The sequence below is a fragment of the Protomyctophum parallelum genome (assembly GCF_964188405.1).
Source record: "Protomyctophum parallelum genome assembly, chromosome: 14".
NCBI classification, from domain to species: domain Eukaryota; kingdom Metazoa; phylum Chordata; class Actinopteri; order Myctophiformes; family Myctophidae; genus Protomyctophum; species Protomyctophum parallelum.
This window is the reverse complement of record NC_139709.1, coordinates 194473-266561: the sequence shown is the minus strand read 5'-3', so window position 1 is coordinate 266561 and position 72089 is coordinate 194473. Positions and strand designations below refer to the sequence as shown.

Sequence of the window (72089 nt, the reverse complement as noted above, 5' to 3'; positions counted from 1 at the left end):
ACTAACGCATGTAAAACCGGGGGTCCTTGAAATGAAACGGGTTGAGAATCACTGCTATAGAGCCGTAAATATGGAACCAGTGCTTTGAGCTGCGTGTGTTGCAGAATGCATGGAAAAGTGGGTATTAACGCCATCTGGTGGTGGAATTTTACTGACAGATGTAGAACTATACTTCTTCCGTACAACAGTGTTTTACAGTCAGTCCGTCAAGACAAGTCTGTGTTTAGTCAATTTATCTATCTTCATGGGTATTAATACGTGTTTAAGTGTTTTATTGTTGTTCTAAAAAATAGAAGATTATTTAACATAAACTGTCGATTCAAATAAAGCAAGTTTTACAACAAATAAAGTGTCTTTTTTACGTCATGAAGAGACACAGCTACTAGCTAGCTGCTCAGCTAGCGGCTAGCTGGCTAGCTAGTCTTCTGTGACTCGGCACTGCGGCTGCGCAGTCGTCGAAAACAGCCGATGTGTATTTCATCCGTACGACAGTGACGCGCGTCGAAAACGGCATGTGTATTTCATCCGTACGACGGTGACGCGCGTCGAAAACAGCATGTGTATTTCATCCGTACGACGGTGACGCGCGTCAAACAGCCGATGTGTATTTCATCCGTACGACGGTGACGCGCGTCGAAAACAGCATGTGTATTTCATCCGTACGACGGTGACGCGCGTCGAAAACAGCATGTGTATTTCATCCGTACAACGGTGACGCGCGTCGAAAACAGCCGATGTTTAGGGTTCGTACTTCGGCTGTTTTCGACGACTGCGCAGCCGCAGTGCCGACCCACATATGGTGTATGGGAAAGGTAGTGTTTGAATGTAGTTCTATGGTCCATCCACATGTTTTACAGATCTAATTGGTCAATCCACATGTTTTACAGATCTATTGGTATTCATATGGGAAATGTAGTCCTGAAATGTAGTTCTTCCATCCACCCACATATGGTGTATGGGAAATGTAGTGTTTGAATGTAGTTCTATGGTCCATCCACATCTTTTACAGATCTAATTGGTCAATCCACATGTTTTACAGATCTATTGGTATTCATATGGGAAATGTAGTACTGAAATGTAGTTCTTCCATCCACCCACATATGGTGTATGGGAAATGTAGTGTTTGAATGTAGTTCTATGGTCCATCCACATGTTTTACAGATCTAATTGGTCAATCCACATGTTTTACAGATCTATTGGTATTCATATGGGAAATGTAGTCCTGAAATGTAGTTCTTCCATCCACCCACATATGGTGTATGGGAAATGTAGTGTTTGAATGTAGTTCTATGGTCCATCCACATGTTTTACAGATCTAATTGGTCAATCCACATGTTTTACAGATCTATTGGTATTCATATGGGAAATGTAGTCCTGAAATGTAGTTCTTCCATCCACCCACATATGGTGTGGCGGGAGGGGTACAGGACGCCATCCCATTGGCGGGAGGGGTGCCGGACGCCATCCCATTGGCGGGAGGGGTGCCGGATGCCATCCCATTGGCGGGAGGGGTGCAGGATGCCATCCCATTGGGGGAGGGGTGCCGGATGCCATCCCATTGGCGGGAGGGGTGCAGGATGCCATCCCATTGGGGGGAGGGGTGCCGGATGCCATCCCATTGCCGGAGGGGTGCAGGATGCCATCCCATTGGCGGCAGGGCTGCAGGATGCCATCCCATTGGCGGGAGGGGTGCAGGATGCCATCCCATTGGCGGGAGGGGTGCCGGACGCCATCCCATTGGCGGGAGGGGTGCAGGATGCCATCCCATTGGCGGCAGGGGTGCAGGATGCCATCCCATTGGGGGGAGGGGTGCCGGACGCCATCCCATTGGCGGGAGGGCTGCAGGATGCCATCCCATTGGCGGGAGGGGTGCCGGACGCCATCCCATTGGCGGGAGGGGTGCCGGACGCCATCCCATTGGCGGGAGGGCTGCAGGATGCCATCCCATTGGCGGGAGGGGTGCCGGATGCCATCCCATTGGGGGGAGGGGTGCAGGATGCCATCCCATTGGCGGGAGGGGTGCCGGACGCCATCCCATTGGCGGGAGGGGTGCCGGACGCCATCCCATTGGCGGGAGGGTTGCAGGATGCCATCCCATTGGCGGGAGGGCTGCAGGATGCCATCCCATTGGCGGGAGGGGTGCCGGACGCCATCCCATTGGCGGGAGGGGTGCAGGATGCCATCCCATTGGCGGCAGGGGTGCAGGATGCCATCCCATTGGGGGGAGGGGTGCCGGACGCCATCCCATTGGCGGGAGGGGTGCCGGACGCCATCCCATTGGCGGGAGGGCTGCAGGATGCCATCCCATTGGCGGGAGGGGTGCCGGACGCCATCCCATTGGCGGGAGGGGTGCCGGACGCCATCCCATTGGCGGGAGGGCTGCAGGATGCCATCCCATTGGCGGGAGGGGTGCCGGATGCCATCCCATTGGGGGGAGGGGTGCAGGATGCCATCCCATTGGCGGGAGGGGTGCCGGACGCCATCCCATTGGCGGGAGGGGTGCCGGACGCCATCCCATTGGCGGGAGGGTTGCAGGATGCCATCCCATTGGCGGGAGGGCTGCAGGATGCCATCCCATTGGCGGGAGGGGTGCCGGACGCCATCCCATTGGCGGGAGGGGTGCAGGATGCCATCCCATTGGCGGCAGGGGTGCAGGATGCCATCCCATTGGGGGGAGGGGTGCCGGACGCCATCCCATTGGCGGGAGGGGTGCAGGATGCCATCCCATTGGCGGGAGGGCTGCAGGATGCCATCCCATTGGCGGGAGGGGTGCCGGATGCCATCCCATTGGGGGGAGGGGTGCCGGACGCCATCCCATTGGCGGGAGGGGTGCAGGATGCCATCCCATTGGCGGGAGGGCTGCAGGATGCCATCCCATTGGCGGGAGGGGTGCCGGATGCCATCCCATTGGGGGGAGGGGTGCCGCAAGCCATCCCATTGGCGGGAGGGCTGCAGGATGCCATCCCATTGTGGGGAGGGGTGCCGGACGCCATCCCATTGGCGGGAGGGGTGCAGGATGCCATCCCATTGGCGGGAGGGCTGCAGGATGCCATCCCATTGGCGGGAGGGCTGCAGGATGCCATCCCATTGGCGGGAGGGGTGCCGGACGCCATCCCATTGGCGGGAGGGGTGCAGGATGCCATCCCATTGGCGGCAGGGGTGCAGGATGCCATCCCATTGGGGGGTGGGGTGCCGGACGCCATCCCATTGGCGGGAGGGGTGCAGGATGCCATCCCATTGGCGGGAGGGCTGCAGGATGCCATCCCATTAGCGGGAGGGGTGCCGGATGCCATCCCATTGGGGGGAGGGGTGCCGCAAGCCATCCCATTGGCGGGAGGGGTGCAGGATGCCATCCCATTGGCGGCAGGGGTGCAGGATGCCATCCCATTGGGGGGAGGGGTGCAGGATGCCATCCCATTGGCGGGAGGGGTGCAGGATACCATCCCATTGGCGGCAGGGTTGCAGGATGCCATCCCATTGGTGGGAGGGCTGCAGGATGCCATCCCATTGGGGGGAGGGGTGCCGGACGCCATCCCATTGGCGGGAGGGGTGCAGGATGCCATCCCATTGGCGGGAGGGCTGCAGGATGCCATCCCATTGGCGGGAGGGGTGCCGGATGCCATCCCATTGGCGGGAGGGCTGCAGGATGCCATCCCATTGGGGGGAGGGGTGCCGGACGCCATCCCATTGGCGGGAGGGGTGCCGGACGCCATCCCATTGCCGGAGGGGTGCAGGATGCCATCCCATTGGCGGGAGGGGTGCAGGATACCATCCCATTGGCGGCAGGGTTGCAGGATGCCATCCCATTGGGGGAGGGCTGCAGGATGCCATCCCATTGGGGGGAGGGGTGCCGGACGCCATCCCATTGGCGGGAGGGGTGCAGGATACCATCCCATTGGCGGCAGGGTTGCAGGATGCCATCCCATTGGGGGGAGGGGTGCCGGACGCCATCCCATTGGCGGGAGGGGTGCCGGACGCCATCCCATTGGCGGGAGGGTTGCAGGATGCCATCCCATTGGCGGGAGGGCTGCAGGATGCCATCCCATTGGCGGGAGGGGTGCCGGACGCCATCCCATTGGCGGGAGGGGTGCAGGATGCCATCCCATTGGCGGCAGGGCTGCAGGATGCCATCCCATTGGGGGGAGGGGTGCCGGACGCCATCCCATTGGCGGGAGGGGTGCAGGATGCCATCCCATTGGCGGGAGGGGTGCCGGACGCCATCCCATTGGCGGGAGGGGTGCCGGACGCCATCCCATTGGCGGGAGGGGTGCCGGACGCCATCCCATTGGCGGGAGGGGTGCAGGATGCCATCCCATTGGCGGGAGGGCTGCAGGATGCCATCCCATTGGCGGGAGGGGTGCCGGATGCCATCCCATTGGGGGGAGGGGTGCCGGACGCCATCCCATTGGCGGGAGGGGTGCCGGACGCCATCCCATTGGCGGGAGGGGTGCAGGATGCCATCCCATTGGCGGGAGGGCTGCAGGATGCCATCCCATTGGCGGGAGGGGTGCCGGATGCCATCCCATTGGCGGGAGGGCTGCAGGATGCCATCCCATTGGGGGAGGGGTGCCGGACGCCATCCTATTGGCGGGAGCGGTGCCGGACGCCATCCCATTGGGGGGAGGGGTGCCGGACGCCATCCCATTGGCGGGAGGGGTGCCGGACGCCATCCCATTGGCGGGAGGGGTGCCGGACGCCATCCCATTGGCGGGAGGGGTGCAGGATGCCATCCCATTGGGGGGAGGGGTGCCGGACGCCATCCCATTGGCGGGAGGGGTGCAGGATGCCATCCCATTGGCGGCAGGGGTGCAGGATGCCATCCCATTGGGGGGAGGGGTGCCGGACGCCATCCCATTGGCGGGAGGGGTGCAGGATGCCATCCCATTGGCGGGAGGGGTGCCGGACGCCATCCCATTGGCGGGAGGAGTGCAGGATGCCATCCCATTGGCGGGAGGGGTGCAGGATGCCATCCCATTGGGGGGAAGGGTGCCGGACGCCATCCCATTGGCGGGAGGGGTGCAGGATGCCATCCCATTGGCGGCAGGGGTGCCGGACGCCATCCCATTGGGGGGAGTGGTGCCGGACGCCATCCCATTGGCGGGAGGGGTGCAGGATGCCATCCCATTGGCGGCAGGGGTGCAGGATGCCATCCCATTGGGGGGAGGGGTGCCGGACGCCATCCCATTGGCGGGAGGGGTGCCGGATGCCATCCCATTGGGGGGGAGGGGTGCCGGACGCCATCCCATTGGCGGGAGGGGTGCAGGATGCCGTCCCATTGGCAGGAGGGGTGCAGGATGCCGTCCCATGGGCGGGAGGGGTGCAGGATGCTGTCCCATAGGCGGGAGGGGTGCAGGATGCAGTCCCATATGCGGGAGGGGTGCAGGATGTGGTCCCATTGGAGTTACCACATCGAGACCAGAGCCATAGAGATACAGAGTTACAACATTGAGACCAGAGCCATAGAGTAGACAGAGTTACCACATTGAGACCAGAGCCATAGAATAGACAGAGTTACAACATTGAGACCAGAGCCATAGAGTAGACAGAGTTACCACATTGAGCGGTCAGACCAGAGCCATAGAGTAGACAGAGTTACCACATTGAGCGGTCAGACCAGAGCCATTGAGTAGACAGAGTTACCACATTGAGACCAGAGCCATAGAGTAGACAGAGTTACCACATTGAGCGGTCAGACCAGAGCCATAGAGTAGACAGAGTTACCACATTGAGCGGTCAGACCAGAGCCATTGAGTAGACAGAGTTACCACATTGAGACCAGAGCCATAGAGTAGACAGAGTTACCTTATCGAGACCAGAGCCATAGAGTAGACAGAGTTACCACATTGAGCGGTCATACCAGAGCCATTGAGTAGACAGAGTTACCACATTGAGACCAGAGCCATAGAGTAGACAGAGTTACCACATTGAGCGGTCAGACCAGAGCCATTGAGTAGACAGAGTTACCACATTGAGACCAGAGCCATAGAGTAGACAGAGTTACCACATCGAGACCAGAGCCATAGAATAGACAGAGTTACCACATCGAGACCAGAGCCATAGAGATAGAGTTACCACATCGAGACCAGAGCCATAGAGTAGACAGAGTTACCACATCGAGACCAGAGCCATAGAGTAGACAGAGTTACCACATCGAGACCAGAGCCATAGAGTAGACAGAGTTATCACATCGAGACCAGAGCCATAGAATAGACAGAGTTACCACATCGAGACCAGAGCCATAGAGTAGACAGAGTTACCACATCGAGACCAGAGCCATAGAGTAGACAGAGTCAAACTGAACAACCAATGTTTCCATTTGAAGATATGATTCCCTGCTTTCACATGACATGAAAAAAACAAGAATCGTCCTCAGGACAGGTTCTAAATGGGATGATGTTGTTTCTCCTCAGAGAGTGGTGCCACTACCAGAGCCCACAGCTCCATGAAGACCCCAGAACCTCCTCCTGGAGCCCACACCTCCATGAAGACCCCAGAACCTCCTCCTGGAGCCCACAGCTCCATGAAGACCCCAGAACCTCCTCCTGGAGCCCACAGCTCCATGAAGACCCCAGAACCTCCTCCTGGAGCCCACAGCTCCATGAAGACCCCAGAACCTCCTCCTGGAGCCCACACCTCCATGAAGACCCCAGAACCTCCTCCTGGAGCCCACACCTCCATGAAGAGTCCAGAACCTCCTCCTGGAGCCCACACCTCCATGAAGACCCCAGAACCTCCAGAACCGTGTAAACCTGGAGCTCTCCCAAACCCCCTCCCTCCCCATATTTGAACCAGAGACGGGTGGAAACCTTTTTCTGCGGTAACACTTTTCTGTGTAGCTTTCCGTTTTTTTAAACAGCTTTTGTCCCCCCTCAAGATTTGCCATTGACAATGAACGGAGAAATGACGTCAGAATTCCTCTAAATATGACGTAAATTAAACATTAAACGCCGTTGACGTTGAAGGGAAAATGTACGTCATGTGTAAAAGCAAATCAGCAAACCAATCACAGGCAACAGGCATTTTGATTGGCCAGTATGAGATGATGCAACATGATGTACGATGATAAGAGCGCCCCTCACTTCACACGGGTGTGATTTTTTTTTTTTTTTTAACCAGAGACTGTAAGAACAATACGTCACTGAGGGGCGTGGCTTCTCTCAGCACAGCCAATAGGAGCCCTAGAGAGGGGCGGTGCTTCTCTCACTACAGCCAATAGGAGCCCTAGAACTTTATCATCAATTTAAACATTTGTGGGACCATAATTTACAAAACCACATATCCTAACCCTTTACATATTAAAACACATTCATCGCCTGGGGGGTATTAAGGACTACAAAATCAGAGGAGGTAGGGTTAAGGACTACTAAATCAGAGCGCCCAGCGATTTACAGAACGGAGCACATTTAGCGACGCACCAGGCGCTATCCCAGATGAAGCTGAAGTAGCTAGATGTAGCCAAAATACACCCGAGGCGATCGACAACAACGGGAGATATGAATCATTGTACTGCGACTAGCAACTGGACCGCGGTGGGCCACATAATCTTTGCTTAGAATTGGACGGAATGATTTAGATCAAGAGTTATTCATGTTTTAAGATTTTCGATCTCGTCGGCTAAAATGGGTGGAACATTTGCGATGATGTCCCAACTGGAAAATAACATTGAATGTTGTGCAACAGACGCTCCCAGCCTGTGGAACGATGCGATCGGTTTTGATATCAATAAATCTTCGTCCTTTTATTAATCTCCGTCCTGAGCACTGGGCGTTACTAATTGATAGAACGGAGAACTCCGTCCTTGCGACCATGAGACCAGTTTCTGAAACGGTCTATACTGATATGGTATTTCTAGGGTTAAGGTTTCATACAGGGTTACATTTCTACGACATTCTGAACACACCGCTGGGCAAAATGCTAGCATTCTGAACACATCGCTGGGCAAAACGCTAGCATTCCGCATGTGTAGCTTTTTTCGTACTTTTCACACATTTATACGTGAAACATGTCAGTTGTATATTTACATGTGAATATCAGGCATTGTATTGTGCATTGTTTGCATAACTTTTCAGAATGAAAATTGGATAAAGCCAGAAGTCATCATTCTTTATCTATAGTACAGATATATTATAGATACAATAATCATTCTTATTTAATTTTGTTCATGTTTAAAACGAGGAAATATTCAATATCTATAGGTTATGTGAACACGTTTTAAATGCCAAATTCTGGTTTTATTTTTTATTTGTTGTACCTTTTGTTGGGGGTCCCCCAGGTCAAATATGATCATTTTGGGGGTCCCCAGGTCAAATATGATCATTTTGAGCCATAGAGTCAATGTGGGGGTCCATATGCTGATTAGAGTCAATGTGGGGGTCCATATGCTGATTAGAGTCAATGTGGGGGTCCATATGGCTGATTAGAGTCGATGTGGGGGTCCATAGGGCTGATTAGAGTCAATGTGGGGGTCCATATGCTGATTAGAGTCGATGTGGGGGTCCATATGCTGATTAGAGTCAATGTGGGGGTCCATATGCTGATTAGAGTCAATGTGGGGGTCCATATGCTGATTAGAGTCAATGTGGGGGTCCATAGAGCTGATTAGAGTCAATGTGGGGGTCCATATGCTGATTAGAGTCAATGTGGGGGTCCATATGCTGATTAGAGTCAATGTGGGGGTCCATAGGGCTGATTAGAGTCAATGTGGGGGTCCATAGGGCTGATTAGAGTCGATGTGGGGGTCCATAGGGCTGATTAGAGTCGATGTGGGGGTCCATATGCTGATTAGAGTCAATGTGGGGGTCCATATGCTGATTAGAGTCGATGTGGGGGTCCATAGAGCTGATTAGAGTCAATGTGGGGGTCCATAGGGCTGATTAGAGTCAATGTGGGGGTCCATATGCTGATTAGAGTCAATGTGGGGGTCCATATGCTGATTAGAGTCAATGTGGGGGTCCATATGCTGATTAGAGTCAATGTGGGGGTCCATATGCTGATTAGAGTCAATGTGGGGGTCCATAGGGCTGATTAGAGTCAATGTGGGGGTCCATATGCTGATTAGAGTCAATGTGGGGGTCCATAGAGCTGATTAGAGTCAATGTGGGGGTCCATATGCTGATTAGAGTCAATGTGGGGGTCCATAGGGCTGATTAGAGTCGATGTGGGGGTCCATAGGGCTGATTAGAGTCGATGTGGGGGTCCATAGGGCTGATTAGAGTCGATGTGGGGGTCCATATGCTGATTAGAGTCAATGTGGGGGTCCATAGAGCTGATTAGAGTCAATGTGGGGGTCCATATGCTGATTAGAGTCAATGTGGGGGTCCATAGAGCTGATTAGAGTCAATGTGGGGGTCCATATGCTGATTAGAGTCAATGTGGGGGTCCATAGGGCTGATTAGAGTCAATGTGGGGGTCCATAGAGCTGATTAGAGTCGATGTGGGGGTCCATATGCTGATTAGAGTCAATGTGGGGGTCCATAGAGCTGATTAGAGTCAATGTGGGGGTCCATAGGGCTGATTAGAGTCAATGTGGGGGTCCATAGAGCTGATTAGAGTCGATGTGGGGGTCCATAGAGCTGATTAGAGTCGATGTGGGGGTCCATAGGGCTGATTAGAGTCAATGTGGGGGTCCATAGGGCTGATTAGAGTCGATGTGGGGGTCCATAGGGCTGATTAGAGTCAATGTGGGGGTCCATAGAGCTGATTAGAGTCAATGTGGGGGTCCATAGAGCTGATTAGAGTCGATGTGGGGGTCCATAGGGCTGATTAGAGTCAATGTGGGGGTCCATAGAGCTGATTAGAGTCAATGTGGGGGTCCATAGGGCTGATTAGAGTCAATGTGGGGGTCCATATGCTGATTAGAGTTGATGTGGGGGTCCATAGGGCTGATTAGAGTCAATGTGGGGGTCCATAGGGCTGATTAGAGTCGATGTGGGGGTCCTTGACATGAAACAGTTTGAGCCTCCGAGTCTAACTAACATAAATTACATAATGTCATGTAATGTAAGAGCTGGGACTCGATTAATTTTTTTTATCTAATTAATCAGAGGCTTTGTAGTTAATTAATCTAGATTAATCGCATTTTAATCGCATATCAATATTTAACCCGAGAACAGTGAGAAACCTTTTATTTTCAAATGTTTTGTGTATCCCAGTGAATAGTGACTACGGGATTCCACTAATTTTCAACATTTTACTGTCATTAATATACCTTAGAGTTGTTGTGTGGACATAATAAGAAAGTCCCCCCATTCTGTGTTGCCTAGAACTGGAGGTCTGAAATAGAATCAGTAACATTATGAAGTACATCTCAGTGACATCACAAAAATGTACTTCATAATGTTACTGTTTTTTTCAGACCTCCAGTTCTAGGCAACACAGAATGGGGGGACTTTTTTATTATTTCCAGTGCACACAACTCCATAGAAAAATGCGTTTTATCCAACAGTGATAGGCAGGTGATATATATAGGCAGCAAGTGCCTTATATATAAAGTGTCTTCAGTGTGTATATGAATACTCAAATGTGCTTTACATGGCTGGGCATGAGAAAACAAATACAAACTACTTTATTATGGGGAAAACAAAAAGGTGCGATTATTTATCTGTAGTTAATCGCGATTATTTTTTCTGTAGTTAATTAATCTCGATTAACGCGTTAAAGTCCCGGCCCTTGCATGGTGGTGTAATGAGCACATGCACCCACAGGGCGTCGCTGTTGTACCGTAAACCAGCGGTTCCCAACGTGGGGTCCGCGGACCCCTAGGGGTACGCGACGCATAGCCAGGGGGTACCCAAGCCCCCTCAAAAAAAAAAAAAAAAAAAAAGTTTTTTTTTTTTTTTTTTTTTTTTGAGGGGGCTTGTGAATCATGGTGTGTGTGTGTGTGATATGAAATGTCCAGTACCTCCCCAGTGCCTCCCCAAGTGCCACCCCAGTGTCTTCACTGCAGTGTCTGCCCAGTGCCTCCCCAGAGTCTGCCCAGTGGCTCCCCAATGTCTCCCCAGTGGCTGCAGTTTCTCCCCAGTGCCTCCCCAGTGCCTTCCCAGTGTCCCCCTGAGTGCCTCCCCAGTGTCCCCCCAGTGCCTCCCCAGTGTCCCCCTGAGTGCCTCCCCAGTGTCTCCCCAGTGCCTCCCCAGTGTCTCCCCAGTGTCTCCCCAGTGTCCCCTCAGTGCCTCCCCAGTGTCCCCCTGAGTGCCTCCCCATGCTCCCCAGTGTCCCCCTGAGTGCCTCCCCATGCTCCCCAGTGTCTCCCCAGTGTCTCCCCAGTGCCTCCCCAGTGTCTCCCCAGTGTCTCCCCAGTGCCTTCCCAGTGCCTCCCCAGTGTCCCCCTGAGTGCCTCCCCAGTGACCAGCCGAGTGCCTCCCCAGTGCCTACCCAGTGTCCCCCTGAGTGCCTCCCCATGCTCCCCAGTGTCTCCCCAGTGTCTCCCCAGTGCCTCCCCAGTGCCTTCCCAGTGCCTCCCCAGTGTCCCCTCAGTGCCTCCCCAGTGTCCCCTCAGTGCCTTCCCAGTGCCTCCCCAGTGTCCACTCAGTGCCTCCCCAGTGTCCCCCTGAGTGCCTCCCCAGTGTCCCCCCCGAGTGCCTCCCCAGTGCCTCCCTGAGTGCCTCCCGAGTGTCTCCCCAGTGTCTCCCCAGTGCCTCCCCAGTGCCTGCCCAGTGTCCCCCCAGTGTCTCCAATAGCAATACAAGAGCAATAATACAAATCAATCTTAATTTATTAATCTTATTCATTAATTATTGAATCAAATTAATTAATTAATCAAAATGTTCGACGCAAGAAGGCCCCCCTGCGGCCTGCGCCCAGCACCATGCCAAAGCTTTTTCCTGCAGGAAACACTGCTTGTGGTTGTAAATATAGTTATCTGTGTTGCGAGGATGAGGGGGTACCTGGAAAAATATCTACCGCAAAAGGGGTACCTGGTCCAAAAAAGGTTCGGAACCCCTGCCGTAAACCTCCTCAGACAGACAGAAGCAGACATTGGAGTAGGAACTGATCTGTTTAAAGTGTTTCCGTCTGGTCCTCTTTTAAACGTTGCACACCCGGATGCTGATGCTGATGTTGTTGTGGAAAAAACTTTAGCAAAGACAGTGATTTTGCTGCTCATAATAAATGATACAGTAGCAGGAATTATGTTACATATATTGAACCGAGCCGTCTTGTCTGAACGAGCGGGTTCATTTGGTTCCATTGCCAAAGTTAAAATACGTCACGTGTCTCTACAGCCATAAGAGCCATTAAAGCAGCGAAACTAAAGGGACTTTTTATTTTATTTTTACCAACCGACAAACCAACCTGTTCTGAGACTGGAACAGTCTTAAGGTCAGTTTACACCTTTTTGATGAATTGAACATGGTGGACCCTCTTGTAAACAAGTGTATAGCGGCTATACATACGCGAGTCAGAACCCAATGGTAGTAAAGTTTCTGACATGTTTAAGACTTTGGGTCGGCAGATAGAATGAGCTGACCCGGGGGGGAGGGGGGGGGGGGGGGGGGGGCTTTATGGTGTCGTCCACTCACAGTTAACAGTTTCTGTATTGAGTTGTGATTGGAATGTACTGTAATTCTGCAAACTGTTAATAAATACTATTGCTGAATCAATCAAAAAAAAAACGTCATTCACACACACACACACACACACACACACACACACTCACACTGATTGATTGATTGAAATATTTATTAACAGTTTGCAGAATTACAGTACATTTCAAGCACAAACTCAATACAAAGACTGTTAACTGTGAGTGGACGACCCAATTAAGCATTACGCTTGGGTCCACATTGTTCAATTCATCAAAACATACATACAAATAGACACTTCTATGTAGCTCACACTCACACACACACACACACACACACACACACACACAGAGAGAGACCGTTCCATTAAGGTCAGTTTACACCTCATTCACACACACAGAGAGAGAGAGAGATAGAGAGAGATATTCACAGAGAGAGAGAGAGAGATATTCACAGAGAGAGAGAGAGAGACCATTCCATTCAGGTCAGTTTACAATTTACAATTTAGGCATTTAGCAGACGCTCTTAATCCAGAGCGACTTACATTAAGCAAGAACAAAAAAGCATGGGAATACATCACATAAAAAGCATTTATCATGAAACATGCGTAAGCTAAAAAGTAACAGTGGAATATCTATATAATGAAACTATACATATAAACTATACATATATACTATACTATGCTATGCTATACATATGTACTATGACGTGCTATGACTACATACAATGCAATTATAGTGCTGTCTTCAAAACATGCTATAAGTCTGTATCAAATGCTACCCAAGTCTACAGAAATGCTATCTAAGGGGGTGGGGTAAGTGCTATGGGCCATGATGGAGTCTGAAAAGGTGGGTTTACCTCAAAATACTCCACTTTATCTCTGAATGAGTCACATGTTCAGTCAGTGACTGAATGAACAGTGAATTAATTATCTATCATTTCTGAGTGTGAAATGAATACAGTATGTTCTGTCAACAATGAGTAGTAGCCTATGAATGATTATACAGACTGTGTGTGTGTGTGTGTGTGTGTGTGTGTGTGTGTGTGTGTGTGTGTGTGTCACTCCCAATCTTCCGCCGTAGCCTGAAAACCCACCTTTTCAGACTCCATCATGGCCCATAGCACTTACCCTAACCCCTTAGATAGCATTTCTGTTGGCTTAGATAGCATTTGACACAGACTTATAGCATGTTATGTAGACAGCACTATAATTGTATTGTATATAGTCATAGCACGCCATAGTACATATGTATAGCATAGTAGTGAATATGTATAGTTTATTATGTATACTTGTATAGTGTATGTATAGTTTCATCATATAGATATTCCACTGTTACCTTCTTAGCTTACGCATGTTTCATGATAAATGCTTTTATGTGATGTATTCCCATGCTTTTGTTCTTGCTTAACCCATTCTGACCGGGCACCCATTTTGGTGTCAGCATCATGTTATGCTTTAGCTATTTAAAAATAGCAGATCTACAAGCTCATATCGCGCCACCGAGTGGCGCGATACGAGCTTGTAGGTCTGCTATTTTTTGAAAAATCGAAGAGCGACTGACATTTCTAGAATCTGATCTCAGGTCAGAATGGGTTCATCAGACCAGTGTGTGTCCGGCGGAAACCTCGTATGAATCTGATCTCAGGTCAGAATGGGTTAAATGTAAATCGCTCTGGATTAAGAGCGTCTGCTTAATGCCTAAATTGTAAATTGTAAATTGTGTGTGTGTGTGTGTGTGTGTGTGTGTGTGTGTGTGTGTGTGTGTGTGTGTGTGTGTGTGACTGTGTGTGTGTGTGTGTGTGTGTGTGTGTGTGACTGTGTTACCCTTTTACAGTCTATGGTTACCTCAGTCTGAGCAAGTAGGCAAGGCAATTTTATTTATATACCACCTTTCATACACGTTCAAACATTCAAAGTACAGTACAGCTCATTTAAAGCCCAGATTATATCAGGCTATCTATCAAGCCTAGTTGATACTAGACTAGCAGCAATTTGCAACTCTAGATTTTTTTATAATGGGATGAATCTAGAGTTGCAATACCCTCCATTGACTCCCCATTTATCCAATTTGCGTTTGCGATCTGCTTGTATTAAACGACATTAAACTCACCAACATTGCAGCTCTAGGCCAAGCTTGAATTATCCTCTTTCAATCTGCCGAGCTTGTGTGTCATAAAAATCCACCATAGACATGTTGTTATGAGACATTCTGTGCAGGTGATTCTTTTTCCAAGTGTTGCAGTTTGGAAGCACTCGTTTTTATTAACGGGTCGCACTGCTGCCTCCTGCATTATGTGCAAATTCGAAACAGGTGGTACGCAGGGTGACTTTGACGTGCGCTTCCAAACTCCTGCACAGAATTTCTTGAGTATTATTGTACAAGTACACTGTCTTACTGTCCTGCTGTCTCTCCTCCTGCAGATAAACCAAGATGCGAGCGTAGTCAGCGTACAAATACATGCAGGAGTTGTGGCGCAAGAAGCAGTCGGACGTGATGCGTTTCCTGCTGCAGTACCGCCAGCTGTCCAATCTCTACAGAGCTCCCCGACCCACCAGGCCCGACAAGGACCGCAGGCTGGCATACAAGGCCTAGCAGGGTGAGTGTTTACTGGGTCTGTAGGCTGGGATACAAGGCCTAGCAGGGTGAGTGTTTACTGGGTCTGTAGGCTGGGATACAAGGCCTAGCAGGGTGAGTGTTTACTGGGTCTGTAGGCTGGACTACAAGGCCTAGCAGGGTGAGTATTTACTGGGTCTGTAGGCTGGCATACAAGGCCTAGCAGGGTGAGTGTTTACTGGGTCTGTAGGCTGGGATACAAGGCCTAGCAGGGTGAGTGTTTACTGGGTCTGTAGGCTGGACTACAAGGCCTAGCAGGGTGAGTGTTTACTGGGTCTGTAGGCTGGGATACAAGGCCTAGCAGGGTGAGTGTTTACTGGGTCTGTAGGCTGGGATACAAGGCCTAGCAGGGTGAGTGTTTACTGGGTCTGTAGGCTGGGATACAAGGCCTAGCAGGGTGAGTGTTTACTGGGTCTGTAGGCTGGGATACAAGGCCTAGCAGGGTGAGTGTTTACTGGGTCTGTAGGCTGGGATACAAGGCCTAGCAGGGTGAGTGTTTACTGGGTCTGTAGGCTGGGATACAAGGCCTAGCAGGGTGAGTGTTTACTGGGTACTTAAGGACTGTAGGCTGGACAATTACAGCTCCTTTTAACCCATTCATGACGGGAACCTCTTTTGGTGTTTTAAGGATTATATTATAATTTAGCTATTGAAAAATAGCAGATCTACAAGCTCATAGTGCGACACCGCGCTATGAGGTTGGGGTTCCTGGAGCGACATATTTTCAGATAGGGGTCTGAAAGACTCACCGCTGAGGTGAGTCTGACCCTAACCTGGGATAGTGTACAGTAGTAGTGTGGACGTACACACAGCCTGCAGTCCACCGCTGAGGTGAGTCGGATCAAAGTTAAATCTGTACATTGAAATGGGAAAGAGACTTTGGACACTCCCACTGCAAGCTTTGGCCATTAAAACATTTTTCTCATACTCTGGTTTTGTGAGGAAACTAGACAAGACAAACTGAAGGTTTTATTATAGTTATTTTATCAGTATGTGACGTATCAATGATTACATCTATCTAGAACACTCTAATAGAGGGTGTGCCCAGCTCCATGCCAAAGCTTTTTCCTGCAGTAAACACTGATAGTATAGTATAGTATAGTATAGTATAGTATAGTATAATATAGTATAGCTCAGCTCTAATGCCTTCATTAGAGCTATGGGTGGGTCTTCCTGCGCTCGCATGAAATGCAGACCAGCCTCTCCTCTGTTGCGGAAATATAAATACGTACCTATACTTACCAATACAAAGGCGGCTTGTGTTATTACTAGAAAGCCTACTTTCCACTCTGAGCTCCCCACCACATGTATAAAATGCATTCTTTTTGGCCAGAAAGGGATTCTTTTTTATATCTGCAGGGGCGCAATGGAGTAACAAAGTATTTTTAATCTTTTTCCGGTAGGAAAAAGATTCCTTTCTGGCCAAAACATGCATTTTCTACGTGTGATGAGGGGCTGATCCAAACGATATCCTCTCCCTAAAGACGGGGAGGAACTGTGATCATCTCCGTGCAATCAGTACATTGGCCCCCTTCAGTCTGCATACCAGGTGGACATTGGGTTTGATGATGTCATATATTCTACATGCTAAACAATGCATTCACACACTTTGACACCCAGGGCAATACAGTTAGAATCATGCTTTTTTTAAAACTTCTCCAGTGTCTTCAAAACTATCCGGTCACAACTGCTTGCAGAAGCTTGTGTTGAAGGGGGGGGGGGGCATGGTTTGGTGGCATGGATCTAAGAATCTCTCGGGCAGACTGCAGTATGTGAGACTGCAGGGTTGTCTGTTCGGAGGTGCTGGTGTACATCACAGGCACTCCCCAGGGCTCAGTGCTGTCACCTTTCCTGCTCACCCTATAGACATCTGACATCCGCTTCAACTACAAGACATGCAGTGGTCAGCTGCATCTCTCCATCTCAGGTCACAGCACTGTGTGTATGTTTCAGTGTGCTGGGTGCCATTTACGTTAGTTGAAGCGTTTTTTTTTTACAAATGTGCTACATTTCATGATCTAGATTAACGTATGAGTAAACTAAGGCACCAGTACTTGTTTTAGATGTTAGGTATATGTATTTATGACATTTGAGAAATATGTTGTGTTGCCGAAATCAATATAACACATTTTACAAGCAAAAACAGCAGCACTGTGTTCTATTCCAACAGGCTACGTCATTAGCGTATGTTTACGTCATTAGCATATCTTTTTTTGTTTCAACAGGCTACGTCATCTATCGTATCCGTGTGTGCCGTGATGGTCGTGAACGCCCCGTACCGAAGGGAGCCACCTACGGCAAGCCCGTTCACCACGGAGTCAACCAGATCAAGTTCACCCTGCAGCCTGCAGTCCACCGCTGAGGTGAGTCTGACCCTAACCTGGGATAGTGTACAGTAGTAGTGTGGACGTACACACAGCCTGCAGTCCACCGCTGAGGTGAGTCTGACCCTAACCTGGGATAGTGTACAGTAGTAGTGTGGACGTACACACAGCCTGCAGTCCACCGCTGAGGTGAGTCGGATCAAAGTTAAATCTGTACATTGAAATGGGAAAGAGACTTTGGACACTCCCACTGCAAGCTTTGGTCATTAAAACATTTTTCTCATACTCTGTTTTGTGAGGAAACTAGACAAGACAAACTGAAAGTTTTATTATGGTTATTTTATCAGTATGTGACGTAAAACCTGTTGTAGTCGATTCAATGTTAATGTTGTGCATGGGAAGGTGTTGTAGGGCACAGCCTGTTGTTTCACCTGGGCATAGGCAGGGAATCGGGGCACAGCCTATTTGGGGATACCACTCTGTCTCAGGTGCACAGCTGCAGGGAAATGGGGACGCCAAGGGAAGCCAACTCTATAACATTGGAAGGATTAGACCCTTCCTCACCCAGGAGTCAGCCCAGCTCCTCATCCAGACATCAGTCAGGTCAAAACTTGACTATTGTAACGCCCTCCTTACTGGCCTACCGGCATGCACACTTAAGCCTCTCCAATTGATCCAGAATGCCACAACACGCTTGGTCTTCAACGAGCCAGAATTCTCACATCTCACTCCCTTTCTCCGCTCCCTCCATTGGCTCCCGGTAGCTGCCCCTCCGCCTTCTCCTCTCCCTCCATTGGCTCCCGGTAGCTGCCCCTCCGCCTTCTCCGCTCCCTCCATTGGCTCCCGGTCGCTGCCCCTCCCCCTTCTCCTCTCCCTCCATTGGCTCCCGGTCGCTGCCATCAACATAATGCATAATGTGATTTCTAGGTTGTCCATCATGGGAGCGGACCATATCCTTGTTGTCAGCGAGGATCAGATAGCTGAGAGAGGAAGGTAACTATTACCCTAAACACTAACCCCTAACCCTAACCTCTTTTTATTGAATCTTTCACTGATAGACATCTCAGGGGTAGTTACTGTAGACACAGTAATGATCATCATCTCAGATCCCATTCCTTAAGTAACATGACATATTAAAGCTAATACAAAAGATTCTATTTTTGAGGGGCGCTGGCCCCTCCTATGTTTAATTTAATTAAGTTTGTCTTTGTCAAACATTCAAAACGCCATTGACAATGGACAGAGTTTAATGTTTGTCTTGTCCATTGACAATGGACAGAGTTTAATGTTTGTCTTGTCCATTGACAATGGACAGAGTTTAATGTTTGTTTTGTCACTAACACAAACATTACACCCAAGCGGCAAGAGTTCTCCGTCCTATCAATTAGTAACACTCGTCGCCCAGGACTGAGATTAATAAAAGGACGGTGATGTATTGATATCAAAACCGATCGCATCGCTCCACAGGCTGGTGTGAATCTAAATCTAAATAATTCCGTCCAATTCTAAGCAAAGATCATGTGTCAGTCGCGTTAGAATTAATCATACCTCCCGTTGTTGTCGATCTACAGTATGTCAATGGTGCTCAACTGTTTTCATGTCAAGGACCTCCAGAATTATCTGTATTTGGCCGCGGGACCCCTATCTGTTCCAGAAACCCCCCAGAAGCAAAGATTGAAGTTAAAAACGTCCACTGGGAAAGAATATATATTCAAAGATTCACACCACATTTTCACGATTTTTCTACAAGCTTGTAGCGCGGCACTTGCCGCACTATGAGCTTGTAGATCTGCTATTTTTCAATAGCTAAAGTATAACATAATCCCAAAAGGGGTTTCCGTCCTGAATGGGTTAATGGAATAAATACCCCCGGGCGTTTAACTTAACAATGAACAGTGTCTGTTTTGTATGTCACTGAGCAAATCGGCATATACATGTTATGTTATGATATCGTCATGATGTGAGATGATAAGGGTTGGTAAAAAGCCCCTCACTTCACACGGGAGTGATTTATTTCAAACAATGCGATGCTGCCTCATCAGAGTTGGTGTTGTGACTTTATATATTGTCAGTTACTTGCATTAGAGGGGGAGAGGTGGAGTTAGCTGCTTTAGCAGACAGTTTGAGAGGGGGAGAGGTGGAGTTAGCTGCTTTAGCAGACAGTTTGAGAGGGGGAGAGGTGGAGCTAACTTTCTGTTTCTATATCTCAGACACGAGGAGCTGCCATGTGGATGAAACAGCAGACGCAGGACATCGACTCTGCTTCGGACACACAGAGCAAAGACCTGCAGTCTGCGTCTGTGAGCCATCACCAACACCACTGAGGGGAGGAGATTGTGTTTTCAGCCAGGTTGGCATTTAATGCTCCTCCCACCTCCGGTGAACTCACATTTCTGACGATGAGGCACAAGAACACTTTGTTCACTATATGAGTATATTTATTGGTTTTACACTTGGGTGACTTTGTGAGTGTGTGTTGGTGTTTCTTGCTTATCAAATCAAGGAGACAACAAGAGAAACAAGACAGATGTAGTAATGCCCCATTTAGACTGCAGTCACATCCAGTCAAATCTGATCGACCGTTCACTGCATCTGCAAGTGACCAGATGGGATCTGTCACAGATCTGTGTTCAGATTGGCAGCTGAATCCAGTCTGAATCAGATCTGTGCCAGATTCAGATTGGAATGCGATCTGTTTAAATAAGTGACTCTAAACACAAACAAGTCACATGGAATCAGATTTATTTTGCGTTCAGACTGAGACTGATCTCCTGAATGAGATTTGAATCAGACCACCTCTGAATGTGGCTCAAGTCGCATTTGTAAAAATTGGATTCCACTTGTTTGTGTTTAGACTTAATGTAATCTAATCGGATTCCAGTCTGGATGTTTCACAGATCTGATTCAGATTTGTTTCTTCTCAAAAACGTTTGAAGCGCAATTTGAAGCGCCTCTTTGTTAGAGGTTTGGCTTGTGTTAACAACCTCATGATGTTAACTCCAAGTGTTGATGAGATTCATACCTCCAAATATAGTTGCTCTGTAGATTTATTTTTTAATTCTCTCAGTGCTCAATATTTCATGTCAAGGACCCCCAGAATTATGAGTATTTGGCCGCCGACCCCCATCTGAAAATATGTTGTTCCAGAGACCTCCCCAGAATTGATTGATTGAAATATTTATTAACAGTTTGCAGAATTACAGTACATTTCAAGCACAAACTCAAGACAAAGACTGTTAACTGTGAGTGGATGACCCAATTAAGCATTACGCTTGTTTACAACAGGGTCCACCATGTTCAATTCATCAAAACATTTAGAGACGTACAAATAGACACTTCTATTTCAGCTATGAACATTTGTTATTTTAAATAATAAATGTTTTATTTATTTAAATTAAATAAATATTTTATTGTTGAATTAAAGAATATAACATTATTTAAATAAATAATGAGCATTTCTAAGCATAAGATAAATTGGGCTACAGTACCGTTCAGTGACAAGCACTTTGTTATTCTATTTTGCTTTCCATTCAGTCTTTTGTCGAAGCACTTCAATCTATATTTGCTTCATATTTAATATTGTAAGGCAGTGATGGTCCCCAGCTAACCCTAATGGGACTGGTCGAGGGTAGCTACTGGGACGTAAGTCGGGACTTGATCACCCCGGCTGGGTCACCTGAGTGATGTGATCAAACTAGCAATAGAATACTAGCAATAGAATCTCAGTTAAATGTAATAAAAGCAACCTTAATGCCTCAAATCTGTGATCTCTTCAGCTGGTCGGCCTAAAACATCATTACATCTTTAGATTTAGTTATGCTTTATTGAAACCCCGACTTCACTTCCTGCTGTCTTCTTCTGTGGTGTTAAATAAATGGTAAATGGTGCATTTATATAGTGCCTTTATCCAAGGCGCTTAAATATCCTGACCGTTGTTCTAATGCTCTATGTTGTGATTAGGGATGTCTCTAACGGATCATTTTCCATTCGGTTACCCCATAGCTAATTAACGATTTTATTTATTTTCTTTTAACCCAAAATGTATGTAATCTTATCTAGTGTTCTCTTGCACCTCCCTGAGTGTTTAGAATGATGACATCTCTCCATAACTAAATAACACCATCAGTAACATACATTTATTATTTTTAAAGTTAACCGTGAAGCCCATCATTATATTCAGATTTGTTTTAACTGCTATCCGGTTAGCCATTGACATCCCTAAGTGTGTATCGTCTATTTTCAGCATAGAGGGAAGAAAGAGCAGACCACGTACCAAACAATGCATTGCACTGTGAGCTTGTAGATCTGTTGTTTTGGCTGAATGTTTATCAGAGCTTGTAGCTCGGTTATTTTGGCAGAATGTTCACACTGAGGAGATGTTCTACACACTTCAGCCAGCCAGAGAAGAAGGCCTCGTCTGTGATCAACAGGTACAGCATTTATGATTGATTGATTGAAATGTTTATTTCACAGTATGTAGGTACATTTCAAACAAAAGTATACAGGTCAATACAAAATCTACTGCTACGACGATAAAACCAGAAAAAACACTTGTTTACATTAGTGTTGATTTCGTTGACTAAAACTAAGACGAAAAATGTTCGTCGACTACCTTTTTTCACTGATGGAAACTAAATGAAAACTAAGCTATGATTACTAAAACTGATGACTATATATACTAACAATTTTGTCAACAGATAAAAACTTTTAAATGCTATAGGAAGAGATCCAGTATAAGTCATTTTACACTTGATTGCATGCTGAAAATAGCTGAGATCTACAAACTCGTGTGTCGCAGCGCAACACGTGAGCTTGTAGATCAGCTATTTTCAGCAAGTGTAAAATCAGTCATTACGACGGCATCACGGCTCACCAAAGTACATTTTAGTCTACTAAATCAACTGTGGATTTAGTCGACTAAAATCTTATGATATTTAGTCAACTAAAACTAGACTAACACTAAAACATTCCAGGTGACTAAAATGTGCCTGAAACTAAATTAAACTATTGAGAGAGTAAGAGACTTTGACTAAAACTAAAATCAAAATTTGCTGCCAAAAACAATACTGGTTAACATCAGGGTCCATTGCAGCTGTCCGTAGGTGCTCTTTTTGAGAGCGGGTTTGAAGGAGTCTAGGGATTCACACCTAACTTTATATGGCATAGGAGTGAAATGCATCACAGTTTTACAAGTAAATGGGTGAAGTTTGTTTTTGTGCATAGTTCCAACATTGTCTGTCCACCTATCATTAATTCATTCATTTAAATGAAACATTTATGAATATTCATATATTTTTAATGCTTATGAATATGATCACTGGATAAAGCCTGATAAATGGATTAATGCCTGATAAATGCCTACATTGTAATATAAAGTAATAATAATAATAATAGTTGTAGTTATATATAATTTAATATTATACTAGTTTAATTCACAAACATTAATTTAAAGTTTGTAAATGCTGTCATTAAAATGCTTACTATAAAAAAATACTAAAACAGCTAAAATACTAACATTCATGGTCATAAGCTCATAAAACAATGCATAGTGATTCCATGATTCATAATAAAGTAACAGAGCAGGCTCTGAATGAGAAGAGCCGCCGGGCGAATCCCCGTCATTAAGAACGGACGCAGAACGGATCGTTCACGGAAGTGACCGGATTGGTTTCGTTCACCAAAAAGAACTAGTTCTTTTGATTCGTTCGTTCATGACCGACTCATCTCTGACTACACTCGACCATTGATTGATTGATTGAACACAGCTGGTGCAAACAATTCGTCTCACTCAGGAGTCTGTACACTACTATAATATATTACTACATAGCCTACATAGTTACTGTACTATACTATAACTCTACACTTGCAGCTTATATTGTTAGTGTTTAGTTGTTATTTATAATAATAATAATAGTTATTATATATCGCGGTGCTAACTGCTAAAGACGTGTGGAGCCATGATGGAAGGACAGTCGACGCTCAGAACAAGAAGTAAATGTAAAGAACGTATTTTCCACAACGAGAGGCCAGACAGGTAATAATAATAATAACAATAGCGGTCAATGTAACGAGGTCTTTTATTTTAGAGTTCTGTGTTGTGTTTACTTTGAGGGACGAGTTCAGCTTCTACATGTTTTCTATTTACACATGTGTGTTTGGTCAGTCTAATATTGGACCGTTCAGCTGCGCATTATACATGTTTTATCAATTTACACTTTTCTACTGTATGTATGTCAGTAATATTGGGCGCGTTCTGAAATGAGTAACAATACAAACTAATAGGCGAGTTAATGCTTTAGCTCCGAGAGGAGGGTCCGTCAGGATATCCCTGAGCAGATGATAATGACCTGGCTTATTAATATTTATGCTGACAATCTCCCAGAACAGAGCCATGCCTCCAAACATGAATGTTGAATATTGTAATTAAATTACTGTATGCAAATTAAATTGTATTAAAGCTTGTGTTGAACTGTGCTTTCTACAAACTGTTAATGACTGTGACTTTTAGGCCAACACTTCCCTCTAGTGGTTACTCAGAGTAATGACAGCCTTACGCGTTTCACCACGCAGAACAAATAATGTAATAAAATATCATTTAACAATCTAATTAATATATTTATTATTAGGAAAAACGAGTTATTAGATAATACAATAAATAATAGACAATGTGTTTATTTTCTTAAATAAATAAATATCATTTAAAATGTATTAATTAATAGAACTAGTTTGAACTTAATAGAACAACTAGTTAATACAATAAATAATACTAGACAATATGTTTATTTTCTTAAACCAGGCAGAACAAATGTAATAAAATATTAATTAATGGATCTATTTTATTAATAGGACAGACGGAAGGCAATTGATCTTTTGGAAATTAATATGGAAGAAACTGTTTAATGTGTGTACCGTCACTTTATTACCATTTCTTTAAAGACAGGCAGCGCTGGTTGGCAGGTATAAATACATATATAAAGTCCAACATATTTGTGCCAACATTGTGATTAGATTGATTTTATTTTTCTAAACAGTCTACAAAGTAATTTGAGCTAAAGTTGTCAAATAATTGTCTGAGCTTGTAGATCTGCTATTTTTGAAAAGTCAAGAAAATGTGGCGCAGCTCTTTGAATATATATTCTTTTAACTCATATCTTTGCTTCTGGGGGTCCCTGGAACAACATCTTTTCAGATGGGGGTCGGCCGCCATCATTTTTGTCACAGGCCTGCTGCCGCTCGCCGTCGACCACTTCAGAGTGACCGCGGTCAACCTGCCCATCTCTCTGACCCCGTGGTCTGCACTGACCCCATCGGTGACCTCTGACCCATGGTCTGACTGCAGAGACCCTATCGGTAAGTCAGTCGACGCTCGTTGAATCGATAAATGACTAAACTGTTGAAGATGGAGTGTAAGTGATGTGTTTAAAGCCAGTCTTCATTTTGACAGCAAATTTCATAGTCCTTTGAATAAAAAAATTGTCATATTTTTGTCATCTAAAATGTTTTAGTGTGTCTACTGAATATCAAGATTTTAGTTGATTTCATTCTGCAGTACAATTTTCGTCTACAGTTTAATTTGTTGACAAAATTATATTTTGGCGGGCCTGACAGTTTAAGCTCTGAAAAGAGTTGTGCCACATTTTCATGATTTTTCAAAAATAGCAGACCTACAAGCTCGTAGCGCGTGCTTGATTCCAACTCATGAACTGTTTTGCAACGTGATTCTCTCTGCAGGACTACATGGTGCACGTGACAGATGGAAGGTGCCTTGGCCATAGAAGTGTGAGGTCATCTCTGCGCCAGGAACGGACGGTCCCCCTGGGAGCTGGACGGCAGTGGACGCACTGCAGGCAAGACGCACACGCTCCAAGACAGGTGTGTGTTTATCAGGCAGCCTTATCAATAATATCTCTCAATTTTACAAGTGGGAAAAGTACTAAAATAACGAGTAAAAGTATCAATACCGGCCGCTATGTAGAAATACAAGTAAAAGTCCAGAATTCAAAATGTACTTGAGTAAAATGTATGCACAATGTCCCAATTCACAAATCTTCAAAGGTTTTGAAAATAGCAGATCTACAAGCTCTCTCTACTATTTTCAACTGGCTAAAATGTATAGGGCTGACGGGGTTATTGTATGTTTTGTAATATTAATCTACAAAGTAAACATTCCTAATAATTGTAGTGGAGTAAAAAGTACAATATTTGCCTCTGTGATATAGTGGAGTAGAAGTAAAGGTATCGAAAATTGGAATTGGAATTGTACTTAACCCATTTTGGCCTGACGTCGAAATTTAAAAAATGTCTTCTAAATTCTGACAGTTTTCTGAAAACCCATGTTTTTATGTCAGTCGTTCTCAAAATGGGGTGACCCGCCCTGGCCGCTGTGCAATAATTGTTGATCAAAATCTTGACCCGTCTGCCCACAAGGCAACGGGCCGGCCGCGCACCACTACTACCTAGCATTGTGTTTGTACACCAGCAGGTGTTGATGTATATATATGTATATATTGTGTGTTTTACAGATGGTCTACTCAGCGTAAGGGATCTGGGTAAAAGCTCTTTGTACAACAGCAGAGAAGTGGTCAGCGTTCTCTCCTCTCTGCCTTCTCACCATTACAACACAGGCTGGGTGTTGAGTTACATCGCTACAGCACACTATGAGCTGGATGAATACTTACAGGTATGCACGCACGCACAGACAGACCGTTGAGTCACATCGCTACAGCACACTATGAGCTGGATGAATACTTACAGGTATGCACGCACGCACAGACAGACCGTTGAGTCACATCGCTACAGCACACTATGAGCTGGATGAATGCTTACAGGTATGCACGCACGCACAGACAGACCGTTGAGTCACATCGCTACAGCACACTATGAGCTGGCCGAATATGTACAGGTGTATACACACACGCACACACACACTACAACACACACAATACCAGTAAGACACCTGAAGGCGAGAAGCGACCTCGAGATTGCGTGCACACATCCACCTGGGTGACAGCATATCTTAATTTTCGGGCCTGTTGAGAACTAGTTTTCGCCGGCTGCCGGGCGCGGCTGCACTAATAACTTTTGGGCAGGCCCGTCTAGAGTTTAAATGGACAGGTATCAGTCAACAGGCCCGTCTAGAGTTTAAATGGACAGGTATCAGTCAACAGGCCCGTCTAGAGTTTAAATGGACAGGTATCAGTCAACAGGCCCGTCTAGAGTTTAAATGGACAGGTATCAGTCAACAGGCCCGTCTAGAGTTTAAATGGACAGATATCAGTCAACAGGCCCGTCTAGAGTTTAAATGCACAGGTATCAGTCAACAGTCCCGTCTAGAGTTTAAATGGACAGGTATCAGTCAACAGGCCCGTCTAGAGTTTAAATGGACAGGTATCAGTCAACAGGCCCGTCTAGAGTTTAAATGGACAGGTATCAGTCAACAGGCCCGTCTAGAGTTTAAATGGACACTGTAACGGTTTGTTATAGATCATGGATCTGGGGTGCCAGCCAGGCAGTTGTATCCTGACAAAATGTTAGTTAATAGGGTAACCGTTGCATAAGGCTGTGCAGCATACCGTGGTCCGCACCACACTGCACACCCTGTAGAGTCACTTGTAAACACAATAAACACAGACACGGTAGAGTTGCAGTTAATAAGTTGTATAATGAAATGTTCACAGCACATAGGTTCACAGTTCACAGTTCAGTTCAGTATTCCGTCCTTGGCCCAAACGCAAAACCCGACAGTATGTTTCCTGTACCCGCACGGTATCCGTTAGGTTGTAACCCTGTTCTGTCTGTTCTGTTGTGTCTCTTCGTTTGTTACTCACTGACGTACAAATGTGGTGTTAAATCCCCACGGTTCCAAGGTGTCCGATCCAAACGACCGCCGGGACATCCTCCTCTGTGTGATCCTCTCCACAATGTATGTCCAAAACGACAACGCTTTGAGCGCACAACGATTCATAAACGTAAAGGGTTACTGGCTAAAACAACCGTAACAGCGAGTTGCAAACAAAACACCTCCAGCCTCCGCGGCTGCCACAGCACTTCCTCCTGCCGCTAGCCAGGTGCGTGACGTCAGGGCATAAAAAGACGTATCAGTCTGGAGTGTAACTGACGGCACAAATGGGCGTGCGTGCGTGTGCGTGTGGCGACACTAATCGCCACAACACGTATCAGTCAACAGGCCCGTCTAGAGTTTAAATGGACAGGTATCAGTCAACAGGCCCGTCTAGAGTTTAAATGAACAGGTATCAGCCAAAAAGGAGACATCGAAGAGGAAGGATGGATGGGGAAGGATCAACATGTGGAATGTCAGAACAGGTCAGCTCCATATATGGAGATCTAAGAGTATGAGTTTTGAGGTCAGATGTAGAGTTGTTGGCCAATATTGATGACATCAGCGATCTCCATACATGGGCTTAATATTGATGACATCTGGGATCTCCATCCCTGATGATGAAACGTGATGTCACATGCTCTCTCACCCTGGGTGTGACTAACACACACTGACGGGAAATGCACAATTCCATACTTAACTGCGACCGACACACACACACACACACGCGTCCTATCATTCATTGGAAGGACAATATCAGTCACCAGAAGCAGAGACGTGTGTTTTCAAAATGCAGTTTGAAGTTGAATGGCCTTTGGCTTTAATATATCAAATGAATATTAAATACTTAATCAAGCAACTTCACTGCAATTATATATTGTATTTTCTTTCGGGCAGAGAGGCTGTTCAGTGAGGTGCGTCGAATCGAGCCGTGCAGAGTCGAAGGAATGGAGATTTATTCCACGACATCTGGCATCTGCAGAGAGACATCTGTCTACGCTGTCCAAAGACCTGACCGACATCGACAAGAACTGTCCTGAGGTGAGGAACTACAGACATAGCAGGGCGTTTTAGAGAAGGGAGAAGAGTCTGGGACGTGTGGAGCATTGTCCAGGGTATTTTAGATAAGTGAGAAGAGTCTGGGACGTGTGGAGCGTTGTCCAGGGTGTTTTAGATAAGTGAGAAGAGTCTGGGACGTGTGGAGCGTTGTCCAGGGTGTTTTAGATAAGTGAGAAGAGTCTGGTACGTGTGGAGCGTTGTCCAGGGTGTTTTAGAGAATGGAGAAGAGTCTGGGACGTGTGGAGCGTTGTCCAGTGTGTTTTAGAGAAGTGAGAAGAGTCTAGGATGTGTGGAGCGTTGTCCAGGGTGTTTTAGATAAGTGAGAAGAGTCTGGGACGTGTGGAGCGTTGTCCAGGGTGTTTTAGAGAATGGAGAAGAGTCTGGGACGTGTGGAGCGTTGTCCAGTGTGTTTTAGAGAAGTGAGAAGAGTCTAGGATGTGTGGAGCGTTGTCCAGGGTGTTTTAGAGAAGGGAGAAGAGTCTGGGACGTGTGGAGCATTGTCCAGGGTGTTTTAGAGAAGGGAGAAGAGTCTGGGACGTGTGGAGCGTTGTCCAGTGTGTTTTAGAGAAGGGATAAGAGTCTGGGACGTGTGGTGCGTTGTCCAGGCTGTTTTAGAGAAGGGAGAAGAGTCTAGGATGTGTGGAGCGTTGTCCAGGGTGTTTTAGAGAAGGGATAAGAGTCTTGGACGTGTGGAGCGTTGTCCAGGGTGTTTTAGAGAAGGGATAAGAGTCTAGGATGTGTGGAGCGTTGTCCAGGGTGTTTCAGAGAAGAGTCTGGGACGTGTGGTGCGTTGTCCAGGGTGTTTTAGAGAAGGGAGAAGAGTCTAGGATGTGTGGAGCGTTGACCAGGGTGTTTTAGAGAAGTGAGAAGAGTAGAGAGGACGTAGATCAAGGCAAGAAATAAATAAGAAGCTCGTTCCACACACGGGTTTCTCTTAGTGGGTCTCTCTAATCTTATTACAATACAAATAAGGGTTTTCCAGATGTATACAAGCTTGTTTCACAAACGTGCTGAATTTGAAGTTTTTCCAGAAAACTTAGTTCAGTTTTTAGAAGGCGTTTTTAGAATTGGCCTCGGTCCAAAATGTGTTAAGTTAAATTCATATTCTTTTGTTTCATTTCATGGCCTTCCTGCCCTCAAAGAATGACGTGACGAGATCTGCTATTTTCGGTAATTCGAAAGAGTATTTGAAGTGATCAAACTAGCAATAGAAGTTTAGAAGCATCTTCCACAAACACGAATGGTCTCAGTTAACAGTTCTACTGCGTTAACCGCTATTTAAGCCGTTCGGCCTAAAATATCATCTTTGCATTTTCAGTCTTGAGATTTTATTTAGCTTTCATACACTGTCTTAGAATAATTACTAAGAATCACCCTAAAACTAAGTTAATGTTGTGTGAACTCAGCCATCCACTGTCTTATAGGCAATTCACACTATGGTCCCGGGTGCGCACTCGGGACCACTTGGCAGATGTTGTGGTTGTGTGAATGATGCGTACTGTTCCCGGGAGCGGATTGCCCAACCGTCCCCGGGACCGCATGGGGGGGCGGGTCTCTGGACCGTTGAGGCAATGCAATTCAGTGTGTCTGGATTTATTTGAGACAATGTCGCACAGTTGAGGGTCAGTGTCCGTGCGCGCCAGCCATCAAGCACACCGTCATCAGGAGGATTAAATTGTGTTATGCAAGTGTACCCGGGTGCGCTGTTGAATCTCGGGTAATGTGAATCATGGCCATCAGGGTTCCAATTAAACGGATTCAGTCCGTCTCAGTGTGAATTGCCTATTAGACCAGTGGTTTTCAACCCTTTTCACATCAAGGTCCATTATTTATTTAATTATTCAGAATTTGAGCTACGGACCACCATTTGAGGACATTTAGCCTCTCAGACCCGAAACTAAACAATATTTTGTTATCGTTGGATAAGATGTTATCCACAATTCCAACTCACAGGTCCTGCACTGCACCTGGTGAGAGCAGGAGTGGACCTGGCGAGACTTAGGAGGGGCCCGGACAGGAGACATCCCACAGATTCTAGTCCTTCCACAGGCCAGACCTCCCAGTCCTGGCAGAGTGAGTAGTTCGGGAGCAGCGGACTGTGTGACCCTGTCTTTCCCTAATGGGACTGATCGAGGGTAGCTACTGGGACGTAAGTTGGGACTTGATCACCCCGGCTGGGTCACCTGAGTGATGTTGGGAGACCAGAAACCCTGATGACCTTGGGACACATCAATGAGCATACGTCCCAGGTGTATCCATGCCATGTTTTTTAGTTCATGCAGTATTGATGTTGGTACCATTAGGAGAGATAACAGGCAAATGTTGATCAAAATAATTATTCTACATTCTCTAATTGTTTAGACTTTCTGTACAATTGTGTAAATTAACTGATGCAGATGTTTGACAATTTAACTCTTGAGAGCATCAAGTGAAACAAAATGGATCCGTACGGGTCCATTTGGTTTCATTTTATGGTCTTAAGAGTTAAATATCTAGTCCATTTTGTTAGCAACTATCCATCATTTAGCATGGAGACCACCTGGAACCCACCCAAGGACCACTGGTGGTCCCCGGACCACTGGTTGAAAACCACTGTCTTAGAGTAATTACTGTTTCTGTCTCACTCTAGTTATAATCTCACTAATAACTGTTAGGGTCTCTATCATGCAAAGACTCAACTTATGTAACTAAGGAAGCATTTTATGTAGACAATAGACATAGCACTATATTTATATGCATAGTTTCATTATATAGATATTTCACTGTTAGGTTCTTAGCTTGCTTATGGTGCTTATGGTTCATGTAAGTGATGTATTACCATGTGTTGTTGTTGTTGTTGCTTACTGTGAATCGTTCTGGATTAAGAGCGTCTGATGAATGACTAAATTGTCTCTCTGGCTCCCTTCCCAGGGGGACCCCAGCTTTGCCTACGCCTACACTCTGCTCTGACACAAGTTTGTTTTGACGGAGGAGTTGGACAAAGCCTTATCCTGCTGCAGGAACGCTATTAGTCAACAGTAGACACTACAATGCCTGGTAATTATTACAATTATTATTAGAGTCCACATTAGACACTGTCCCCTAGGGTAGGTAGTGGTACCCTCACATGTTCTCCCGTGTCCCCTAGGGTAGGTACCCTCACATGTTCTCCCTGTGTCCCCTAGGGTAGGTACCCTCACATGTTCTCCCCGTGTCCCCTAGGGTAGGTACCCTCACATGTTCTCCCTGTGTCCCCTAGGGTAGGTACCCTCACATGTTCTCCCCGTGTCCCCTAGGGTAGGTACCCTCACATGTTCTCCCCGTGTCCCCTAGGGTACGTACCCTCACATGTTCTCCCCGTGTCTCCTAGGGTAGGTACCCTCACATGTTCTCCCCGTGTTCTCCCCGTGTCCCCTAGGGTAGGTACCCTCACATGTTCTCCCCGTGTCCCCTAGGGTAGGTACCCTCACATGTTCTCCCTGTGTCCCCTAGGGTAGGTACCCTCACATGTTCTCCCTGTGTCCCCTATAGGGTAGGTACCCTCACATGTTCTCCCTGTGTCCCCTAGGGTAGGTACCCTCACATGTTCTCCCCGTGTCCCTAGGGTAGGTACCCTCACATGTTCTCCCCGTGTCCCTAGGGTAGGTACCCTCACATGTTCTCCCTGTGTCCCCTAGGGTAGGTACCCTCACATGTTCTCCCTGTGTCCCTAGGGTAGGTACCCTCACATGTTCTCCCCGTGTCCCTAGGGTAGGTACCCTCACATGTTCTCCCCGTGTCTCCTAGGGTAGGTACTCTCACATGTTCTCCCTGTGTCCCCTAGGGTAGGTACCCTCACATGTTCTCCCCGTGTCCCCTAGGGTAGGTACCCTCACATGTTCTCCCTGTGTCCCCTAGGGTAGGTACCCTCACATGTTCTCCCTGTGTGCCCTAGGGTAGGTACCCTCACATGTTCTCCCCGTGTCCCCTAGGGTAGGTACCCTCACATGTACTCCCTGTGTCCCCTAGGGTAGGTACCCTCACATGTACTCCCTGTGTCCCCTAGGGTAGGTACCCTCACATGTTCTCCCCGTGTCCCCTAGGGTAGGTACCCTCACATGTTCTCCCTGTGTCCCCTAGGGTAGGTACCCTCACATGTTCTCCCTGTGTCCCCTATCGGGTAGGTACCCTCACATGTTCTCCCCGTGTCCCTAGGGTAGGTACCCTCACATGTTCTCCCCGTGTCTCCTAGGGTAGGTACTCTCACATGTTCTCCCTGTGTCCCCTAGGGTAGGTACCCTCACATGTTATCCCCGTGTCCCCTAGGGTAGGTAGTAGGTACCCTCACATGTTCTCCCCGTGTCCCCTAGGGTAGGTACCCTCACATGTTCTCCCTGTGTCCCCTAGGGTAGGTACCCTCACATGTTCTCCCCGTGTCCCCTAGGGTAGGTACCCTCACATGTTCTCCCTGTGTCCCCTAGGGTAGGTACCCTCACATGTACTCCCCGTAGAAATTGGGTTACAAAAATAAAAAATAAAGGAATCATAGTTACACAATGCCTGGTAAATATGTCCACAAATGCCATAGCCTACTGAATACACTATTGTGTGTGTGTGTGTGTGTGTGTGTGTGTGTGTGTGTGTGTGTGTGTGTGTGTGTGTGTGTGTGTGTGTGTGTGTGTGTGTGTGTGTGTGTGTGTGTGTGTGTGTGTGTGTGTGTGTGTGTGTGTGTGTGTGTGTGTGTGTGTGTGTGTCTCTCTCTCTCTCTCTCTCTCTGTGCGTCCGTGCGTGTATGGGTGTGCGTGCGCTATAGGTATGGATTAGGGATGATCTAAGCAGGAGAAGTTCAACTTCGCAGAAATTCACTTCAAGAAAGCTCTGAGTATCAACCCTCAGTCGTCAGTGCTTCTGTCATATTGGCGTGGTATGTATGATAATTATAATGACTAGTCCTTATACCTGTTTGAATATATCAACACGCACACATGCACGCACATGCACACATACGCACATACGCACACGTGCGAGTCCGTGACCTGTCGTTGCAAGACACACAAGCAATGTGTGTGCAGACGTTCGCTGCATCACGGTCAGTACAGGAGAGTCTGGGGGTTTTTAGGTCGGAGGAGTTGAAACAAATCGTTCCCAAAGAGTCTCTGGTTTACTTCCTCATCGGCAAGGTAACATGACCTTTGAACTCTAACCTATTCAGGACGGGAACTAGTGCTGCACCATTCTTGCCTCTTTTGTTGTTGTTTTAATAATCTGTATATGTTATATGTTATGTGTTATGTTATGTTTCTCCAGATAGGGTAAATGCTGAATATTGGCTGATCACTGATCAGTGGCCGATTATTGGAGCATCTCTAATTTGAAGTGATCAAACTAGCAATAGAATACAAGTTTAGAAGCAGCTTTAACTGAATGGTCTCAGTTAAATGTAATAAAAGCAACCTTAATGATCTCTTCAGCTGGTCGGACTAAAACATCATTACATCTTTAGATTTAGTTATGCTTTATTCCATACACCTGGCCCTGATGACCTTTGATCTCTGACCTTTACAGGTGTATAAGAAGCTTTGCCACACCCACCTGTCCCTGACGACCTTTGACATGGTAACGAATTCTAAATCAATAAAATGTCTGAAACCCTGACTTCACTTCCTGCTGTCTTCTTCTGTGGTGTTAAATAAATGGTAAATGGTGCATTTCTATAGTGCCTTTCTCCAAGGCGCTTAAATATCCTGACCGTTGTTCTAATTCTCTATGTTGTGATTAGGGATGTCGCTAACGGATCATTTTCCATTCGGTTACCCCATAGCTTAATTAACGGTTGCTGATTTTATTTATTTTCTTTTAACCCAAAATGTATGTAATCTATCTAGTGTTCTCTTGGACATAGAAAACTCTCTTGCAGTGAGTGTTTAGAATGATGACATCTCTCCATAACTAAATAACACCATCAGGAACATACATTTATTATTTTTAGGTTTAAGTTAACCGTGAAGCCCATAAGTATATTCAGATTTGTTTTAACGGCTATCCGGTTAGCCATTGACATCCCTAAGTGTGTATCGTCTATTTTCAGCATAGAGGGAAGAAAGAGTAGACCACGTACCAAACAATGCATTGCACTGTGAGCTTGTAGATCTGTTGTTTTGGCTGAATGTTTATCAGAGCTTGTAGCTCGGTTATTTTGGCCGAACGTTCACACTGAGGAGATGTTCTACACACTTCAGCCAGTCAGAGAAGAAGGCCTCGTCTGTGATCAACAGGTACAGCATTTATGATTGATTGATTGAAATGTTTATTTCACAGTATGTAGGTACATTTCAAACAAAAGTATACAGGTCAATACAAAATCTACTGCTACGACGATAAAACCAGAAAAAACACTTGTTTACATTAGTGTTGATTTCGTTGACTAAAACTAAGACGAAAAATGTTCGACTACCTTTTTTCACTGATGGAAACTAAATGAAAACTAAGCTATGATTACTAAAACTGATGACTATATATACTAACAATTTTGTCAACAGATAAAAACTTTTAAATGCTATAGGAAGAGATCCAGTATAAGTCATTTTACACTTGATTGCATGCTGAAAATAGCTGAGATCTACAAACTCGTGTGTCGCAGCGCAACACGTGAGCTTGTAGATCAGCTATTTTCAGCAAGTGTAAAATCAGTCATTACGACGGCATCACGGCTCACCAAAGTACATTTTAGTCTACTAAATCAACTGGATTTAGTCGACTAAAATCTTATGATATTTAGTCAACTAAAACTAGACTAACACTAAAACATTCCAGGTGACTAAAATGTGCCTGAAACTAAATTAAACTATTGAGAGAGTAAGAGACTTTGACTAAAACTAAAATCAAAATTTGCTGTTAAAAACAACACTGGTTAACATCAGTGGTCCATTGCAGCTGTCCGTAGGTGCTCTTTTTGAGAGCGGGTTTGAAGGAGTCTAGGGATTCACACCTAACTTTATATGCCATAGGAGTGAAATGCATCACAGTTTTACAAGTAAAAAAAATGGGTGAAGTTTGTTTTTGTGCATAGTTCCAACATTGTCTGTCCACCTATCATTAATTAATTAATTTAAATTAAACATTTATGAATATTCATATATTTTTAATGCTTATGAATATGATCACTGGATAAAGCCTGATAAATGGATTAATGCCTGATAAATGCCTACATTGTAATATAAAGTAATATAAACTTCTAGTTGTAGTTATATATAATTTAATATTATACTAGTTTAATTCACAAACATTCATTTAAAGTTTGTAAATGCTGTCATTAAAATGCTTACTATAAAAAAATACTAAAATAGCTCAAATACTAACATTCATGGTCATAAGATCATAAAACATAATGCATAGTGATTCCATGATTCATAATAAATTGATTTCACGTGAGGTTGAAAATGTAAAAACTAAAAACATGATGTGATAACATTCTGAGGCAGAACAAACGTTCCCTGTCTGTCAGTAACACACAGCTGGACCATTGATTGATTGATTGATTGAACACAGCTGGTGCAAACATTTCGTCTCACTCAGGAGTCTGTACACTACTATAATATATTACTACATAGCCTACATAGTTACTGTACTATACTAGAACTCTACACTTGCAGCTTATATTGTTAGTGTTTAGTTATTTATAATAATAATAGTTATTATATATCGCGGTGCTAACTGCTAAAGATGTGTGGAGTCATGATGGAAGGACAGACGCTCACAACAAGAAGTAAATGTAAAGAACGTATTTTCCACAACGAGAGGCCAAACAGGTAATAATAATAATAACAACAATAGCGGTCAATGTAACGAGGTATTTTATTGTAGAGTTCTCTGTGTTGTGTTTACTTTGAGGGACGAGTTCAGCTTCTACATGTTTTCTATTTACATATGTGTGTTTGGTCAGTCTAATATTGGACCGTTCAGCTGCGCATTATTTCTACATGTTTTTCTACTGTATGCATGTCAGTAATATTGGGCGCGTTCTGAAATGAGCAACAATACAAACTAATAGGCGAGTTAATGCTTTAGCTCCGAGAGGAGGGTCCGTGTCAGGATATCCCTGAGCAGATAGAAATGGAGTCGAGCCATACTTAAAACATCAGGTTTTCACCCCAAGGTCTCTACAGAATGACCTGGCTTATTAATATTTATGCTGACAATCTCCCAGAACAGAGCCATGCCACCAAACATGAATGTTGAATATTGTAATTAAATTACTGTATGCAAATTTAAATAAATTGTATTAAATGTTTTACCACTAAGACCAGACTGAATTTTAAGTAATAAGACTGTGTTTAAATTGGCTTGTTCTTCTAGTGTGGTACTTTTCCTCCAGGAAATGACTCTACTCCTTTTGAAAACTTTAGAAATCCAGTTTCTATATTTGTATTGTCATTAAATGTTCTGATGCAAATGGACCTCAATGTAAACAAGTCTTTAATAATGCTTTTCTGGGTTTTATCAGAGCGTGTGTTGAACTGCGCTTTCTACAAACTGTTAATGGCTGTCACTTTTAGGCCAACACTTCCCTCTAGTGGTTACTCAGAGTAATGACAGCCTTACGCGTTTCACCAGGCAGAATAAATAATGTAATAAAATATCATTTAACAATCTAATTCATATATTTATTATTAGGAAAAACGAGTTATTAGATAATACAATAAATAATAGACTGTGTTTATTTTCTTAAATAAATAAATATAATTTAAAATGTATTAATGAATAGAACTAGTTTGAACTTAATAGAACAACTAGTTAATACAATAAATAATACTAGACAATATGTTTATTTTCTTAAACCAGGCAGTACAAATAATGTAATAAAATATTAATTAATGGATCTATTTTATTAGGACAAATTAATATGGAAGAAACTGTTTAATGTGTGTACCGTCACTTTATTACCATTTCTTTAAAGACAGGCAGCGCTGGTTGGCAGGTATAAATACATATATAAAGACCAACATATTTGTGCCAGCATTGTGATTAGATTGATTTTATTTTTCTAAACGGTCTACAAAGTAAGTTGAGCTAAAGTTGTCAAATAATTGTCTGAGCTTGTAGATCTGCTATTTTTGAAAAGTCAAGAAAATGTGGTGCAGATCTTTGAATATATATTCTTTTAACTCATATCTTTGCTTCTGGGGGTCCCTGGAACAACATCTTTTCAGATGGGGGTCGGCCGCCATCATTTTTGTCACAGGCCTGCTGCCGCTCGCCGTCGACCACTTCAGAGTGACCGCGGTCAACCTGCCCACCTCTCTGACCCCGTGGTCTGCACTGACCCCATCGGTGACCTCTGACCCATGGTCTGACTGCAGAGACCCTATCGGTAAGTCAGTCGACGCTCGTTAAATCGATAAATGACTAAACTGTTGAAGATGGAGTGTAAGTGATGTGTTTAAAGCCAGTCTTCATTTTGACAGCAAATTTCATAGTCCTTTGAATAAAATAATTGTCATATTTTTGTCATCTAAAATGTTTTAGTGTGTCTACTGAATATCAAGATTTTAGTTGATTGCATTCTGCAGTACAATTTTCGTCTACAGTTTAATTTGTTGACAAAATTATATTTTGGCAGGCCTGACAATTTAAAGAATGTCTTCTCAATTCAGACAGTTTTCTGAAATATATATGTTTCTGTATCAGTGGTGCCCCATATTTCATGTCAAGGACCCCAAAAAATATGTAATTGGCCACCCGGTCCCATCTGAAAATATTTTGTTCCAGGGACCCCCCCCCCAGAAGCAAAGCTTTGAGTAAAAAATGTTCGCTCTGAAAAGAGCGATTTTTCAAAAATAGCAGACCTACAAGCTCGTAGCGCGCGCTTGATTCCAACTCATGAACTGTTTTGCAACGTGATTCTCTCTGCAGGACTACATGGACAGATGGAAGGTGCCTTGGCCATAGAAGTGTGGGGTCATCTCTGCGCCAGGAACGGACGGTCCCCCTGGGAGCTGGACGGCAGTGGACGCACTGCAGGCCAAGACGCACACGCTCCAAGACAGGTGTGTGTTTATCAGGCAGCCTTATCAATAATATCTCTCAATTTTACAAGTGGGAAAAGTACTAAAATAACGAGTAAAAGTATCAATACCGGCCGCTATGTAGAAATACAAGTAAAAGTCCAGAATTCAAAATGTACTTGAGTAAAAAGTATGCACACTGTCCCAATTCACAAATCTTCAAAGGTTTTGAAAATAGCAGATCTACAAGCTCTCTCTACTATTTTCAACTGGCTAAAATGTATAGGGCTGACGGGGTTATTGTATGTTTTGTAATATTAATCTACAAAGAAAACATTTCTAATAATTGTAGTGGAGTAAAAAGTACAATATTTGACTCTGTGATGTAGTGGAGTACTTTGAGGGACGAGTTCAGCTTCTACATGTTTTCTATTTACACATATGTGTGTTTGGTCAGTCTAATATTGGACCGTTCAGCTGCGCATTATACATGTTTAATCAATTTACATTTTTCTACCGTATGCATGTCAGTAATATTGGGCGTGTTCTGAAATGAGCAACAATACAAACTAATAGGCAAGTTAATGCTTTAGCTCCGAGAGGAGGGTCCGTGTCAGGATATCCCTGACCAGGTAGAAATGGAGTCGAGCCATACTTAAAACATCAGGTTTTCACCCCAAGGTCTCTATACAGAATGATCTGGCTTATTAATATTTATGCTGACAATCTCCCAGAACAGAGCCATGCCACCAAACATGCATTCTATGACCCTATAGTTTACTGAGACACTACACTGTCTCTCTGCATTCTATGATCCTATAGTTTACTGAGACGCTACACTGTCTCTCTGCATTTTATGATCCTATAGTTTACTGAGACGCTACACTGTCTCTCTGCATTCTATGATCCTATAGTTTACTGAGACGCTACACTGTCTCTCTGCATTCTATGAGGCTATAGTTTACTGTCTCTCTGCATTCTATGATCCTATAGTTTACTGTCTCTCTGCATTCTATGATCCTATAGTTTACTGTCTCTCTGCATTCTATGATCCAATAGTTTACTGTCTCTCTGCATTCTATGATCCTATAGTTTACTGTCTCTCTGCATTCTATGATCCTATAGTTTACTGAGACACTACACTGTCTCTCTGCATTCTATGATCCTATAGTTTACTGTCTCTCTGCATTCTATGATCCTATAGTTTACTGTCATTCTGCATTCTATGATCCTATAGTTTACTGAGACGCTACACTGTCTCTGCATTCTACGATCCTATAGTTTACTGAGACGCTACACTGTCTCTCTGCATTCTATGATCCTATAGTTTACTGTCTCTGCATTCTATGATCCTATAGTTTACTGTCTCTCTGCATTCTATGATCCTATAGTTTACTGAGACGCTACACTGTCTCTCTGCATTATATGAGGCTATAGTTTACTGTCTCTCTCCATTCTATGATCATATAGTTTACTGTCTCTCTGCATTCTATGATCCTATAGTTTACTGTCTCTCTGCATTCTATGATCATATAGTTTACTGAGACGCTAAACTGTCTCTCTGCATTCTATGATCCTATAGTTTACTGTCTCTCTGCATTCTATGATCCTATAGTTTACTGTCTCTCTGCATTCTATGATCCTATAGTTTACTGTCTCTCTGCATTCTATGATCCTATAGTTTACTGTCTCTCTGCATTCTATGATCCTATAGTTTACTGTCTCTCTGCATTCTATGATACTATAGTTTACTGTCTCTCTGCATTCTATGATCCTATAGTTTACTGTCTCTCTGCATTCTATGATCCTATAGTTTACTGAGACACTACACTGTCTCTCTGCATTCTATGATCCTATAGTTTACTGTGTCTCTGCATTCTATGACCCTATAGTTTACTGAGACGCTACACTGTCTCTCTGCATTCTATGATCCTATAGTTTACTGTCTCTCTGCATTCTATGATCCTATAGTTTACAGTCTCTCTGCATTCTATGATCCTATAGTTTACTGTCTCTCTGCATTCTATGATACTATAGTTTACTGTCTCTCTGCATTCTATGATCCTATAGTTTACTGTCTCTCTGCATTCTATGATCCTATAGTTTACTGAGAGGCTACACTGTCTCTCTGCATTCTATGATCCTATAGTTTACTGTCATTCTGCATTCTATGATCCTATAGTTTACTGAGACGCTACACTGTCTCTCTGCATTCTATGACCCTATAGTTTACTGAGACGCTACACTGTCTCTCTGCATTCTATGCGGCTATAGTTTACTGTCTCTCTGCATTCTATGATCCTATAGTTTACTGTCTCTCTGCATTCTATGATCCTATAGTTTACTGTCTCTCTGCATTCTATGATCCTATAGTTTACTGTCTCTCTGCATTCTATGATCCTATAGTTTACTGAGACGCTACACTGTCTCTCTGCATTCTATGATCCTATAGTTTACTGTCTCTCTGCATTCTATGATCCTATAGTTTACTGTCTCTCTGCATTCTATGATCCTATAGTTTACTGAGACGCTACACTGTCTCTCTGCATTCTATGATCCTATAGTTTACTGTCTCTCTGCATTCTATGATCCTATAGTTTACTGTCTCTCTGCATACTATGATCATATAGTTTACTGAGACGCTACACTGTCTCTGCATTCTATGATCCTATAGTTTACTGTGTCTCTGCATTCTATGACCCTATAGTTTACTGAGACGCTACACTGTCTCTCTGCATTCTATGATCCTATAGTTTACTGTCTCTCTGCATTCTATGATCCTATAGTTTACAGTCTCTCTGCATTCTATGATCCTATAGTTTACTGCCTCTCTGCATTCTATGATACTATAGTTTACTGTCTCTCTGCATTCTATGATCCTATAGTTTACTGTCTCTCTGCATTCTATGATCCTATAGTTTACTGAGACGCTACACTGTCTCTCTGCATTCTATGATCCTATAGTTTACTGAGACGCTACACTGTCTCTCTGCATTCTATGATCCTATAGTTTACTGTCATTCTGCATTCTATGATCCTATAGTTTACTGAGACGCTACACTGTCTCTCTGCATTCTATGATCCTATAGTTTACTGAGACGCTACACTGTCTCTCTGCATTCTATGATCCTATAGTTTACTGTCTCTCTGCATTCTATGACCCTATAGTTTACTGAGACGCTACACTGTCTCTCTGCATTCTATGCGGCTATAGTTTACTGTCTCTCTGCATTCTATGATCCTATAGTTTACTGTCTCTCTGCATTCTATGATCCTATAGTTTACTGTCTCTCTGCATTCTATGATCCTATAGTTTACTGTCTCTCTGCATTCTATGATCCTATAGTTTACTGTCTCTCTGCATTCTATGATCCTATAGTTTACTGAGACGCTACACTGTCTCTCTGCATTCTATGATCCTATAGTTTACTGAGACGCTACACTGTCTCTCTGCATTCTATGATCCTATAGTTTACTGTCATTCTGCATTCTATGATCATATAGTTTACTGAGACGCTACACTGTCTCTCTGCATTCTATGATCCTATAGTTTACTGAGACGCTACACTGTCTCTCTGCATTCTATGATCCTATAGTTTACTGTCTCTCTGCATTCTATGACCCTATAGTTTACTGAGACGCTACACTGTCTCTCTGCATTCTATGATCCTATAGTTTACTGTCTCTCTGCATTCTATGATCCTATAGTTTACTGTCTCTGCATTCTATGATCCTATAGTTTACTGTCTCTCTGCATTCTATGATCCTATAGTTTACTGTCTCTCTGCATTCTATGATCCTATAGTTTACTGTCTCTCTGCATTCTATGATCCTATAGTTTACTGAGACACTACACTGTCTCTCTGCATTCTATGATCCTATAGTTTACTGTGTCTCTGCATTCTATGACCCTATAGTTTACTGTCTCTCTGCATTCTATGATCCTATAGTTTACTGTCTCTCTGCATTCTATGATCCTATAGTTTACTGTCTCTCTGCATTCTATGATCCTATAGTTTACTGTCTCTCTGCATTCTATGACCCTATAGTTTACTGAGACGCTACACTGTCTCTCTGCATTCTATGATCCTATAGTTTACTGTCTCTCTGCATTCTATGATCCTATAGTTTACTGTCTCTCTGCATTCTATGATCCTATAGTTTACTGAGACGCTACACTGTCTCTCTGCATTCTATGCGGCTATAGTTTACTGTCTCTCTGCATTCTATGATCCTATAGTTTACTGTCTCTCTGCATTCTATGATCCTATAGTTTACTGTCTCTCTGCATTCTATGATCCTATAGTTTACTGTCTCTCTGCATTCTATGATCCTATAGTTTACTGAGACACTACACTGTCTCTCTGCATTCTATGATCCTATAGTTTACTGTGTCTCTGCATTCTATGACCCTATAGTTTACTGAGACGCTACACTGTCTCTCTGCATTCTATGATCCTATAGTTTACTGTCTCTCTGCATTCTATGATCCTATAGTTTACAGTCTCTCTGCATTCTATGATCCTATAGTTTACTGTCTCTCTGCATTCTATGATACTATAGTTTACTGTCTCTCTGCATTCTATGATCCTATAGTTTACTGTCTCTCTGCATTCTATGATCCTATAGTTTACTGAGACGCTACACTGTCTCTCTGCATTCTATGATCCTATAGTTTACTGAGACGCTACACTGTCTCTCTGCATTCTATGATCCTATAGTTTACTGTCATTCTGCATTCTATGATCCTATAGTTTACTGTCTCTCTGCATTCTATGACCCTATAGTTTACTGAGACGCTACACTGTCTCTCTGCATTCTATGCGGCTATAGTTTACTGTCTCTCTGCATTCTATGATCCTATAGTTTACTGTCTCTCTGCATTCTATGATCCTATAGTTTACTGTCTCTCTGCATTCTATGATCCTATAGTTTACTGTCTCTCTGCATTCTATGATCCTATAGTTTACTGTCTCTCTGCATTCTATGATCCTATAGTTTACTGAGACGCTACACTGTCTCTCTGCATTCTATGATCCTATAGTTTACTGTCTCTCTGCATTCTATGATCCTATAGTTTACTGTCTCTCTGCATTCTATGATCCTATAGTTTACTGAGACGCTACACTGTCTCTCTGCATTCTATGATCCTATAGTTTACTGTCTCTCTGCATTCTATGATCCTATAGTTTACTGTCTCTCTGCATACTATGATCATATAGTTTACTGAGACGCTACACTGTCTCTCTGCATTCTATGATCCTATAGTTTACTGAGACGCTACACTGTCTCTCTGCATTCTATGCGGCTATAGTTTACTGTCTCTCTGCATTCTATGATCCTATAGTTTACTGTCTCTCTGCATTCTATGATCCTATAGTTTACTGTCTCTCTGCATTCTATGATCCTATAGTTTACTGAGACGCTACACTGTCTCTCTGCATTCTATGATCCTATAGTTTACTGTCTCTCTGCATTCTATGATCCTATAGTTTACTGAGATTTACATGAATCACATAAAACACAGTAAAAAAAGAAAAAACATGGTACACATAGGAAATATGTGTACCGGCGGGGGCAGCGGCTGTCCACCTCTGAACAGCGCTCAGTGGGTCAATGGAGACCCAATTGGTCTCCGGTTCCAACTCCGATGTTGCAGATTTACCCCCTTTACCCCCCTGCCTGGGGTTTAAGATGATTTACCCCCTTAACCCCCCTGGGGTTTGAGAGGTAAGACATGATCCAGGCTACTAACATTTACTCCAGCTATTTTTGAGGCCGTTCTCACAATCTGTTGGGTGTTATTTTCCCTTTATGTTCAGGTTTCCGTACCAGAAAATGATGGAGAAGGAGATAATTGACTCAATAAATGCACTGTAGAACAGTTTCATTAGAGATTTGTCAACCTGAAATTTGGCGAGCCTCCTCAAACAAAAGAGGTGTTGTTGGCCTTTCGTAAACAGCAAATCACAGTTTACATCGAATTTCAGCTTGCTATCAAATGCAAAAGAATGCCCAAGTATTTGTAGCTGTTCACCAGGTCAACTTGCTCACCATGGACAACACTGCTCTGGGGGGGGATCTCCTATAATAATAATAATATCTGGGGCAAGTGGCATTTCTTCCTCAGCCTAGTGGGAATATGCATGCACAGTTTAACCGCAATCGGACGCTGTGTTGAGTAGTTGTCGCGATTTGTACAAAACGGGTACAAAGCGGGCTACTCCTGAAAAGTTTAGAAGCCAATCGTAGCCAATGAGGGTGGATTATGAGAAATCAAACAAACCCATATTGATCACATGACTATGGAGAGCATGTGTACCGATTTGCGTAAAAATTTCACGGGAATCACACGATGTGTTCATGATTTGCAGCATTTTGTTTGAAACTGTGCACTTTGGACTTTGGAAGCCAATCTTAGCCAATCAGAATGTAGTCTGAGAAATCTGAAAGACCTGTTTCGTTGAATGGCTCTAGAGGGACTGTGTACCAATTTGCATGATGATTGGACAAAATCTGTAGGTGTACTGTCCAAAAACTTGTTTTGCACAAAGCGGCCTCCTGGTGGCGCTATAACAGGCCGCTCTGGAAATTTTGGGGCAGAGGTTCATCGTTGGCATCCAGGGACAATTTGGCATCGACCGGGTTAACGGTGCCGGAGATTAGCTGTTCACAGACGGACTGACACAAGTGCAAAACATACTCTCTCCCCATGCCTTCGGCCTGGTGGAGACAAAAAGCTTGTAGATCGGCTATTTTTGCTACGAAAGTAATATGCAACTTGGCCCTCTGGAGTGAGTGTGGAACTATAGTGGCCCTCTGGAGTGAGTGTGGAACTATAGCGGCCCTCTGGAGTGAGTGTGGAACTATAGTGGCCCTCTGGAGTGAGTGTGGAACTATAGTGGCCCTCTGGAGTGATTGAGTGTGGAACTATAGTGGCCCTCTGGAGTGAGTGTGGAACTATAGTGGCCTCTCTGGAGTGAGTGTGGAACTATAGCGGCCCTCTGGAGTGAGTGTAGAACTATAGTGGCACTCTGGAGTGAGTGTGGAACTATAGCGGCCCTCTGGAGTGAGTGTGGAACTATAGTGGCCTCTTTGGAGTGAGTGTGGAACTTTAGTGGCCCTCTGGAGTGAGTGTGGAACTATAGTGGCCCTCTGGAGTGAGTGTGGAACTATATTGGCCTCTCTGGAGTGAGTGTGGAACTATAGTGGCCCTCTGGAGTGAGTGTGGAACTATAGTGGCCCTCTGCAGAGGCGTCTGGGAGAAATGCGAGGCCCTGTGCGAGATGTCGGGGGAATAATAATGAATTAATACTTACTTTTGCCTTCCCTTTCCTACAAATATTATGCCCCTCTCCTCTCCTCTCCTGTAGGCCAGAGGTTGCCAGTACTAGAACCACTGGTGGTGTTTGAGCACCCTCTGGTGGTCCACAGAGGAGTCACACCTAGCTGTTAAAGATTAGACTGAGTTTAGTCAGAGCAGCAGAATTATTGTCTTATAGGAATGGAAAAATAAACTTACTCATTATGCAGAATGTCCCATTTAAAGTTTACAAATGTAAAGTGTACAACAAATCGAAAATAGACGATCTACAAGCTCACAAAGCGTCGCATCACGACGCATTGTGAGCTTGTAGATCGGCTATTTTCAATAGGCTGAAATGTATATAGGGCTGAAGTGGTTAATGTTGTAATAATAATTGTAATAATAATAATACAATCTACAAAGTAACTATATAGTAGCTAAAGCTGTCAGATAAATATAGTGGAGTTACTGTAGTCTGTAGTAGTAAAAGTGGACATTGGAAATTCTCAAGTAAATCTGAAATATCTCAAAACTGTACTTAAGTAAATGTACTTAGTTTTTGAGTGTTTAGCTTTCTGTGTTCTCTGTTTTAAAAGCAGACATGTAAATATCCATGCCTTTATGAATAAATACGTTTGTGGATGTTAGCACATTCTGGACGGGAACCCCATTTGGTGTTATACTTTAGCTATTGAAAAATAGCAAATCTACAAGGTCATAGCGCGGCACCGAATGCCGCGCTACGAGCTACTACTCTCTCTCTCTCTCTTATTCACTCTCTCTCTCTCTCTCTCTCTCTCTCTATCTCTCTCTATATCTATCTCTCTCTCTTACTTAGTGGCGCGCTACGAGCTTGTACATCTGCTATTTTTCAATAGCTAATGCATAACGGAAGGAAAAAGAGTCTAGGACGTGTGGAGCGTTGTCCAGGGTGTTTTAGGGAAGTGAGAAGAGTCTGGGAGGTGTGGAGCATTGGCACGCACACACGCACGCTTTTACTCTCTCTCTCTCTTATTCACTCTCTCATTCTCTCTCTCTCTCCACCAGCAGCGGCCTGTCGGACAGCCAGAGCAACCAGAACCTGCTCAGCCCCGCCCACCAGGCGCTGTCGCCAGGCGCCTCCACCCCCGACAAGTAAGCCTCTCATTGGAGCAGACTCGGCGAAGTCCCTCAGGGATAGTGTCTTGTCTGTTTTCGCTCTACATCAACCCATTTTGACCTGAGATCAGATTCTAAAAATGTCTTCTACATCCTGACAGTTTTCTGAAAAAGCTATGTTTCTATGTCAGTCGTTCTTCGATTTTTCAAAAATAGCAGATCTACAAGCTCGTAGGCGCGCTACCGAGTGTTCTACCAGTATAACTCTGGAGCATTGTCCAGGGTGTTTTAGAGGAGGAAAAAGAGTCTAGGACGTGTGGAGCATTGTCTAGTGTGTTTTAGAAAAGGAAGATGAGACTAGGATGCGTGGAGCATTATCCAGGGTGTTTTAGAGAAGCGACAAGAGTCTGGGATGTGTGGCGCGTTGTCCAGGGTGTTTCAGAGAAGGGAAAAGAGAGTAGGATTATGTGGAGCGTTTTCCAGGGTGTTTTAGAAAAGGGAGATGAGACTAAGACGTGTGGAGCGTTGTCCAGTGTGTTTAAGGGAAGGGAGATGAGACTAAGACGTGTGGTAAACAAGTGGTAAACAAGTCTTTAATAATGCTTTTCTGGGTTTTATCAGAGCGTGTGTTGAACTGCGCTTTCTACAAACTGTTAATGGCTGTCACTTTTAGGCCAACACTTCCCTCTAGTGGTTACTCAGAGTAATGACAGCCTTACGCGTTTCACCAGGCAGAATAAATAATGTAATAAAATATCATTTAACAATCTAATTAATATATTTATTATTAGGAAAAACGAGTTATTAGATAATACAATAAATAATAGACAATGTGTTTATTTTCTTAAATAAATAAATATAATTTAAAATGTATTAATGAATAGAACTAGTTTGAACTTAATAGAACAACTAGTTAATACAATAAATAATACTAGACAATATGTTTATTTTCTTAAACCAGGCAGTACAAATAATGTAATAAAATATTAATTAATGGATCTATTTTATTAGGACAAATTAATATGGAAGAAACTGTTTAATGTGTGTACCGTCACTTTATTACCATTTCTTTAAAGACAGGCAGCGCTGGTTGGCAGGTATAAATACATATATAAAGACCAACATATTTGTGCCAGCATTGTGATTAGATTGATTTTATTTTTCTAAACGGTCTACAAAGTAAGTTGAGCTAAAGTTGTCAAATAATTGTCTGAGCTTGTAGATCTGCTATTTTTGAAAAGTCAAGAAAATGTGGTGCAGATCTTTGAATATATATTCTTTTAACTCATATCTTTGCTTCTGGGGGTCCCTGGAACAACATCTTTTCAGATGGGGGTCGGCCGCCATCATTTTTGTCACAGGCCTGCTGCCGCTCGCCGTCGACCACTTCAGAGTGACCGCGGTCAACCTGCCCATCTCTCTGACCCCGTGGTCTGCACTGACCCCATCGGTGACCTCTGACCCATGGTCTGACTGCAGAGACCCTATCGGTAAGTCAGTCGACGCTCGTTAAATCGATAAATGACTAAACTGTTGAAGATGGAGTGTAAGTGATGTGTTTAAAGCCAGTCTTCATTTTGACAGCAAATTTCATAGTCCTTTGAATAAAATAATTGTCATATTTTTGTCATCTAAAATGTTTTAGTGTGTCTACTGAATATCAAGATTTTAGTTGATTGCATTCTGCAGTACAATTTTCGTCTACAGTTTAATTTGTTGACAAAATTATATTTTGGCAGGCCTGACAATTTAAAGAATGTCTTCTCAATTCAGACAGTTTTCTGAAATATATATGTTTCTGTATCAGTGGTGCCCCATATTTCATGTCAAGGACCCCAAAAAATATGTAATTGGCCACCCGGTCCCATCTGAAAATATTTTGTTCCAGGGACCCCCCCCCCAGAAGCAAAGCTTTGAGTTAAAAATGTTCGCTCTGAAAAGAGCGATTTTTCAAAAATAGCAGACCTACAAGCTCGTAGCGCGCGCTTGATTCCAACTCATGAACTGTTTTGCAACGTGATTCTCTCTGCAGGACTACATGGTGCACGTGACAGATGGAAGGTGCCTTGGCCATAGAAGTGTGGGGTCATCTCTGCGCCAGGAACGGACGGTCCCCCTGGGAGCTGGACGGCAGTGGACGCACTGCAGGCCAAGACGCACACGCTCCAAGACAGGTGTGTGTTTATCAGGCAGCCTTATCAATAATATCGCTCAATTTTACAAGTGGGAAAAGTACTAAAATAACGAGTAAAAGTATCAATACCGGCCGCTATGTAGAAATACAAGTAAAAGTCCAGAATTCAAAATGTACTTGAGTAAAAAGTATGCACACTGTCCCAATTCACAAATCTTCAAAGGTTTTGAAAATAGCAGATCTACAAGCTCTCTCTACTATTTTCAACTGGCTAAAATGTATAGGGCTGACGGGGTTATTGTATGTTTTGTAATATTAATCTACAAAGAAAACATTTCTAATAATTGTAGTGGAGTAAAAAGTACAATATTTGACTCTGTGATGTAGTGGAGTACTTTGAGGGACGAGTTCAGCTTCTACATGTTTTCTATTTACACATATGTGTGTTTGGTCAGTCTAATATTGGACCGTTCAGCTGCGCATTATACATGTTTAATCAATTTACATTTTTCTACCGTATGCATGTCAGTAATATTGGGCGTGTTCTGAAATGAGCAACAATACAAACTAATAGGCGAGTTAATGCTTTAGCTCCGAGAGGAGGGTCCGTGTCAGGATATCCCTGACCAGGTAGAAATGGAGTCGAGCCATACTTAAAACATCAGGTTTTCACCCCAAGGTCTCTACAGCATGACCTGGCTTATTAATATTTATGCTGACAATCTCCCAGAACAGAGCCATGCCACCAAACATGCATTCTATGACCCTATAGTTTACTGAGACACTACACTGTCTCTCTGCATTCTATGATCCTATAGTTTACTGAGACGCTACACTGTCTCTCTGCATTTTATGATCCTATAGTTTACTGAGACGCTACACTGTCTCTCTGCATTCTATGATCCTATAGTTTACTGAGACGCTACACTGTCTCTCTGCATTCTCTGAGGCTATAGTTTACTGTCTCTCTGCATTCTATGATCCTATAGTTTACTGTCTCTCTGCATTCTATGATCCTATAGTTTACTGTCTCTCTGCATTCTATGATCCAATAGTTTACTGTCTCTCTGCATTCTATGATCCTATAGTTTACTGTCTCTCTGCATTCTATGATCCTATAGTTTACTGAGACACTACACTGTCTCTCTGCATTCTATGATCCTATAGTTTACTGTCTCTCTGCATTCTATGATCCTATAGTTTACTGTCATTCTGCATTCTATGATCCTATAGTTTACTGAGACGCTACACTGTCTCTGCATTCTATGATCCTATAGTTTACTGAGACGCTACACTGTCTCTCTGCATTCTATGATCCTATAGTTTACTGTCTCTCTGCATTCTATGATCCTATAGTTTACTGTCTCTCTGCATTCTATGATCCTATAGTTTACTGAGACGCTACACTGTCTCTCTGCATTATATGAGGCTATAGTTTACTGTCTCTCTCCATTCTATGATCATAATAGTTTACTGTCTCTCTGCATTCTATGATCCTATAGTTTACTGTCTCTCTGCATTCTATGATCATATAGTTTACTGAGACGCTAAACTGTCTCTCTGCATTCTATGATCCTATAGTTTACCGTCTCTCTGCATTCTATGATCCTATAGTTTACTGTCTCTCTGCATTCTATGATCCTATAGTTTACTGTCTCTCTGCATTCTATGATCCTATAGTTTACTGTCTCTCTGCATTCTATGATCCTATAGTTTACTGTCTCTCTGCATTCTATGATACTATAGTTTACTGTCTCTCTGCATTCTATGATCCTATAGTTTACTGTCTCTCTGCATTCTATGATCCTATAGTTTACTGAGACGCTACACTGTCTCTGCATTCTATGATCCTATAGTTTACTGTCTCTCTGCATTCTATGATCCTATAGTTTACTGAGACACTACACTGTCTCTCTGCATTCTATGATCCTATAGTTTACTGTGTCTCTGCATTCTATGACCCTATAGTTTACTGAGACGCTACACTGTCTCTCTGCATTCTATGATCCTATAGTTTACTGTCTCTCTGCATTCTATGATCCTATAGTTTACAGTCTCTCTGCATTCTATGATCCTATAGTTTACTGTCTCTCTGCATTCTATGATACTATAGTTTACTGTCTCTCTGCATTCTATGATCCTATAGTTTACTGTCTCTCTGCATTCTATGATCCTATAGTTTACTGAGACGCTACACTGTCTCTCTGCATTCTATGATCCTATAGTTTACTGTCATTCTGCATTCTATGATCCTATAGTTTACTGAGACGCTACACTGTCTCTCTGCATTCTATGCGGCTATAGTTTACTGTCTCTCTGCATTCTATGATCCTATAGTTTACTGTCTCTCTGCATTCTATGATCCTATAGTTTACTGTCTCTCTGCATTCTATGATCATATAGTTTACTGAGACGCTAAACTGTCTCTCTGCATTCTATGATCCTATAGTTTACTGTCTCTCTGCATTCTATGATCCTATAGTTTACTGTCTCTCTGCATTCCATGATCCTATAGTTTACTGTCTCTCTGCATTCTATGATCCTATAGTTTACTGTCTCTCTGCATTCTATGATCCTATAGTTTACTGTCTCTCTGCATTCTATGATACTATAGTTTACTGTCTCTCTGCATTCTATGATCCTATAGTTTACTGTCTCTCTGCATTCTATGATCCTATAGTTTACTGAGACGCTACACTGTCTCTGCATTCTATGATCCTATAGTTTACTGTCTCTCTGCATTCTATGATCCTATAGTTTACTGAGACACTACACTGTCTCTCTGCATTCTATGATCCTATAGTTTACTGTGTCTCTGCATTCTATGACCCTATAGTTTACTGAGACGCTACACTGTCTCTCTGCATTCTATGATCCTATAGTTTACTGTCTCTCTGCATTCTATGATCCTATAGTTTACAGTCTCTCTGCATTCTATGATCCTATAGTTTACTGTCTCTCTGCATTCTATGATACTATAGTTTACTGTCTCTCTGCATTCTATGATCCTATAGTTTACTGTCTCTCTGCATTCTATGATCCTATAGTTTACTGAGACGCTACACTGTCTCTCTGCATTCTATGATCCTATAGTTTACTGTCATTCTGCATTCTATGATCCTATAGTTTACTGAGACGCTACACTGTCTCTCTGCATTCTATGCGGCTATAGTTTACTGTCTCTCTGCATTCTATGATCCTATAGTTTACTGTCTCTCTGCATTCTATGATCCTATAGTTTACTGTCTCTCTGCATTCTATGATCCTATAGTTTACTGTCTCTCTGCATTCTATGATCCTATAGTTTACTGAGACGCTACACTGTCTCTCTGCATTCTATGATCCTATAGTTTACTGTCTCTCTGCATTCTATGATCCTATAGTTTACTGTCTCTCTGCATACTATGATCATATAGTTTACTGAGACGCTACACTGTCTCTGCATTCTATGATCCTATAGTTTACTGTCTCTCTGCATTCTATGATCCTATAGTTTACTGAGACACTACACTGTCTCTCTGCATTCTATGATCCTATAGTTTACTGTGTCTCTGCATTCTATGACCCTATAGTTTACTGAGACGCTACACTGTCTCTCTGCATTCTATGATCCTATAGTTTACTGTCTCTCTGCATTCTATGATCCTATAGTTTACAGTCTCTCTGCATTCTATGATCCTATAGTTTACTGTCTCTCTGCATTCTATGATACTATAGTTTACTGTCTCTCTGCATTCTATGATCCTATAGTTTACTGTCTCTCTGCATTCTATGATCCTATAGTTTACGGAGACGCTACACTGTCTCTCTGCATTCTATGATCCTATAGTTTACTGAGACGCTACACTGTCTCTCTGCATTCTATGATCCTATAGTTTACTGTCATTCTGCATTCTATGATCCTATAGTTTACTGAGACGCTACACTGTCTCTCTGCATTCTATGATCCTATAGTTTACTGAGACGCTACACTGTCTCTCTGCATTCTATGATCCTATAGTTTACTGTCTCTCTGCATTCTATGATCCTATAGTTTACTGTCTCTCTGCATTCTATGACCCTATAGTTTACTGAGACGCTACACTGTCTCTCTGCATTCTATGCGGCTATAGTTTACTGTCTCTCTGCATTCTATGATCCTATAGTTTACTGTCTCTCTGCATTCTATGATCCTATAGTTTACTGTCTCTCTGCATTCTATGATCCTATAGTTTACTGAGACGCTACACTGTCTCTCTGCATTCTATGATCCTATAGTTTACTGTCTCTCTGCATTCTATGATCCTATAGTTTACTGTCTCTCTGCATTCTATGATCCTATAGTTTACTGAGACGCTACACTGTCTCTCTGCATTCTATGATCCTATAGTTTACTGTCTCTGCATTCTATGATCCTATAGTTGCGAACGCAGTGAGCCACTTACTATGACAGCAGGGGCTGAGTGTCTGTGTGTCACGCTGTGTGGTGTCACGCTGTTACACCACCGGCCCGCCACCAGAGGACGCAGCTGTGGCACGCACGCACGCACGCACGCACACACACACACACACACACACACACACACACAGGGCGCAGCTGTAGCACACACACACACAACCACACACACACGAGCTGCGTTCGCTTCACGCGTTTGCGCGTCTTACTTGTTTACTGTCTCTCTGCATACTATGATCATATAGTTTACTGAGACGCTACACTGTCTCTCTGCATTCTATGATCCTATAGTTTACTGAGACGCTACACTGTCTCTCTGCATTCTATGCGGCTATAGTTTACTGTCTCTCTGCATTCTATGATCCTATAGTTTACTGTCTCTCTGCATTCTATGATCCTATAGTTTACTGTCTCTCTGCATTCTATGATCCTATAGTTTACTGAGACGCTACACTGTCTCTCTGCATTCTATGAGGCTATAGTTTACTGTCTCTCTGCATTCTATGATCCTATAGTTTACTGTCTCTCTGCATTCTATGATCCTATAGTTTACTGTCTCTCTGCATTCTATGATCCTATAGTTTACTGTCTCTCTGCATTCTATGATCCTATAGTTTACTGAGATTTACATGAATCACATAAAACACAGTAAAAAAAGAAAAAACATGGTACACATAGGAAATATGTGTACCGGCGGGGGCAGCGGCTGTCCACCTCTGAACAGCGCTCAGTGGGTCAATGGAGACCCAATTGGTCTCCGGTTCCAACTCCGATGTTGCAGATTTACCCCCTTTACCCCCCTGCCTGGGGTTTAAGATGATTTACCCCCTTAACCCCCCTGGGGTTTGAGAGGTAAGACATGATCCAGGCTACTAACATTTACTCCAGCTATTTTTGAGGCCGTTCTCACAATCTGTTGGGTGTTATTTTCCCTTTATGTTCAGGTTTCCGTACCAGAAAATGATGGAGAAGGAGATAATTGACTCAATAAATGCACTGTAGAACAGTTTCATTAGAGATTTGTCAACCTGAAATTTGGCGAGCCTCCTCAAACAAAAGAGGTGTTGTTGGCCTTTCGTAAACAGCAAATCACAGTTTACATCGAATTTCAGCTTGCTATCAAATGCAAAAGAATGCCCAAGTATTTGTAGCTGTTCACCAGGTCAACTTGCTCACCATGGACAACACTGCTCTGGGGGGGGGATCTCCTATAATAATAATAATATCTGGGGCAAGTGGCATTTCTTCCTCAGCCTAGTGGGAATATGCATGCACAGTTTAACCGCAATCGGACGCTGTGTTGAGTAGTTGTCGCGATTTGTACAAAACGGGTACAAAGCGGGCTACTCCTGAAAAGTTTAGAAGCCAATCGTAGCCAATGAGGGTGGATTATGAGAAATCAAACAAACCCATATTGATCACATGACTATGGAGAGCATGTGTACCGATTTGCGTAAAAATTTCACGGGAATCACACGATGTGTTCATGATTTGCAGCATTTTGTTTGAAACTGTGCACTTTGGACTTTGGAAGCCAATCTTAGCCAATCAGAATGTAGTCTGAGAAATCTGAAAGACCTGTTTCGTTGAATGGCTCTAGAGGGACTGTGTACCAATTTGCATGATGATTGGACAAAATCTGTAGGTGTACTGTCCAAAAACTTGTTTTGCACAAAGCGGCCTCCTGGTGGCGCTATAACAGGCCGCTCTGGAAATTTTGGGGCAGAGGTTCATCGTTGGCATCCAGGGACAATTTGGCATCGACCGGGTTAACGGTGCCGGAGATTAGCTGTTCACAGACGGACTGACACAAGTGCAAAACATACTCTCTCCCCATGCCTTCGGCCTGGTGGAGACAAAAAGCTTGTAGATCGGCTATTTTTGCTACGAAAGTAATATGCAACTTGGCCCTTTGGAGTGAGTGTGGAACTATAGTGGCCCTCTGGAGTGAGTGTGGAACTATAGCGGCCCTCTGGAGTGAGTGTGGAACTATAGTGGCCCTCTGGAGTGAGTGTGGAACTATAGTGGCCCTCTGGAGTGATTGAGTGTGGAACTATAGTGGCCCTCTGGAGTGAGTGTGGAACTATAGTGGCCTCTCTGGAGTGAGTGTGGAACTATAGCGGCCCTCTGGAGTGAGTGTGGAACTATAGTGGCACTCTGGAGTGAGTGTGGAACTATAGCGGCCCTCTGGAGTGAGTGTGGAACTATAGTGGCCTCTTTGGAGTGAGTGTGGAACTTTAGTGGCCCTCTGGAGTGAGTGTGGAACTATAGTGGCCCTCTGGAGTGAGTGTGGAACTATATTGGCCTCTCTGGAGTGAGTGTGGAACTATAGTGGCCCTCTGGAGTGAGTGTGGAACTATAGTGGCCCTCTGCAGAGGCGTCTGGGAGAAATGCGAGGCCCTGTGCGAGATGTCGGGGGAATAATAATGAATTAATACTTACTTTTGCCTTCCCTTTCCTACAAATATTATGCCCCTCTCCTCTCCTCTCCTGTAGGCCAGAGGTTGCCAGTACTAGAACCACTGGTGGTGTTTGAGCACCCTCTGGTGGTCCACAGAGGAGTCACACCTAGCTGTTAAAGATTAGACTGAGTTTAGTCAGAGCAGCAGAATTATTGTCTTATAGGAATGGAAAAGTAAACTTACTCATTATGCAGAATGTCCCATTTAAAGTTTACAAATGTAAAGTGTACAACAAATCGAAAATAGACGATCTACAAGCTCACAAAGCGTCGCATCACGACGCATTGTGAGCTTGTAGATCGGCTATTTTCAATAGGCTGAAATGTATATAGGGCTGAAGTGGTTAATGTTGTAATAATAATTGTAATAATAATAATACAATCTACAAAGTAACTATAGTAGCTAAAGCTGTCAGATAAATATAGTGGAGTTACTGTAGTCTGTAGTAGTAAAAGTGGACATTGGAAATTCTCAAGTAAATCTGAAATATCTCAAAACTGTACTTAAGTAAATGTACTTAGTACTTAGTACTTAGTTTTTGAGTGTTTAGCTTTCTGTGTTCTCTGTTTTAAAAGCAGACATGTAAATATCCATGCCTTTATGAATAAATACGTTTGTGGATGTTAGCACATTCTGGACGGGAACCCCATTTGGTGTTATACTTTAGCTATTGAAAAATAGCAAATCTACAAGCTCATAGCGCGGCACCGAGTGCGGCGCTACGAGCTACTACTCTCTCTCTCTCTCTTATTCACTCTCTCTCTCTCTCTCTCTCTCTCTCTCTCTCTCTCTCTCAATCTCTCTCTATATCTATCTCTCTCTCTTACTTAGTGGCGCGCTACGAGCTTGTACATCTGCTATTTTTCAATAGCTAATGCATAACGGAAGGAAAAAGAGTCTAGGACGTGTGGAGCGTTGTCCAGGGTCTTTTAGGGAAGTGAGAAGAGTCTGGGAGGTGTGGAGCATTGGCACGCACACACGCACGCTTTTACTCTCTCTCTCTCTTATTCACTCTCTCTCATTCTCTCTCTCTCTCCACCAGCAGCGGCCTGTCGGACAGCCAGAGCAACCAGAACCTGCTCAGCCCCGCCCACCGGGCGCTGTCGCCAGGCGCCTCCACCCCCGACAAGTAAGCCTCTCATTGGAGCAGACTCGGCGAAGTCCCTCAGGGATAGTGTCTTGTCTGTTTTCGCTCTACATCAACCCATTTTGACCTGAGATCAGATTCTAAAAATGTCTTCTACATCCTGACAGTTTTCTGAAAAAGCTATGTTTCTATGTCAGTCGTTCTTCGATTTTTCAAAAATAGCAGATCTACAAGCTCGTAGGCGCGCTACCGAGTGTTCTACCAGTATAACTCTGGAGCATTGTCCAGGGTGTTTTAGAGGAGGAAAAAGAGTCTAGGACGTGTGGAGCATTGTCTAGTGTGTTTTAGAAAAGGAAGATGAGACTAGGATGCGTGGAGCATTATCCAGGGTGTTTTAGAGAAGCGACAAGAGTCTGGGATGTGTGGAGCGTTGTCCAGGGTGTTTCAGAGAAGGGAAAAGAGAGTAGGATTATGTGGAGCGTTTTCCAGGGTGTTTTAGAAAAGGGATATGAGACTAAGACGTGTGGAGCGTTGTCCAGTGTGTTTAAGGGAAGGGAGATGAGACTAAGACGTGTGGTAAACAAGTGGTAAACAAGTCTTTAATAATGCTTTTCTGGGTTTTATCAGAGCGTGTGTTGAACTGCGCTTTCTACAAACTGTTAATGGCTGTCACTTTTAGGCCAACACTTCCCTCTAGTGGTTACTCAGAGTAATGACAGCCTTACGCGTTTCACCAGGCAGAATAAATAATGTAATAAAATATCATTTAACAATCTAATTAATATATTTATTATTAGGAAAAACGAGTTATTAGATAATACAATAAATAATAGACAATGTGTTTATTTTCTTAAATAAATAAATATAATTTAAAATGTATTAATGAATAGAACTAGTTTGAACTTAATAGAACAACTAGTTAATACAATAAATAATACTAGACAATATGTTTATTTTCTTAAACCAGGCAGTACAAATAATGTAATAAAATATTAATTAATGGATCTATTTTATTAGGACAAATTAATATGGAAGAAACTGTTTAATGTGTGTACCGTCACTTTATTACCATTTCTTTAAAGACAGGCAGCGCTGGTTGGCAGGTATAAATACATATATAAAGACCAACATATTTGTGCCAGCATTGTGATTAGATTGATTTTATTTTTCTAAACGGTCTACAAAGTAAGTTGAGCTAAAGTTGTCAAATAATTGTCTGAGCTTGTAGATCTGCTATTTTTGAAAAGTCAAGAAAATGTGGTGCAGATCTTTGAATATATATTCTTTTAACTCATATCTTTGCTTCTGGGGGTCCCTGGAACAACATCTTTTCAGATGGGGGTCGGCCGCCATCATTTTTGTCACAGGCCTGCTGCCGCTCGCCGTCGACCACTTCAGAGTGACCGCGGTCAACCTGCCCACCTCTCTGACCCCGTGGTCTGCACTGACCCCATCGGTGACCTCTGACCCATGGTCTGACTGCAGAGACCCTATCGGTAAGTCAGTCGACGCTCGTTAAATCGATAAATGACTAAACTGTTGAAGATGGAGTGTAAGTGATGTGTTTAAAGCCAGTCTTCATTTTGACAGCAAATTTCATAGTCCTTTGAATAAAATAAATGTCATATTTTTGTCATCTAAAATGTTTTAGTGTGTCTACTGAATATCAAGATTTTAGTTGATTGCATTCTGCAGTACAATTTTCGTCTACAGTTTAATTTGTTGACAAAATTATATTTTGGCAGGCCTGACAATTTAAAGAATGTCTTCTCAATTCAGACAGTTTTCTGAAATATATATGTTTCTGTATCAGTGGTGCCCCATATTTCATGTCAAGGACCCCAAAAAATATGTAATTGGCCACCCGGTCCCATCTGAAAATATTTTGTTCCAGGGACCCCCCCCCCAGAAGCAAAGCTTTGAGTTAAAAATGTTCGCTCTGAAAAGAGCGATTTTTCAAAAATAGCAGACCTACAAGCTCGTAGCGAGCGCTTGATTCCAACTCATGAACTGTTTTGCAACGTGATTCTCTCTGCAGGACTACATGGTGCACGTGACAGATGGAAGGTGCCTTGGCCATAGAAGTGTGGGGTCATCTCTGCGCCAGGAACGGACGGTCCCCCTGGGAGCTGGACGGCAGTGGACGCACTGCAGGCCAAGACGCACACGCTCCAAGACAGGTGTGTGTTTATCAGGCAGCCTTATCAATAATATCTCTCAATTTTACAAGTGGGAAAAGTACTAAAATAACGAGTAAAAGTATCAATACCGGCCGCTATGTAGAAATACAAGTAAAAGTCCAGAATTCAAAATGTACTTGAGTAAAAAGTATGCACACTGTCCCAATTCACAAATCTTCAAAGGTTTTGAAAATAGCAGATCTACAAGCTCTCTCTACTATTTTCAACTGGCTAAAATGTATAGGGCTGACGGGGTTATTGTATGTTTTGTAATATTAATCTACAAAGAAAACATTTCTAATAATTGTAGTGGAGTAAAAAGTACAATATTTGACTCTGCGAGTACTTTGAGGGACGAGTTCAGCTTCTACATGTTTTCTATTTACACATATGTGTGTTTGGTCAGTCTAATATTGGACCGTTCAGCTGCGCATTATACATGTTTAATCAATTTACATTTTTCTACTGTATGTATGTCAGTAATATTGGGCGTGTTCTGAAATGAGCAACAATACAAACTAATAGGCGAGTTAATGCTTTAGCTCCGAGAGGAGGGTCCGTGTCAGGATATCCCTGACCAGGTAGAAATGGAGTCGAGCCATACTTAAAACATCAGGTTTTCACCCCAAGGTCTCTACAGAATGACCTGGCTTATTAATATTTATGCTGACAATCTCCCAGAACAGAGCCATGCCACCAAACATGCATTCTATGACCCTATAGTTTACTGAGACACTACACTGTCTCTCTGCATTCTATGATCCTATAGTTTACTGAGACGCTACACTGTCTCTCTGCATTTTATGATCCTATAGTTTACTGAGACGCTACACTGTCTCTCTGCATTCTATGATCCTATAGTTTACTGAGACGCTACACTGTCTCTCTGCATTCTATGAGGCTATAGTTTACTGTCTCTCTGCATTCTATGATCCTATAGTTTACTGTCTCTCTGCATTCTATGATCCTATAGTTTACTGTCTCTCTGCATTCTATGATCCAATAGTTTACTGTCTCTCTGCATTCTATGATCCTATAGTTTACTGTCTCTCTGCATTCTATGATCCTATAGTTTACTGAGACACTACACTGTCTCTCTGCATTCTATGATCCTATAGTTTACTGTCTCTCTGCATTCTATGATCCTATAGTTTACTGTCATTCTGCATTCTATGATCCTATAGTTTACTGAGACGCTACACTGTCTCTGCATTCTATGATCCTATAGTTTACTGAGACGCTACACTGTCTCTCTGCATTCTATGATCCTATAGTTTACTGTCTCTCTGCATTCTATGATCCTATAGTTTACTGTCTCTCTGCATTCTATGATCCTATAGTTTACTGAGACGCTACACTGTCTCTCTGCATTATATGAGGCTATAGTTTACTGTCTCTCTCCATTCTATGATCATATAGTTTACTGTCTCTCTGCATTCTATGATCCTATAGTTTACTGTCTCTCTGCATTCTATGATCATATAGTTTACTGAGACGCTAAACTGTCTCTCTGCATTCTATGATCCTATAGTTTACTGTCTCTCTGCATTCTATGATCCTATAGTTTACTGTCTCTCTGCATTCTATGATCCTATAGTTTACTGTCTCTCTGCATTCTATGATCCTATAGTTTACTGTCTCTCTGCATTCTATGATCCTATAGTTTACTGTCTCTCTGCATTCTATGATACTATAGTTTACTGTCTCTCTGCATTCTATGATCCTATAGTTTACTGTCTCTCTGCATTCTATGATCCTATAGTTTACTGAGACGCTACACTGTCTCTGCATTCTATGATCCTATAGTTTACTGTCTCTCTGCATTCTATGATCCTATAGTTTACTGAGACACTACACTGTCTCTCTGCATTCTATGATCCTATAGTTTACTGTGTCTCTGCATTCTATGACCCTATAGTTTACTGAGACGCTACACTGTCTCTCTGCATTCTATGATCCTATAGTTTACTGTCTCTCTGCATTCTATGATACTATAGTTTACTGTCTCTCTGCATTCTATGATCCTATAGTTTACTGTCTCTCTGCATTCTATGATCCTATAGTTTACTGAGACGCTACACTGTCTCTCTGCATTCTATGATCCTATAGTTTACTGTCATTCTGCATTCTATGATCCTATAGTTTACTGAGACGCTACACTGTCTCTCTGCATTCTATGACCCTATAGTTTACTGAGACGCTACACTGTCTCTCTGCATTCTATGATCCTATAGTTTACTGTCTCTCTGCATTCTATGATCCTATAGTTTACTGTCTCTCTGCATACTATGATCATATAGTTTACTGTCTCTCTGCATTCTATGCGGCTATAGTTTACTGTCTCTCTGCATTCTATGATCCTATAGTTTACTGTCTCTCTGCATTCTATGATCCTATAGTTTACTGTCTCTCTGCATTCTATGATCCTATAGTTTACTGTCTCTCTGCATTCTATGATCCTATAGTTTACTGAGACGCTACACTGTCTCTCTGCATTCTATGATCCTATAGTTTACTGTCTCTCTGCATTCTATGATCCTATAGTTTACTGTCTCTCTGCATACTATGATCATATAGTTTACTGAGACGCTACACTGTCTCTGCATTCTATGATCCTATAGTTTACTGTCTCTCTGCATTCTATGATCATATAGTTTACTGAGACGCTACACTGTCTCTCTGCATTATATGAGGCTATAGTTTACTGTCTCTCTCCATTCTATGATCATATAGTTTACTGTCTCTCTGCATTCTATGATCCTATAGTTTACTGTCTCTCTGCATTCTATGATCATATAGTTTACTGAGACGCTAAACTGTCTCTCTGCATTCTATGATCCTATAGTTTACTGTCTCTCTGCATTCTATGATCCTATAGTTTACTGTCTCTCTGCATTCTATGATCCTATAGTTTACTGTCTCTCTGCATTCTATGATCCTATAGTTTACTGTCTCTCTGCATTCTATGATCCTATAGTTTACTGTCTCTCTGCATTCTATGATACTATAGTTTACTGTCTCTCTGCATTCTATGATCCTATAGTTTACTGTCTCTCTGCATTCTATGATCCTATAGTTTACTGAGACGCTACACTGTCTCTGCATTCTATGATCCTATAGTTTACTGTCTCTCTGCATTCTATGATCCTATAGTTTACTGAGACACTACACTGTCTCTCTGCATTCTATGCGGCTATAGTTTACTGTCTCTCTGCATTCTATGATCCTATAGTTTACTGTCTCTCTGCATTCTATGATCCTATAGTTTACTGTCTCTCTGCATTCTATGATCCTATAGTTTACTGTCTCTCTGCATTCTATGATCCTATAGTTTACTGAGACGCTACACTGTCTCTCTGCATTCTATGATCCTATAGTTTACTGTCTCTCTGCATTCTATGATCCTATAGTTTACTGAGATTTACATGAATCACATAAAACACAGTAAAAAAAGAAAAAACATGGTACACATAGGAAATATGTGTACCGGCGGGGGCAGCGGCTGTCCACCTCTGAACAGCGCTCAGTGGGTCAATGGAGACCCAATTGGTCTCCGGTTCCAACTCCGATGTTGCAGATTTACCCCCTTTACCCCCCTGCCTGGGGTTTAAGATGATTTACCCCCTTAACCCCCCTGGGGTTTGAGAGGTAAGACATGATCCAGGCTACTAACATTTACTCCAGCTATTTTTGAGGCCGTTCTCACAATCTGTTGGGTGTTATTTTCCCTTTATGTTCAGGTTTCCGTACCAGAAAATGATGGAGAAGGAGATAATTGACTCAATAAATGCACTGTAGAACAGTTTCATTAGAGATTTGTCAACCTGAAATTTGGCGAGCCTCCTCAAACAAAAGAGGTGTTGTTGGCCTTTCGTAAACAGCAAATCACAGTTTACATCGAATTTCAGCTTGCTATCAAATGCAAAAGAATGCCCAAGTATTTGTAGCTGTTCACCAGGTCAACTTTCTCACCATGGACAACACTGCTCTGGGGGGGGATCTCCTATAATAATAATAATATCTGGGGCAAGTGGCATTTCTTCCTCAGCCTAGTGGGAATATGCATGCACAGTTTAACCGCAATCGGACGCTGTGTTGAGTAGTTGTCGCGATTTGTACAAAACGGGTACAAAGCGGGCTACTCCTGAAAAGTTTAGAAGCCAATCGTAGCCAATGAGGGTGGATTATGAGAAATCAAACAAACCCATATTGATCACATGACTATGGAGAGCATGTGTACCGATTTGCGTAAAAATTTCACGGGAATCACACGATGTGTTCATGATTTGCAGCATTTTGTTTGAAACTGTGCACTTTGGACTTTGGAAGCCAATCTTAGCCAATCAGAATGTAGTCTGAGAAATCTGAAAGACCTGTTTCGTTGAATGGCTCTAGAGGGACTGTGTACCAATTTGCATGATGATTGGACAAAATCTGTAGGTGTACTGTCCAAAAACTTGTTTTGCACAAAGCGGCCTCCTGGTGGCGCTATAACAGGCCGCTCTGGAAATTTTGGGGCAGAGGTTCATCGTTGGCATCCAGGGACAATTTGGCATCGACCGGGTTAACGGTGCCGGAGATTAGCTGTTCACAGACGGACTGACACAAGTGCAAAACATACTCTCTCCCCATGCCTTCGGCCTGGTGGAGACAAAAAGCTTGTAGATCGGCTATTTTTGCTACGAAAGTAATATGCAACTTGGCCCTCTGGAGTGAGTGTGGAACTATAGTGGCCCTCTGGAGTGAGTGTGGAACTATAGCGGCCCTCTGGAGTGAGTGTGGAACTATAGTGGCCCTCTGGAGTGAGTGTGGAACTATAGTGGCCCTCTGGAGTGATTGAGTGTGGAACTATAGTGGCCCTCTGGAGTGAGTGTGGAACTATAGTGGCCTCTCTGGAGTGAGTGTGGAACTATAGCGGCCCTCTGGAGTGAGTGTGGAACTATAGTGGCACTCTGGAGTGAGTGAGGAACTATAGCGGCCCTCTGGAGTGAGTGTGGAACTATAGTGGCCTCTTTGGAGTGAGTGTGGAACTTTAGTGGCCCTCTGGAGTGAGTGTGGAACTATAGTGGCCCTCTGGAGTGAGTGTGGAACTATATTGGCCTCTCTGGAGTGAGTGTGGAACTATAGTGGCCCTCTGGAGTGAGTGTGGAACTATAGTGGCCCTCTGCAGAGGCATCTGGGAGAAATGCGAGGCCCTGTGCGAGATGTCGGGGGAATAATAATGAATTAATACTTACTTTTGCCTTCCCTTTCCTACAAATATTATGCCCCTCTCCTCTCCTCTCCTGTAGGCCAGAGGTTGCCAGTACTAGAACCACTGGTGGTGTTTGAGCACCCTCTGGTGGTCCACAGAGGAGTCACACCTAGCTGTTAAAGATTAGACTGAGTTTAGTCAGAGCAGCAGAATTATTGTCTTATAGGAATGGAAAAATAAACTTACTCATTATGCAGAATGTCCCATTTAAAGTTTACAAATGTAAAGTGTACAACAAATCGAAAATAGACGATCTACAAGCTCACAAAGCGTCGCATCACGACGCATTGTGAGCTTGTAGATCGGCTATTTTCAATAGGCTGAAATGTATATAGGGCTGAAGTGGTTAATGTTGTAATAATAATTGTAATAATAATAATACAATCTACAAAGTAACTATAGTAGCTAAAGCTGTCAGATAAATATAGTGGAGTTACTGTAGTCTGTAGTAGTAAAAGTGGACATTGGAAATTCTCAAGTAAATCTGAAATATCTCAAAACTGTACTTAAGTAAATGTACTTAGTACTTAGTACTTAGTTTTTGAGTGTTTAGCTTTCTGTGTTCTCTGTTTTAAAAGCAGACATGTAAATATCCATGCCTTTATGAATAAATTTGTTTGTGGATGTTAGCACATTCTGGACGGGAACCCCATTTGGTGTTATACTTTAGCTATTGAAAAATAGCAAATCTACAAGCTCATAGCGCGGCACCGAGTGCGGCGCTACGAGCTACTACTCTCTCTCTCTCTCTTATTCACTCTCTCTCTCTCTCTCTCTCTCTCTCTATCTCTCTCTATATCTATCTCTCTCTCTTACTTAGTGGCGCGCTACGAGCTTGTACATCTGCTATTTTTCAATAGCTAATGCATAACGGAAGGAAAAAGAGTCTAGGACGTGTGGAGCGTTGTCCAGGGTGTTTTAGGGAAGTGAGAAGAGTCTGGGAGGTGTGGAGCATTGGCACGCACACACGCACGCTTTTACTCTCTCTCTAGCTTATTCACTCTCTCTCATTCTCTCTCTCTCTCCACCAGCAGCGGCCTGTCGGACAGCCAGAGCAACCAGAACCTGCTCAGCCCCGCCCACCGGGCGCTGTCGCCAGGCGCCTCCACCCCCGACAAGTAAGCCTCTCATTGGAGCAGACTCGGCGAAGTCCCTCAGGGATAGTGTCTTGTCTGTTTTCGCTCTACATCAACCCATTTTGACCTGAGATCAGATTCTAAAAATGTCTTCTACATCCTGACAGTTTTCTGAAAAAGCTATGTTTCTATGTCAGTCGTTCTTCGATTTTTCAAAAATAGCAGATCTACAAGCTCGTAGGCGCGCTACCGAGTGTTCTACCAGTATAACTCTGGAGCATTGTCCAGGGTGTTTTAGAGGAGGAAAAAGAGTCTAGGACGTGTGGAGCATTGTCTAGTGTGTTTTAGAAAAGGAAGATGAGACTAGGATGCGTGGAGCATTATCCAGGGTGTTTTAGAGAAGCGACAAGAGTCTGGGATGTGTGGAGCGTTGTCCAGGGTGTTTCAGAGAAGGGAAAAGAGAGTAGGATTATGTGGAGCGTTTTCCAGGGTGTTTTAGAAAAGGGAGATGAGACTAAGACGTGTGGAGCGTTGTCCAGTGTGTTTAAGGGAAGGGAGATGAGACTAAGACGTGTGGTAAACAAGTGGTAAACAAGTCTTTAACCGTCTTCCTGCCATTGCCGAAGCCCTTCGGCAATTGAAGCATTAATTTGATATTAACGCTTGCTGCCATTGCCGAAGCCCTTCGGCAATTGCCCTTTATTAGTGCATATGATTGATCAAGCCATAATGCTACTCACGTTAGCCGGTTAGCTAGCACTGTTGTTAGCACTGCACTGGATCGTTCATATTAATTCACCGTCGCCATAAGAATCCATTCTATCCGTTTCTTTCAATCGCCTGTATCTCCTATTCCTTGTCCCAGATGGCATTTTTGGTCAAAACAGCGTTTCTTTGACGGCACGAGCCGACGTTGTGGAGTGCAAAAATGTACCGGCATTTTTCGATCATGTAAACAAAGGTTGTCTTGGCAACGTAAAGCTGGCAGGGATAAGCTCACTTCCGGTTGAGGCAAAATGTGGCTTTTCAAAATAAGAGCTCAAATTAAAAAAATGCTGGCATGAATTAGGTCCTAATTTCTCAATAAATGGCAGCAGTAAAAGGGTTAATAATGCTTTTCTGGGTTTTATCAGAGCGTGTGTTGAACTGCGCTTTCTACAAACTGTTAATGGCTGTCACTTTTAGGCCAACACTTCCCTCTAGTGGTTACTCAGAGTAATGACAGCCTTACGCGTTTCACCAGGCAGAATAAATAATGTAATAAAATATCATTTAACAATCTAATTAATATATTTATTATTAGGAAAAACGAGTTATTAGATAATACAATAAATAATAGACAATGTGTTTATTTTCTTAAATAAATAAATATAATTTAAAATGTATTAATGAATAGAACTAGTTTGAACTTAATAGAACAACTAGTTAATACAATAAATAATACTAGACAATATGTTTATTTTCTTAAACCAGGCAGTACAAATAATGTAATAAAATATTAATTAATGGATCTATTTTATTAGGACAAATTAATATGGAAGAAACTGTTTAATGTGTGTACCGTCACTTTATTACCATTTCTTTAAAGACAGGCAGCGCTGGTTGGCAGGTATAAATACATATATAAAGACCAACATATTTGTGCCAGCATTGTGATTAGATTGATTTTATTTTTCTAAACGGTCTACAAAGTAAGTTGAGCTAAAGTTGTCAAATAATTGTCTGAGCTTGTAGATCTGCTATTTTTGAAAAGTCAAGAAAATGTGGTGCAGATCTTTGAATATATATTCTTTTAACTCATATCTTTGCTTCTGGGGGTCCCTGGAACAACATCTTTTCAGATGGGGGTCGGCCGCCATCATTTTTGTCACAGGCCTGCTGCCGCTCGCCGTCGACCACTTCAGAGTGACCTGCCCACCTCTCTGACCCCGTGGTCTGCACTGACCCCATCGGTGACCTCTGACCCATGGTCTGACTGCAGAGACCCTATCGGTAAGTCAGTCGACGCTCGTTAAATCGATAAATGACTAAACTGTTGAAGATGGAGTGTAAGTGATGTGTTTAAAGCCAGTCTTCATTTTGACAGCAAATTTCATAGTCCTTTGAATAAAATAATTGTCATATTTTTGTCATCTAAAATGTTTTAGTGTGTCTACTGAATATCAAGATTTTAGTTGATTGCATTCTGCAGTACAATTTTCGTCTACAGTTTAATTTGTTGACAAAATTATATTTTGGCAGGCCTGACAATTTAAAGAATGTCTTCTCAATTCAGACAGTTTTCTGAAATATATATGTTTCTGTATCAGTGGTGCCCCATATTTCATGTCAAGGACCCCAAAAAATATGTAATTGGCCACCCGGTCCCATCTGAAAATATTTTGTTCCAGGGACCCCCCCCCCAGAAGCAAAGCTTTGAGTTAAAAATGTTCACTCTGAAAAGAGCGATTTTTCAAAAATAGCAGACCTACAAGCTCGTAGCGCGCGCTTGATTCCAACTCATGAACTGTTTTGCAACGTGATTCTCTCTGCAGGACTACATGGTGCACGTGACAGATGGAAGGTGCCTTGGCCATAGAAGTGTGGGGTCATCTCTGCGCCAGGAACGGACGGTCCCCCTGGGAGCTGGACGGCAGTGGACGCACTGCAGGCCAAGACGCACACGCTCCAAGACAGGTGTGTGTTTATCAGGCAGCCTTATCAATAATATCTCTCAATTTTACAAGTGGGAAAAGTACTAAAATAACGAGTAAAAGTATCAATACCGGCCGCTATGTAGAAATACAAGTAAAAGTCCAGAATTCAAAATGTACTTGAGTAAAAAGTATGCACACTGTCCCAATTCACAAATCTTCAAAGGTTTTGAAAATAGCAGATCTACAAGCTCTCTCTACTATTTTCAACTGGCTAAAATGTATAGGGCTGACGGGGTTATTGTATGTTTTGTAATATTAATCTACAAAGAAAACATTTCTAATAATTGTAGTGGAGTAAAAAGTACAATATTTGACTCTGTGATGTAGTGGAGTACTTTGAGGGACGAGTTCAGCTTCTACATGTTTTCTATTTACACATATGTGTGTTTGGTCAGTCTAATATTGGACCGTTCAGCTGCGCATTATACATGTTTAATCAATTTACATTTTTCTACCGTATGCATGTCAGTAATATTGGGCGTGTTCTGAAATGAGCAACAATACAAACTAATAGGCGAGTTAATGCTTTAGCTCCGAGAGGAGGGTCCGTGTCAGGATATCCCTGACCAGGTAGAAATGGAGTCGAGCCATACTTAAAACATCAGGTTTTCACCCCAAGGTCTCTACAGAATTACCTGGCTTATTAATATTTATGCTGACAATCTCCCAGAACAGAGCCATGCCACCAAACATGCATTCTATGACCCTATAGTTTACTGAGACACTACACTGTCTCTCTGCATTCTATGATCCTATAGTTTACTGAGACGCTACACTGTCTCTCTGCATTTTATGATCCTATAGTTTACTGAGACGCTACACTGTCTCTCTGCATTCTATGATCCTATAGTTTACTGAGACGCTACACTGTCTCTCTGCATTCTATGAGGCTATAGTTTACTGTCTCTCTGCATTCTATGATCCTATAGTTTACTGTCTCTCTGCATTCTATGATCCTATAGTTTACTGTCTCTCTGCATTCTATGATCCAATAGTTTAATGTCTCTCTGCATTCTATGATCCTATAGTTTACTGTCTCTCTGCATTCTATGATCCTATAGTTTACTGAGACACTACACTGTCTCTCTGCATTCTATGATCCTATAGTTTACTGTCTCTCTGCATTCTATGATCCTATAGTTTACTGTCATTCTGCATTCTATGATCCTATAGTTTACTGAGACGCTACACTGTCTCTGCATTCTATGATCCTATAGTTTACTGAGACGCTACACTGTCTCTCTGCATTCTATGATCCTATAGTTTACTGTCTCTCTGCATTCTATGATCCTATAGTTTACTGTCTCTCCGCATTCTATGATCCTATAGTTTACTGAGACGCTACACTGTCTCTCTGCATTATATGAGGCTATAGTTTACTGTCTCTCTCCATTCTATGATCATATAGTTTACTGTCTCTCTGCATTCTATGATCCTATAGTTTACTGTCTCTCTGCATTCTATGATCCTATAGTTTACTGTCTCTCTGCATTCTATGATCCTATAGTTTACTGTCTCTCTGCATTCTATGATACTATAGTTTACTGTCTCTCTGCATTCTATGATCCTATAGTTTACTGTCTCTCTGCATTCTATGATCCTATAGTTTACTGAGACGCTACACTGTCTCTGCATTCTATGATCCTATAGTTTACTGTCTCTCTGCATTCTATGATCCTATAGTTTACTGAGACACTACACTGTCTCTCTGCATTCTATGGCCCTCATTTATCAATCGAGTGTAAAATCTGCCACAGATTCGAGTGCAGGTTTCGTAGTACACCCACGTCGCCACGGCATTTATAAAGTGATCGCAAACAGCTGATCCTTCCTTAATTTTGTTCTCACGTTAATAAATGTCACGGCTGAATTTGATCTGGCACGCCCTAAGAAATCAAGCCTCGCCCTCGTTTTTGCGACATGAACAACGGCAATACGTTTCCTGAAACCATGGTTACATGAAAAAATAGGTTTCTCCCGTGCCTTGCTGCTCGCCTCACCCCCCTCTCTCATACACACGCACAGCACGCACACGCAACTTGCAAGCCCAACTAACTGGTGTGTTGTTAAACAAATAAAGAACGAACACCTGCATGAATTAAATAAAGCGTGCGTGCGGGGGGTGAGGCGGGCAGCAAGGGAAGCGAAGCGAGAGGAGAAACAGACAACTAAATAAAGTTGTAGGCCTACCCTGTGACAGGGTAGGCCTACAACTTTATTTAATTCATGCAGGATCCCTGTATGTTTCCCTCTCACCTCGCTTGCCTTGCTGTCATGCACGCACGCACCTACATGACACATTAAATAAAGCTGTCTGTTTCTCCTCTAGCTTCGCTTCCCCCTCACCCCCCGCACGCACGCACGCACATATCGCTATTTGCAACTTTAACTGTGTGTTGTTAGTTGTATATTAAATTATTAAAGTATTTTTAATTTAATATACAACAAGATATATTAGTGAACGAAAACCTGAACCTGTGAACCATAATTAAATAACAAATAGGCACACACACGCTGCTGTTTTGCAGGTTCTCCTCCTGTCCTGTCTGTCTGTCTGTCTCTCTCTCTCTATCACAGTGGTCCGTCCGTGACCAACTGACCATGCACGTTCCGACGTTCGCCAGTCTATTTAGATTGCCTCGCAGTCGTTAGTCACTGTTATATGAATGTGCAGCCATGTGGCTGGTGCATGGGCTGGCTGGGTAATATACCTATATCTCCGATGCAGTTCCCACTTGCGCTGGGAGCCTGGCACGGTACATTTGGCATTCGAGCGACGCGTCGGGTTTATTATATTGCATTATTGCACATACCGTAAGAAAGACATCGGCCTTCATGCTGTAGATTAGGCTACAGTAGGCTATACCTGCACGTTGGGACTCTCCGCAGCTGAGCTGCAGCAGCTGCTGCACTAGCCTATACTCTCCAACGTCCCGTCATGGAAATATTTCAGCACAGACAGCCCAAATCCTCGCATGTATGCGCTCATGCAAAACACTGTTTAAATGGCTTAAGCATCTCTTGCAACATTGTTTTTAATTGCGCGATTTTATCTCCTACTAATTTCATATGACACATGTATTCCTTAACATTTTTATTTATTTATTTTTTACATGTAGCCCATATACATTATACATACCTTTTATATAAACATTTTAGGAGTGAATACATATATGTTTTGATGCCTGTGACAGCCTCTCAGCAGTTCAGACAAGGCTGCTCCGCTTGTGTAAAACAGAAAAACAGCGTACGCCAGCTCGCGACCAGACGTGACTATTTGTCCTACTCAAGTTCAATTTCAAGCTTTGCCGGAAATGTTAAATGCCGAAAATGTCGGTAATTTCGGCGTGCGCCCATATTTTGGCGTACGCACGGTTGATAAATGAGGGCCCATGATCCTATAGTTTACTGTGTCTCTGCATTCTATGACCCTATAGTTTACTGAGACGCTACACTGTCTCTCTGCATTCTATGATCCTATAGTTTACTGTCTCTCTGCATTCTATGATCCTATAGTTTACAGTCTCTCTGCATTCTATGATCCTATAGTTTACTGTCTCTCTGCATTCTATGATACTATAGTTTACTGTCTCTCTGCATTCTATGATCCTATAGTTTACTGTCTCTCTGCATTCTATGATCCTATAGTTTACTGAGACGCTACACTGTCTCTCTGCATTCTATGATCCTATAGTTTACTGTCATTCTGCATTCTATGATCCTATAGTTTACTGAGACGCTACACTGTCTCTCTGCATTCTATGACCCTATAGTTTACTGAGACGCTACACTGTCTCTCTGCATTCTATGCGGCTATAGTTTACTGTCTCTCTGCATTCTATGATCCTATAGTTTACTGTCTCTCTGCATTCTATGATCCTATAGTTTACTGTCTCTCTGCATTCTATGATCTTATAGTTTACTGTCTCTCTGCATTCTATGATCCTATAGTTTACTGAGACGCTACACTGTCTCTCTGCATTCTATGATCCTATAGTTTACTGTCTCTCTGCATTCTATGATCCTATAGTTTACTGTCTCTCTG

At 43.4% G+C, this 72089-nt stretch overlaps 1 long non-coding RNA gene across 1 annotated transcript; it reads left to right on the top strand.

Moving 5' to 3' along the window:
- Positions 1–26001: 26001 nt before the first annotated feature.
- LOC310870262 lies at positions 26002–30415 on the top strand. Its single transcript, XR_014570220.1, has 3 exons — positions 26002–26137; positions 28193–28336; positions 30282–30415. It is a non-coding gene; the product is annotated as an uncharacterized lncRNA (long non-coding RNA).
- The last annotated feature ends 41674 nt before the right edge of the window (positions 30416–72089 follow it).